Here is a 72,089-nt window from a genome sequence, read left to right as displayed (position 1 = left end):
CAGGATGGAGAAAGGAGGCATCACTTACTGAACCTCACAGAGTAAGTGAAACCTTCAAAAGTTATCTGGCACTGATGAGAGAAAGGAGAAACGTTCCTTGCTTTTTGCATTTTTAAATGTGATTAACTAAATGGTGAGAAAGAAAATGAAGGAAGGTAACGGGAGTAGAACAGATCAAACAATTCTTGGCAGTTTCCAAAAAAAGAAAAACACTAAAGCATCTATGGAAGTGTTTCTCAACCTTGGGAACGTTAAGATGTGTGGACTTTCCCCATTCCTTCCTCCCTGTTTCCTTTCTCTGTTGCTGGCTCTACATCAGAAGATACGGTTAGAAGGTCACCTCTAATTGTTGAGGTTTGTTTTGCCCTTCAGAGGTTACTACATGGTGCCTGAGAACTTAAGCCTATTTTGCCAAACATCAAAAATAGTGATCAGCATTTTTCCCCCCACTATTAATGGAAAACACATCTAAGAGTTCAGAAGGCACAATGAGAGTCTGAAGGAATAGTGAGGATCCAGTCCAGGTTTCTGAGCAGAGAAGACCCACTAACCGAGCCAGGGAGCCTGGTTCCAAGGACAGGTATGCATAGGTATATTGCACAGTCAGACTTGAAATGGGAAACTGGCTGAACAAGTATTGCAAAGTAGATCATATGGGACATTCTTCTTAGTAAATATGATCTTGTTCACGGAGAGACTTAGTGCAGCAGGTTTGTGATCAGGAATATAGTGCTGTATTAAGTGCCAGCTAGAATAGATCTATGTGAAAGAGCATGTCTTAGTGCTAAAGTGCCCTATTGGGGAAAACACTGAGGTTACAGATAAAAAATAAACTTGCTTTGGACAATATATTCCATTCCTAGTCTTTTTTCCCCAGCTTTAAATATATATTCATTTGATGAGAAGATACCAGGGCTTCCTGGCTTCTACGTTTCATCATCATTACTGTTTTCAACTGTTACTGAAAAATGGAATTATTATTCTTTCCATAGCCAGAGATAACACTGCAATTGTACATTATGGAATGTGGTTGCAAAGGTGCAATGGGCATCTCCTGATGATGCAAATGATATCAGTAATGATGATTTTATAAACTTTCATCAAAGAAAAGTGATAAAAGAAACATTCCATAGGTTGCTGTTTAAAGTAATAGAAATAAATTACATTTAAGTTCACAATTGGTGCTCCAAGCACAAACCTATCTTTAAGGATTCCCCACATTGTGTCCTCATTGCCAGCTCAAAGTCATGAGTGGTTTTGCAGAAGTACTAGGAGCTATGACAAAAGGGGTCCCCTATTACCCATTTCTGATTTGCAATTTTCTGTCCCTGTTCAAAGACAGGTTCCCATAAAAATATTTGCTAAGCAATAACATATCAATAACATACAATTAAAAGTATCACTTTTATTTTATTTTAAAAGCAATAAACCTCTGCCCTTAGATAGTCCTTATCACTATTGCATGTGACTGCTTCTCATATAACACTGAGCGCTGGCCATCACCACAATACAGACTTTAGTTTTCTAGTGTGAAAGGAAAATGGTGAGAATTACCTTTGAAAAATCCTAAAAAGAAGCTGTATATTTCTTGGGCTCCAATACAGGTCCTAATTACTGTATATAGCTCATTCATTCCCTGTATTTCTGTAAATGTTAAATATTATCTAAAGATTGCCAAATTAATATTTGAAGGATTACTGAGTTTCAAATCACAGTTGTGATATGCTGGAATTATAGAGAAAGCCCAAGGTAAGATTAGAGTACTCCAGTTCTGTATGGGAGAGAAAACTTCCCCTCCTATTACATATGTTTCTGAGCAGTCGAGAGGCTCGTCTAAACTCCCACTGAGTCTTAGTAGCATAATGGATTGGGGCAGGGGGAGCTTTAACTTCCTTTGTCCTCTCCCACCCAGAACTTCCTATGTTCTGTTGGGGTTTTGGAGATCATGATTTCCTGGTCTTTTAAATATCCAGCATCAGAAATTGGCATGCATGTAAGAAGAGAGGAGGGGGTTCCCAGGTTCCTGGAGTACTATCACAGAAGCAATAGGATTACACCCTTAACTAGTTTTATTTTGAGGCAACCATATCTTCTGCAGCTTGAACCAGACTCCTATATGTACTAGGACAATATGTTCTGAACAGGTTTTCAACAAGTGTGTTGCTTCCAACGGTCACATTCTTTTTCTCTTTCTGGTTCATGAAGTTCCATAAGTGCACAGCATAGGAATGATTGAACTCTGGCTTTGAGGTCCATACTTCATAGTACTTTGTCCATGCCTCATAAGGGATGGGATAGAACCGTTGAGGGTGCAAAAAGGAAATGTTGGAACATATATGGTCTTCCACCTTCTCAAAATCTGTGAGATTGCATAGCTTCTTTAGTATTCTCGTAACTAAGTCAGGTCCCTGATTTCCCCAGATGTCTCCATTGTAATTTTGAACAAAATCTTTCATGCAATCCCAGAGGAACCAATGATGATGTTGAAAACCAAAGACTCCATTGCTGGAGAATTGGGAAGACTGAGCTGCCAAAAAGTTAGCCACTGGGATAGGTTTGATGGAAATAACATCTGTGTCCATATAAATTCCACCATATTTCCACACTACTGCAAGTCTGATTGCATCAGAAATAATGTAGGGCCAGTACTTCTCCTTTGTTGTATTGACCTGAAAATTTCAAAATTGATACATAAGCAAGGAAAAACAACTAGTTACTAAGATAAACCTTCCTTTCAGTATATGCAATGCTTCTGGTATTTGCAGTGAGGAAGCCTTATCCCTATAAAACAGCTTGCATAACACATTCCAGATTCAAGTTCTGGATGTGGTAGGCTAAAAGGTATATATGAGCTTAATGCCTGAGATCCTGAACTAATCAAGATGTTGCATGTTATATATATGTTGGTTTGTGCTAACCAAAATATGTTTTTTTAAAAAAATTATAAATAAAATACTTATTTTCCAAAGGTTCCATTCATTTTAGTTATATTGATTATTTGTAAATAAATTATTTAAAATAGAGATTTTTTTCCAGAAATGCTTAAATGCTTACTTCACTTAAAACACCCCATCATCATCATCCTCTTCCTCATTAATTTACAATAAAAAAAATATAGATACAATTTACTTAATGACAATATGAAGAAAACAATAAAAATAAAATTACAAATTAGAATTAATCAAACTGTGTGAAATATAATGGAGATTATTCTAGCACCTGTAACAGAAATGGCAAGCCAACAGAATATTTATGTTATGGATGAGAAACCTGTAATCCTACAGATACTGATGAACTTTATCTCCTTCTAGCTATAATGATGCTAGATGCTGGAAGTTATAATTCAAAAACCGGATGGCCAGTTTGCCTGTTATGTTTGCCTGTCTGTTATGTAAGATATGATTAATAATACAAGTCTGAAAAGCTTAATTGTAAAAAAAGAAATGTGTTTGAAACATTTTCTAAGGAGTTTGGCAATCAGTCCACTTGCTATTTCAAACTGAATTAGAGGAGCCATGTGATATTTCAAGTCAAATTAGAGGAGCTGATGTTAACCTTTCCAAAATTATTTGGAAATTAAGACATTATTAGAGATTGCAACTAATAGCTAAGTTATAAAGGTCTCTGAACTTCAATTTCTTAACAATACTCCATTTAAGTTATATGCTGTAATACTTATAGTTCCTTCACATCTTTTGTTAACCTCTCTAAAATAAGATACTTGATTTTAGTTCTTATTCAATTTTCCCTTCCTTTGATACTCACTGTTTTGAGGATGATTTTATTACTTCTCAGAATTCTATTCATTCTTAACAGAGTTTATATTATTGTCGCTCATTTGAATATCATAGAATTACTTTCAATGCAGCATTTACTAGCTAACCAGATATTCTCTATTTCCATTATTATCAAGGCTACCATTTTCTGTAGATGTAGATGAGCAAAGTCTAATATTGGCTTTACATACTGATTTTGCAGAAAAATAGCTAACTAAAAATAGTTAATTAAAGATGTCACAATAAATACATTATATATGTCACAAAAGTGAATCTTTAAATGAAAGTGAAGTGAATTTATATTTCTGTATTTTCTTAATACCCTCTAAAAGATATAAACAACAAAATATATTGTGATCAGAATATAAATACTGCTGCAACTTGTTCAGAATGCAACAGTCTGACTAATTTATAGAAGGCAATATTTTACATTGGGTGTAAACAATACCAAAATAAAAATGGGTTCAGCAAAAGTGCAGACTTCTTAACGAAAAAAAATGTTCATATTGTTCCTCTAGGTACAACATAATATTTAAAAAGTATGTAAGCACATGTAAAATATCTCAAATCCAAGTTTTTATCTCTAGTTCAATGAGTCAGAAATTAGATGATGCTTAAGCCCTTTTCTGAAGAACCTGCAGAGCTGCTGCTGTATAGATTAATACAGTAGCCTGACCTGGTAAACAATTGTGTGTTTTGTTCTTAGAGAATAATTTCTCAAAGAATAGACAGCCAATGGAGTTATTCCCTGATACGTTGTATTAATTATACAGTATGCATTTGACTTCTTAACTTTATTTCTTTACTCTTAATCAGAGCAGTGAAGATCAGGTAAAATACTTCCTTCTAACTTTTATGTTTGGGAAAGATTTCTGAACCAGGACTGATTTTTTTTAGGAGCAGTCTCATGGTCATTCCTGGAAGTGCTATAGGTGAGACAGAGTCTTAGTGAATAGCCCTATTATACTGTGAGTACAAGGTACATTTAATTTTAAAGAAAAGAGGACAGAAGATTTCCTGTAGCATGTCATACAGTAAATTGTAAGAAATAGTCTTGTTGCCATGGTCTGCATTAGAGGGGAAACTCCCAAATGGATTGTTTATACTCCCTCCCATTTCTATTCTGGTGAGTACTTAAGATGGCTAACAAAATTTATAACATAGAATATAAAGAATGAAAGACACAGAGTAAAATTAAGATTCCAGTAAGTAGTAAAATCATGTAACAGTTAAAAACCTGGAAAGAGATGTCAACAGATTCCCTAAATACTGAGTGAATGGGGCTGGAGTCAAATGCAACTTTCAAGGGAGAGTGTTTCTACTGATAAATGCAAAAGCAATACAGATTCAACAGAACAGATCTATTGGAATTAATGTTGCCTTTTTCTCTTGCTATTCAGAAAAACACTCCCATTTCCCATCTCACCTGAAGAAACCATGGCAATAGAGGTGTGTCCTGGAATAATATGTCCATCTGAAGAGGGAAAAGGAAAACATTCTTCATAGTTGGTAAGAAGAAAAGTGAGGGATAAGAAGATTTGATATCTGGCAATGTGTTATTGTTCAGTCCTTTCATAAAGAAAATGATGGGCTTGTCTGGATAAACTCTGGCAGCAGATTCCACAGAACATAAAACAAGTGGAGAAGGTTGCAGACGATCAGTTGTCTCCAGAAAGATGATACTTTTGCCCTGGGATACGACATCTTTGGGCCTCAGGAAATGTCTGGAAATTGGTTTGCAGAAAAAGAAGCAATCTGCTTCTTGGGACAGTTCATAAACTATTCCAAATGCAAATAGAAAGGTGATGCACAAGCACATCTGGATTTCTTTCATCATGTTGATTGCTTCTTAGGCTTTTGATATGATTGAAAACAACATATATTAGTCATGTATTTTCTACTCCTACCACAACTACTGCGCACACACACACACAAACCCACATTCCTGCTGCTACTCAAATTCTTCAGGTGTAAGTAATACTTTTACTCTTCTCCTAGGCAGAAAGCTATAACCCTTTACAGGAGCTACCCAGTGATATAAGAATCCATGTTATGAACAGTTTTGAATAGAACCAAGCTGATCTCTTCTCCAACGACATTTCCCTGAGAAAAAGTCTGATTATTCCTTTTCTGGGCTCTCTAGAAATGGGGGACAACCACATACTCTCCACCACAAAATGCATTAAGAAATATGTGCTGGAAGCTGCTAACCAGCCCACCAACCTGCCGTCCTTTCAGAAGCAATGTTATCATAACAAGCATAACAATACCTTAATGGTAGAAGAACCAGCAACATCACGTACCTAATTATATCTATTTAGGGGGAAAAGTCTAATTTTTTTTTCACTTGGGCTTATTTCCAGGTAAATATGTACTGCACTGCAGCCTGAATCTTGGGAGTATTCCTTTATTCTCGACATCAACACTCTATATTTTCCACCCATGCCAAAATGCGTGAAAAATGAATAAAATCCAGAAATAATTCTGTACATTTGAGAGAGAGAGGGGAATAGAGATGTTCCAGAGTGCAGGAGCTTTATATACCACATGCAGAAATAAAATTAAAATCTCATTCTTTACCAGAAAAATACTTTACTAGGGAGATTTCTTCCCCTGAGCCACCTTGTGGCCATTTTGGCATTTTTCTTATAATTGCTGTAGATACAACTATTGCTGCCGAAGATATTGTCTTTCCGTTAACTATCAAAAGATATTTTTAAATCCGTTCTCTGAACAGATCTCCTTTGTCAATAGATCCCATATCAGACTACAACTCAGTTGGAGCTGTGCTGCTTATGAGTTTCTCTGTGGTGATATGGAAGGAGATTTGAACAGATGAGGATGACTGAGCTGTTCTAGTGGAGCCACACAGGAGATGGATGATAGTTCCATGAAGGTTCTTCATGAAGACCCAAGGATCTTCTTACTGAGGAAATCCTGTTTTGGGGGGAAAAAATGAGCATCCCAACTTTCCAAACAGTAACATAGATTTGACAGATTACCTGAATTTTGTGGCTATATTCTGGTGATTTCAGTAGATGCCTGCAATGTTTTAAGTCAGCTATTTCAGCAGGAGACTCCAGGAAGATGCAGCAGCTAGGTATCCTTTCAGCATCCTGAGTATTCATGTTGTTGCTTAACATTAGCTTCTGTCTGACTGATAGAAATTAAAAATCTGTATCCTCTGACTGCTGTATCCTCTGGCCTTGGAGCATCAACCTGTTTTGAATAGACAATTCTGTCTTTCCCACAGCTTTCATATTTTACATTAGGAAGATGGCCATGAGAGGAGCTGGAAGTTTTCTTCCAAATCTCTTTAGGAATATATATTAAAGAAAATACTTGCCCTTGCAAGTCTTTCCTGAGAAAAATGCTAGTTTCAGTGCTGGCTGCTTAATAAATGCTACCCAACTGTCTTTCTGTTTGCCTTTTGAAATGAGAACCTCCACTTGCAATCCTTTAGTGAAAGGCATTGGAGTCATCTCAAGACTGCACTTTTGCAAAAAGGCTGCAAACACTTAAGTGAAATGAATAATTAAATATTTTAGCAAGCATGTTCTTGTTTACCATCATAGCTTAGCTCTGGGAAAGGTGAGGAATGTATTATAAACATCCCTGAGGGCCAACTTCACAGATTAATCATCTGTCTGTTTTATCCACAACTGAAGGAACTGAAAAGAAAATCTCATTGTCCAATGTATAAATATCCTGTACATGGGTTTGCTTGTTTATTTAAACCAGGTTAGGGTTTGTAAATATAATGTCTGAATTTCCTAATTCTTCTGAATGGTCAAATGCAAAAGCAAAGAACATAATTTTGTACACGAAGACACGGGAAGACAAGCAAGTTACTGTTGGATGGGATCTCACTGGAGAAACAGAAACCAATACTGGCATGTACGGAACTGAAAATAGTGAAATCAGGAAAGTGAGATCTCCCTTAATGTTCTAATTAGTCATATAGTATACTTTATATGAATAGTTGCAATCTGCAAGTATCTTCCATATAAAGAGACATGTAAGTAATCAAGTATATGTCTAGAAGTTATTACCATGGGTCCTGGCATTATCGTACGCTTCTCTTTCTTTGAGTGATTGAAATCTCCAGGGGTAGTACTGGGTGACTTAGTTTCTTCCCAAACAGGAGGAGAATATATAGTAACAGGGGAGGTTCTTGTAGATCAGGGTTCCTCAACCTTGGCAACTTGAAGATGTGTGGACTTGCTGGCTGGGGAATTCTGGGAGTTGAAGTCCACACATCTTCAAGTCACCAGGGTTGAGGAACCCTTTGTAGATCATCACTAACCTACTCCAGTTTAGTCCAGAAATTCAGAAACAAATAGCTGTTTCCTGATAGAAATCTTCAGTGAGAAAGAATTTATAATACTACATAGCTGGCTTTTTTGTCAAACCGCTTTTACCATCAATAAGTTTTCTCTCACTTTCAGCTAAAACTGATCATCCTATAATCAAATCACTCAAATACTTTTTCTGGGGTGACAGAGAATTCAGTCTTTGCTTTCTTTATCTGGCAGCTCTTTAGGCATTTGAAGGACTTTATCATATTTCTCTTCCCTCTCTCTCATTATACTTACTTACTTACTTATTTATTTATTTATTAAATTTGGAAGGTTGCCTGACTCTCAAATGATTCTCGGCAGCTTATGCAATTAAAAGAAAGAAAACAAACAAAAAGGAAAACAACATATGCCTTTGAAGTAAATACACATTCCCTTACCAAAAATCCACCAGGGGTTCAACAAACAACCAAATCCCACCCATGTGCTTAAAGACCTATGGAACTTTTATAGGGTGGGAGCCATACAAATCTCTGGGGGATGCTGTTCCAGAAGGCAGGTGCTTTGACAAAGATGGCATGCTTCTTGGGGCACTACCAGGTAACATTTTTTAATAAAAGGGACCTGTAGTGTCCCCACTCTGCCTGATTTCATTAAACAGGCAGAAACCACTGGAGGCAGGTGGTCCCTGAGACTCTATGCCATGAAAGTCTTTATAGGTGACAACCAGCACCTTGAACTGCACCTGGAAGCAAATTGGCAACCAGTGCAGTTCTTGGAGCACTGATGACGTGGGTGTATCAAGGTGCACCCATCACTGCCTGCACTGCTGCATTTTGTACCAGCTGTAGCTTCCAAGTGGTCTTCAAGGGCAACCCCATATATAGTACATTTCAATAGTCCAATTGTAGGTGACTATGGTATGAGTTACTGTCTGGATATCTATCTGGTGTCTATCTTGTTGGATTAGAAGACCTCCAAGATCCCTTCCAACCTTATCATTCTATGGCATGTTCGCTTAACTTAGAATTGCAAAGTGAAAACAAGGTTTTGACATTTGCTTACTCTATAATGTGTCTCCCCTGTACCTACCCACAATGAATCCAGGCAGGTGTGCTTATATTAATTACATTGATTCCAGCTCATTAAAATGATAAAAGAGAAACAGAGAAAAGGGGGAAAACAGATAAGCTAAAGTAGGAAGATAGTAAAATCCTTATTAAACACAAGATGGCCAGGAGAATGAGGACGTCATTAACTTCCAAGAAGAGGTATTGATAGATAGGACAAAAGAAACAAAGACATGAAGCAATATCCAGGGTGCTAGAAAATAGCAGTTCCAGCTGTTTTATCTTTCTGGAATCGTCATGAAGAAATTTCATGTTGATGGCCAGTGAAGAGTGCCTGCTCAATAGCTGTGGCAAAAAGTTACATGCCATCTAGATTTATTTAAGTGTCAGGCTAGGTAAAAATTGATTTGGACAGTCAAACTGATGATGATGTGGTTGAATATCTAAATTGACTTTCTGAATTGACTTTCTGAATTAAATTGAAATGTCAAACTGAAACATCAAATTGGATGCTCTTGATTCTTTTCTTATCCTTTTGATGCTACTACATAAAATTGAACATGTTTTTTTCCCCCAAATCAGTCAGGAAATTTGAAACAAATCAATACAGTTTAGTTTGAATACTTGGACCGGATTAATTTTCTGAATTGATTCAAATTTTCTGAATCAAATTATTGGTTCAAATCAATTTTGCCTGATAGCTCAGGCCTACTAGCACACTTAGTTATTGTTTTTATTTTGTTCAATCTCAGAATGTTCAAGTGAAAAAAAAAAAGCTAAATCTATTATTAGATAATATCTATGTATTTATATTCATATATACTAAAACTGTAATCTGCTGCATATTTTCTTGGGAGTGAGCCCAGCTGAAGTCATTGGGATTTACATACTTAATACTTCTGAATAAATATAAATAGGACTCTTGGTTGCTTGCTTTATACTTTCATTCTCTGATGAACCAGATTTAAACATTATTACCTGTTTCATTTATAAAAACATGCACAACTCTCTGTGAACTGGAAAGTGCTATTCTAACTGTCATAAAACTCAGAATGCTCTTAGAAAGATGTTTCACTTATGCAATGGATGTCTCATGATTTATTGATTTAAACTATTGGAATGAACACAACTGATCTATCATCTATATTGCCCCCTGTGCTTAAAAATATACATTTCCAAATAAAGACTTACCTATTGTGAAGCGAACAACAGGTAGTGTTGGTCTGCCACTAACACAGGTCTTACACTGAAAACAGAAAATTCTTTGCAAAGCTTCTATTAGATTTGAGTGAATGTAAGTTTGAATGTCAATTTACTGAACCTTTTATATCTTGGATATACACTCCAACTCCTAACTTTTAGAAGTGATGTTTGTACAATGCTTGTCATGCGATAAAAAGAGGAAACAAAAGACTTAAAAAAATTACTAGTTGAGAAGAAATAAAGCAGCTAATACCTCTACCAGATAGCTTAGAATTTGCTAGTGGAAAAGTACAGGTAATATTTTAGAGTGTAAATGAGACACTACTAGAAGAAAAAGCGTGTACCCAAAATAGAAAAGATAACCAGGTCTACAAGATAAACATAAAATAATGCCATTTTCCCCCATAGTTTTGGAATGAATGCTTAGAAATCACCAAGAAGAGATCATCTTTTTGTCCCCAATCCTCTTTTTGATGATTTTCTTGAGCAGATATTCTTTAATGTCTTGAAGTACAATATTGGGCTCAGAAAGAGATGTGGCAGATCACTCAGAAAGAGATGTGGCAGATGTTTCTTCCAGATTTATTGGACTGCAACTTCAGTCATGGTTTTGTAAGGAACAAACTCAGACTAGTAAAATGGCTGTGCTGAATTTGGAAGATATATTTAGGCTTGCATGTTATAGAAATGGTAAACGTATGAATGACACATTATAGCATGACCTTAGGAAATTCTGTCTATCTTTTTGCAGGTTGGAAAATGTTATGGAGGAGGGGTGGGGGGAAGGGAACTTAGATTCCAATAAAGAGTAATTAAAATAATGCCATATCCTGTGATCCATTAAGAGGCATCCATTTCCACTTGCATAGCTTCTGAGAAACCTTGATTACTTATCTTTAGGTAATCAATGTAGCATTTGGCCTAGACATTGCACATTAGCACAATATTGTCATCAATCAATCTTAATGAAAAAGGAAAACTGAATTGGAGATATGTAAAGAAAGGAAAGGGTATAAAAGTTTTGAAGTGGCAAAGGGGAAGCAAAGTAGGCACAATTGGACACAATAAGTTTCATCTGAGCTAGGGCCCTAAGGTTTTAGAGACTTCCTGATGTACCAATGCAAGTTCAATCTGCTAATTCCACAGTCAAAGGAATTGCCTTGAAATGACTGCGAAAAATTGCTTGCTTCTACCTGAAGATCCGGTAACTCCCTTTGTTGCAGTGACTCATTGGTAATTATCTTTTTATTGTGATTGTAGCCTAGTGGACAAATAAATTACATTGAATTATAGCCTTATGACAATGCATGGTAGTTAGTCTTGTGAGTCCATGTATTGCATAAATAATACTACTGAGTTATACTTGACTCCTGTCATGACATGGCTTCTTGCTTAAATATGCAGTCTACTGGACCATGGTAAGTCATTGCCTTGACCCAGTGACAATTCTTTCAGGTCCCAAATATTTGAAGAAACACTAACCTTCCTATTTGCCCATCTATTCAAATCCTTAGAAATGCCCTTATACTTTACAAAGAAAGGTTCTTTGTGGTGGCAGCCCAAACTTGGAATTTCGTATCAGGAAGTATGCCTGTCACAAATACTGAATTATTTTTGGCAATAGATAAAAGGCTTTTTATTGCACGGACATTTAAATCTAATAACTACTTTTAAGTTTTTTTATATTTTTATTTTGGATGTAGTTTTAAAGTTGTTTCATTTTATGGCTTTGTGTTTAAGTTCAAATTATTTTATGTTATTAGGTTTTTATTTTTTAATACACTGCTATAGGATCTTTTTGTAGAGGGTAAAGTACAATATATACATTTATTATAGTTTATTCAATTATTGTGGTATTTTTTGTGGTACTACATTTTCTTCCATTTTATGCAAGCCCAACATGTTCAGCATCTCATTAGCTCAGAAAATGGGTTCTGTTATCCAGACGTGCTCTGGTCCAAATCTTGTATCGTACCCAAGTGGGAATCTGTGCTAAGAAGGACTCACTAGAGCCAGTGCAGAGCAAAATTTTGAGGTCCATGCTTGGTGTCCATATGGAGGGTAGGCAAAGCCCTACTCAGATTAGAATGAGCATGTCTAAAACTGAAGTGTAGGCTTAGCAGTTGATGATTAGCTATTGACTGAAGATCCATTTTTCCCTGACAGGTTTATTGCCTTTAGTTTTTGCAAAGAATTATTCTTCAAGTTGGTAAGGCACAGTAGAACAGAAACTAGCATCATATGGGGTACCAGCAGCATTTCTAATAATTTTGGGATATGAAGATACCAAACAAACATTCTCTCAGATTAAATGATACGGAGCATCAGATCAAAGTCAACAGATTATCGTAAAACAATAGAACCTGGGTAGATGGGAACCTGAAAAATATTTAAACGCTCCTAACTTTCCTAGGTTGAGGAAAACTTTTTCAAGGTTAGGCCCTTTGCATTTTTGCAGGACAGGCATTCCGAAACTTCACTAGCTAAGTGTACCTGCCCATGTGAACCTGGAGAGAGAGAAGCTGTTCTCATGTGCTACTATAGTGTAACTTCTATAGGGATGTTGAGAATAGTTACATCTTACCCCTGCTGCATCAATACCCAGGAAGAGTGGATAATTACTATGTGAACCTCCTGCTTTCAAATATGAGATTATCTGTTACCTGTACACTAACAAAATGTTGTGTTGTGGCAGTGAAAATGAGGCAACAGCTGGTGGAAGTCTAAGCACTGTTGTTTACTTTTTAAATTATTGCTTCAATGCAATTTCCTGACAATTGTTCAAAATTAATTGAATCCAGATAAGTATGTTGTATAAACATAGCCAGAGAACTGTAGCAGAGATGGGTTCTACAGCATCATTACCCTAAGCCTCGCTTTAATGTGAGGATCAAATGAGGAGAGGTAGAAAATGTATCCTGTCTCTCAGTTCTTTCAACTGTAAAATATGTGATTGCCTCAAATAGTTTCAAGTTCGTTACCATGTAACAAAGTCAAAGACAACTCTACATAAAGAAGACTGAGGTATCAACTGACACAGTCAACTAAGGCATTGTGTCTATTTGATAAGATTTATTTATTTAACTTATGGTATACCAAAGCTCTTTACATTGTATTTTATCTTTGCTTTGAAGCCAGTTAAATAATCAAGTATCTATATTTAGCATACAATACTTATTATCTTCAACCATTATTTTATAACAAACAGAACAATAAAAATTGGATCCTAGAATTCTTTTCTTTAACAGAACCCCAAATACTATGACTATTAAATGTGTCCAGCCTTTGTTAGGTTTTTCAGCCCATAGACCCATCCATTACAGATTTTAATAGTTTTAGTGTATAAAAATGTAGATTTTCATCAGCCTGTTAATGTCCTCTTAAATGCCACTTTAGCTATGTAAGCACACTATGTTGGCACTTGAAAAAGGCTCACTGTAATGCCAAGAATAAGTCACCCCAAGCATTAATGATTTAATCTGAATATATGAAAAGATCTTTTAAGGCAAGTTTTGCAGAGAAAGTTTTCAAGTAATCCATTCACTCACCAGTTCCATGTTTAGCAGCACATACATGCTTGTGTATAAGCAAACCTATTAAAATATTAACCAATGGTTGGTTAAGGTCCAGAAGGAGAAGTCCTTTTATTAAGGAAAGTTTTCTGAGTTTTCTGTTCTCAGGTGGAGGAGAGAAGAAGAAAAAGAGAAATATTTTGTTCTTGTAGGAAATAAGCAAGAGGGGTAGGGCCCATTTCCCATTTGTACCTTATCACTTGCATACTTTGGTAACATCTCTTCTATGTCCCCAAGACCTTGTCTTCCTGTCATCTCCAGCCCATGAGTGAGACAGGCTTCACTGTAATATTTCCCACTTGTTGTCCCAGGGCAGTCTCAAGGTGTCTAAAATATGTCAAGCTTGGTTTTTTGTTTTGTTTTTTAGTTTTTGGTTTTGGTGCCTTCAAGTCAGTGTTGACTCCTAGTGACTGTCTGGACAAGTCCCTGAAGTTTTCTTGGCAGAATTTCAGAAGTGGTTTGCCACTGCCTCCTTCCTTGGGCTAAGAGAGAATGACTGGCCCAAGGTCACTAGATGGATGTGTGCCTAAGATGGGACTAGAATTCATGGTCTTTCGGTTTCTAGTCTGGTGCCTTAACCGCTACACCAGACTGGCTCTCAAGCTTGTTATTCGTTATCTTAAATAGAAGTGAGGTGACTGCCATAACTGGAAACAGACAAGAGAGATAGGATAGGGAACAACAAGAAGGGTAGCCAATTCATGCTAGTATATCTTTCTGGTAAATCAGGCAGTGAGGAAAGGAAAAAAAGAGAGGAATAAAAAAACAGGTTGTTTTGTTGTTATTTCTACTCCTAATGCTACTAGTAGTTAACATGATAAAAGGTGCAAAGATGGTTCTGGAGCTTGTCTTCAACGTATTTAGTGTATAGGACAACAGCTAATAGAGAACAAGATTCTTTCACCCCTATAAGTGCTAAATTATTTGTCCGTGGTTCATATCTTAAAAAGAGGGAAAATAAAATAATAATAACAATAAAACAAGAGATTGTTTCTTTCCTCAGATATTAAAATAATTGGCTGATGAAAGTATTTAAATGAGGGAGTCTGCTTGTTTCTAGAATGCTTGCATTATTGTTTTTTAGGGAAATGGACTGGTGTTTTCAGTCATCAGTCAGATTTCCTCATTTTTGAAGTGCTAACTTGCTTATATGACATTTATTTCCTTTTGTTGTAAACCTACTTTTTACTGATACAGTATTTTGTTGTATGTGAAAAAGGCCTGGGGCTAAATTTCAGAGGGCCCCAACATTCTGTGGAGTTCTCCATCCTAGCATTTCTCTGAAAACGTCTCTCCCCTCTTTCCTCTGTATTTCTAGTGAATGCAAAATCAGGCTCACTGAAGAAGGGTTGTAGTGGGTGCAAGTCCTTCTGCCACTGGAACCACCTACTAGGCCCTGAAGTCATGGTGGGTGTCTGAGAGCTGAAAAAGGAGCAAAGGGCAACAGTAGCATCAGCAGTGTACTGGAGCACAGGAAATGGCTTTATATTAAGTTAGACCACTGATCCATCTAGCCCAGTGCTGTTAGCGCTCACTGGCAGTGGTGGCAATGGCCCTCCAAAGCTGTAGCCTGGAGACTTTCAAGTCCTTTGTTGAGATGCCAGGGATTGAACCTGGAACTTTCAAGGTGGAAAATGTTTGTCCTGTTACTTAACTTTCCTCTAAATAGTCACATTTTGATATTAGGCTTTCAAAGCTATATTTGATTTACTAGAACTGCAGCCTTCTTTGATAGAACCTGTTGAGTCATGTGTAGAGCCTGCCCAGAATGAAAGTACAGCACTAGTTATCTGACAGGGTCTCAATGTTTGCTTTCAGCTATGAACAGATCCTGTTTCAGAAAATAAATGAAGGATGTAGGACTTTCTAATGCACTTAGAGAATGCAAAGCAAACACATCCTGTGATAGCATATTGATAATTTTCACTCTTAATTATTCTTAATGTCATTAGGCTAACAAAGATAGCAAAGTTTAAATTAATAGTGTGTGTTAAATATGTTCTATAAAAAAGACACAGAATTCTACATGTAATGTACTTTTTCCTATAATAAAAGCTCTCCATAATGTCTCCATAGTGTTTCTCGATAAATTAATAACAGAAATGTATTAATTATCCCCAGCTGTGACTGAAACAGAAAAAGGTAGAATCCATTGACCCAGAGCTAACTTTTACTTACACACACACACACCTATACACAAAGGGGTTGTGTTTGTTCTTTCCGCAAGCTGATTGCTATGGATTGTTTATTCTTCCTCAACCACCCAACCACCCAACCTGAAGCAGATTCTCACAAGTAACAAAAAACAACAGGACAATGATGCTAACATGAGAACCAGACCCTGCAACAAACCCAGATGTCTACTTTGCCCCCAAATCTACACCAGTAGTGACACTGCAGGCCCCAATTAATACACACACAAGATTATAGACATCCTTCCATGCTGTTCCTCTAATGTGATATATGCCATCATCTGTGAGCAATGCTTCTTTGGATTCTATATAGGACAAATGGGACAAACTTTGCACAAAAGAATTAATGGATACAAGTTTGGTATCTGGACTCAAAACAAGGAAATAAATAATATCAGAGCATTTCAATGTCCTAGGACATGCTATAGCAGACCTCAAAGTGACTGTTTTGGAAAAGTGGGACTTCAATGGCACCACTCAGTGAGACATTGCTCAACTCACATACATCAAAAGGAATCAATTTCAGAAGATCTCAACCAACAAAATATGTTTTTACACAAGTCGTTAATTGATAAAGTACTTGTAATGTCTCACATGTAACTTGCATATCCATAACCAATCTAACTTCCTGTTCTCACCCCAAATTAAATCTCACATCAGTTTAGTTACTCTAGGCATCTGTTGAAATGTGCTCTAGCTCATGAAAATGTATGACTTTCATAAAACTTGTTTATTGGAAAAGGTGCTGCCATATCCCTTAGGATTATTGTCACCATAGACTATCATGGCTCTCCTCCTACAATTCCTTCCTCTAAGGGTAGCTGGAAGGAGAGAAAGAGGACATGCAAGTGTATATGCATTTGTATTTGGATGATATAGTACTGTTTGGGTATAGATATGTGTATGAAAGGGAAGCTGTGTAGATAAAACATCAATTAATTTTACAGATAGAGTGCTTATTTTATTGGTAATTACTCTTACGAAGTCCACTAATCCAACTCTTCTCTGAAGACCAAAACTGTTGCAATAGTTAAAGAATACCTACTTTTGTGTCCAGGTGGTCTGGCAGCTACAGCCCTTTCTGGACTAGGATACCTTTGCCATAATAAATAACCTCAAGTCTTGTACCTCTGTGTTCATCTATATGTAAGGGGCTCTTGAAAGTGGGTTGTAGGTTTTAGCTTATAGAGAAAGTCACCATTCAAATTTGGAATTGCATGCAACATCTGAGTTATATTAGCTCCATCCTCCACAGTTTGATTGGCTGCACATTTATTTCCAATTACTCTCCAAGGTAATATTGTTGACTTACAAAGCTATAAATGGTTTGGGGGCCAGTTTTGACTGGTACACCTCTGATGGTATGTCCCAACTCAGTCCTTGAGCTCTTCCAAGGCACTCAATTCACATTCCTACCTATGGACAAAGCTTATGGAGTGATGACCCATGTATTCTGGTGCTGTTATTAGAGAATTCACTGTCTTAGGAGACATTGTTTGTCCTCACTAGTTCAGTCCTATTGTTTGTTGAAGACTAATCTTTTCTCCAGGTCTTTGGATCCTTTTAATGTGATTTGAATAGGCCTTTTACTATTATATTTTATTGATAGTATTTTTATTATTTTTCCAATTGGATATAATGAATGCTTATAGGTAAAATAACCTTGTATTATTAGTATTTATGTTCTGTATTCTTATTTTTACCTGTAAACTATATTCTTCAAAAGAGTGAAACAGAACAAATAGATTTTTATGCAATTTGTGAATCATCAAGCTATGTATCATGGATTGTCAGTTACTTTACATACATACCACACCACAGGTTTTTATATGCAAATTAGGCCTGGTGTGGAGAAAGTGGATGGAGAGTTCTTCTCATTATTCCAGAACTTGGAATTTTCAATGGTGCTGAATACTGAGAGATACACTAGTCAGAGAAAAGGAAATAATTATTCAGACAGTACATAGCTAAACTATGGAAACTGCTGCCAATAGGATGGCTTTAAAAGGAAATTAGACAGAATCACAGAAGGTTTGGCTATTAAGGCCTACTAGTCATCATGGCTAACTGAGGTCACTGTTGGAAGGAGGACTAGATAAACCTTTGGTCTGACTAAACAGGACTCTAAGTTCATGCAGGCACAGAAAACAGTGTGGTCCCAGTGTCCTGAGAGTCAGCCATACAGAGCTGCTTTATTCAGCTTGATAGATCAGAAAATGAACAGGTCTACAATGAATTTCAGTTCAAATAATTCAGCCTTGAAAATATTTGATAGGATATCAGCTTTATCCACACTCTTATACATTATAATGACAGGATCTCTCTAGTCAACCACTCTTTTTGATTCTGGGATCAATTTGGTAAGAGGCCAGTACTGTACAGTTGCATATATGGCTGGATATAATAGTCCAGAAACTGCCATATGGGTCGTTGGTATGTCTCTGTCACTGTATGATTTGAAAGACAGGCACCAAGAATGAAGAGGATGACTAGAAGCACAGTGAGGAGAATCACCAGAAGGACACCAGCAAAATGCCACAAAATAATGAAGACCCAGGCTATCTTCCCCCTGTGGAAAAGAAATGTAAAACCTGCAGTTCATAAAAGTAAGATATGACATGGTGGAAACAATAACTTCTTACACCTTAATGTCAGTCTATAGATTGGAGAAAAATACATAGTACATAACTAACCTACAAGAGTTTGACATTCTGGTACAAGAACACTTTGGGCTTTTGAGAAAGGTGAATTGATTTCAACGGGGTTTCAGAGATGACCATAAAAGCATGTCTGGAAGCCCTAACTGCATGTTCTGGGCATATGGATTTGTTGCGGAAAACTAGTAAGGAATCAGTGTTGGTTGACAAAGAAATACATTTGGCACTGCATTCCCATTATAGATGAGAAAAGTAAACAAACAAACAGCAAACAAACAAAACCCTGCATTAGTTAATCGTCAGTTGTTAAAATTTCATTGTCAGTGAAGTATCTGGTTTCTTTCTGTCAGGCTTGATTAAGTAGCTAAAGCTCTAGACTGAATGTGGCCTAACCATATTTGTACCTCCCCAGCTATGAGAAGTTTCAGCAAGTCAATATCTTATATCCCAGCCATCCCCAAACTGATGCTTCCTAGTGTGCTGGGACTTTTACTCTTAATACTTCTAGCTAGTGTTGAGCTGTCCTGGTTGGCAATTCTGGAAGCTGCATTCTGAGGAAGACTTCCTTACTTTGAGTGACTTCCTTTATTTATTTCCTTGATTTGAGGGTGGAAGACAGGTTTTTGGAAATGATTCTCTGTACTGTCCATTCCATGGGCTTTCCTAATCAACTGCTATGTTCGATTCCCCAATACAATATGACACACTATTTAAAACAAAACAAAATAAGCCAAAAACAAAATGAAACAAAACAAACACCTGGCAATAAAGTTCTCTTCAGTCATTCCTTTCATTTAAGAGAGGGACACAGAACTCTGTGGTTTGTTCGCTGGCACAGGTTAATCTGTCCCCATTGAAGAGGTCAAAGTTCTGCCACAAAGAAACCATTAGACAGGAAAGAAAGTCATTGAAAAGCCTCAGCCACATAACAATTCCTCTGCCTTGCGTCTCGGAAAGAAGCAGTCAGGCATTATTATTTATTTGCAGTTCGAATATATTTATAGAGATCTTTCAGTAACATTAAAGCTGACTTTTATAAAGTCATAAAACCATTAGGGCACGTTTTTCCTCCGCTGTGTCCATTTTTGACACCCTGCCATGTTTTCTCATACCATTCCTCCTTTCAACATTACTGATTCTCATGTTATTACATTTCCAAGATGCTGACATATTTGAGACAGTTTTCCAAGAGTAATTATACTAATCTAATGAAAATGTTATTTCATTATAATTATTTCTGGTTCAAATAAAAGATCAGAGTATAGGTTTTAGGACTATCAGGTAAAGTCTGAAAGCTGGTGGGATCCAATATTTAGAAGAATCATCATTTCTGGTTCATTCCACCAAAGATCTACAGTGCAATTTTTCCACAAATAACTTACTGGAATCTAATGGATTCCAAGGAAGCCTGATTATAGGCAACTTTCTGCCTCTTTGACTAATGATGTAAGCTCAGTTAAGCTAATATGCTGCAACTGTGCTGGATATCTGTAGCATCCACGGTGTCAGGTTCGGTCAGCACGAGGCTTCAGGGAAGCACGGGGCTGCAGGGAAGCTCGCAACCAGACCACGCGGAATCCACCGGCGGTAGCTAGCGGGGAAAAGAGGAACCGAAAGCGCCGCTAATTAACGAGCCACCTGCGGCCAGCTAAACAGGAAAACCACAGCGGAAGCTTTTAACTATGAACTGATAACGGCGCGAGCATGCAAGGAACGGGGCCGCAGGGCAGCGAAACAAGATCGCAACGCAGCACAGAACCCGCGGGTCTGCACGTAGCAGGGAGGGACCAACCCAGCCGGAGGGGGACTGGCAATCAAGGACAATGGACTCTGACCGACCCTGCCATCATGAACGATCAGGGGGGACATTGGGGGGCCTAATAGCCCACAGCCGCAACGCGATCACGAGGCGGGAAAAAGCGCGGGAAGGGGGGAATATAACAAGTGATGCAATTGTACCAAGCCAGTCCTGGCTTTGCTTGTGACTACTACGTTACGCATGAGTAAACCTTCTTTGTGAACCACACGTGTCACGAGAGTTTCTCTGTCGAACGGGGCAAATCTTACATAAAGCCAGGACTCACCGTCAGCGCTACCTGGTACCACCGAGGAGCGTTTTCTTCTCAATACAGGCATGACCAGCGACGAGGAATCCGTGGGTCAGCTGGAGCGCGAGGGATCCAGGCTCGCGGAAGGGCGGTCGGAGCCGCCCGGGAGCGACGGGGCAGCGGCCAGGGCCGGGCGCACTCCATCCGAGCGGTGGTCGATGGGCGTGAACCAAGGACCAGACGATTCAGGCGTTACGATGACCCGGGGTTTGGGGTTCCGGAACCGTGAGTGGAGTGAGAAATTCGCCCGACTAGAGGAGAGAGTCGAGCGACGCCTAGACGCCGTGGAGGCGATGCTCCAGACCCTACTACAGAGAGTGGGGCCACCGGCGGTGAACGAGGAGGCGAGCGACAGGGGGGGCGGTCCGACACCCCCGCCGGCACCACCCACGGCGCCCCGGTCGGAGGACCAACGGGCGGCAGACGCCCTGAGACTTCGAGGTATCACTGGGAAGTTCTCAGGGGACCCCGAACAGCTGCCGCACTTTCTGACACACGTCAGGGGGTTCATGCAGAGGGGTTGTCACCTATTCGCTAGAGACGAGGACAGGGTATCCTACGTGGCCGAGCTGCTAGATGGCCAAGCAGCCAGCTGGGTGATCGGGCTGTACGATGCCAACGCGGCGGAACTACGGAGTTTCCCGGACTTCATGCAGGCGCTCCGGGACAGATTCGAGGACACATTGAGCGCCAAGCGGGCGGAGGACGACATCCTACAGTTCAGACAGCGGGGCAAATCGGTATCGGAATATGCCCTGGAGTTCCGGAGGTTGGCCGAGAAGCTCGCGGACTGGCCGGAGTCCCTGAAGGTGAAGTATTTTAAGAGGGGACTCAACCCAGAAATCCTGGAACGGGCACTGGGGCGGGACGACCCGTCCACAGTGAAGGATTGGATCTGGCTGGCCGGAACGGCGGAATCGGCGTGGCGGCAGATCGAACAGAGCACAAGACGACGGGACCAGACGAGGGACCAGCCGAGGGAGAGGACCCCCGAGGAGAGGCGGAGCGGTCGACGGCCGTCCACCGGGAGGCGAGAGGCGACCAGAGCCCCGAATCTGTGCTTCCGATGCGGAGGCAGAGGCCACCGAGCGGCGCAGTGCCCGACGGAGCGGGAAGGCGCCCCACCACGGCCCAAAGTCAAAACCTCGCGTGCGAACAGGAAAAGGACCGGTGACCGACCGCGGAAAGGGGCAGTGGCGGCGGTGACCGAGAAAGAACGCGGGGGGTGGTCGACCCCGGAGACAGCATCCTCCGGAGAGGACTCGGAGCCGGCGGGAAACGAGGCGCGCTCGCACTGAACGGCATCCCAGCGCGAGCAGGGGAGTCGAGGCGCGCGGACCCAATAGGAGATGAGGACTGCCCACCGTTCCGGGTGAGGATACACGTCCGGGGGGTGAGATCCGGAGGGGAGGCGCAGCTACGGGCGCTACTGGACTCGGGCTGCACCCACTGCTTGATGCACCCAGCGGTGGTCTCGGGGCTCGGGCTACAGCTGAGGCGCCTCCGGGAGCCCATTTCATTCAGCCAGCTAGATGGCACGCTGGCAGGGGGGGGGCCAGCTCAGTATTACACCGAGCCGGTCCAGATGACGATCGGGAGTCACCGGGAAGAACTGAGGTTCGTGGTGGTCCCGGTGGCCGACTACGCGGTGGTACTCGGCTTGGCGTGGCTGCGGCGGCGGAATCCACGAGTCGACTGGACGGCGGAGGCAGTGCGGTTCGGGGTCGACGGACCGGCGAGGGGCGGGAGCAGAGGGGACCGAGCCGTGGAGACGGAGGCAGCCGCAACCACCGGCGGGCAAGCGGAGGGTCCGGGACACCGGGAGACGGGGCGAGAGCAGATGGGGCCCAAGACCCGGGCGGCAACAGCAGCAGCAGCAGCGCCGGGACCCCGGAGACCCGCCACGATCCCGAGGCGAGGGGAGGCAGTGGCGACTGGCGAGGCGACCGCAAAGCGAGGGGCCGGACCCGGGGAAACCCCGACGGGCGGCGGAATCCCGAGGCAGTATCGAGACCTGGCGGCAGCGTTCGGGGAGAAGGAGTCCGACCAGCTCCCACCACACCGGCCCAGTGATTGCGCCATCGAGCTAGAGCCAGGAGCGACCCTGCCTAAGCCGAAAATGTACTCCCTGTCGAGGAGGGAGATGGGGGCCCTGCGCGAGTTCATAGACAAGAACCTAGCGCGGGGATTCATCCAACCCGCGAAGTCACCATTAGCGGCCCCGGTGTTATTCCGGGAGAAGAAGGACGGCTCGCTCCGTATGTGCGTAGACTACCGGGGGCTGAACGCAATCAGCACGGAGTACAAATACCCCCTCCCCCTGATGAAGGACTTGATGTCGCATCTGTCGAAGGGGAGGGTGTTCACAAAACTGGACTTGCGCGAAGCCTACTACAGAGTCAGGATCCGCGCAAAAGATGAGTGGAAGACGGCGTTCAACAGCCCGCTCGGAAGCTACCAGTTTTCCGTGATGCCATTCGGATTAAAAGGGGCCCCGGGGGTATTTATGCAGCTAATAAAGGAGGTGCTGCACGACCTACTCTACCGGGGCGTCCTGGTCTACCTGGATGACATCCTCATCTACACCGAGACCCTGGCGGAGCACGTGAGCCTGGTGCGCACGGTGCTCCAGAGACTGCTGAAGGCACAGCTGTACGCAAAGCTCTCGAAATGCGAGTTCCATCGAGAGCAACTAGACTACCTCGGCTACCGAATATCCAGCCGGGGAATTGAGATGGACCCGGCGAAAGTAAGGGATGTCCTGGGCTGGGAAGCGCCGCGAACCCGGAGGCAACTCCAAAGCTTCCTAGGGTTTGCAAACTTCTATCGTCAGTTCATCCCGAACTTCGCCCAAATCGCCCTTCCCCTAACCGACCTGCTAAAAACCAAGGGCACTGGGAAACCCCCCAAGCCCAGCATGGCACTCGCGTGGACTGCAGAATGCCAGGGGCGTTTGAGGAACTAAAACGGCGGTTCACCGCGGAGCCGATCCTGCGCCATCCCGACCCAGACCGGCGGTTTATAATCCAAGTGGATGCATCAGACGTGGCAACGGGAGCAGTCCTGCTCCAACCCAGCCCGGAGGGGCCATCCACCCGTGCGCCTACGCCTCCCGCAAATTCACCGAGACGGAGAGGAGGTGGATGGTGTGGGAGAAAGAGGCGTACGCGGTCAAGTGGGCGCTGGCCACGTGGAGGCATCTACTGGAGGGGGCAACTGAACCGTTCGAGGTGTGGACGGACCATAAGAACCTCGAGGCCCTGAAGACCCCGCGTAAGCTATCCCCCAAACAGGCACGGTGGTCCCAATACTTCGGGAGGTTCAGGTTCACACTGAAACACATCCCCGGGAAGCGCAACTTCCTAGCGGATGGACTGTCTCGCATGCCCCAACACGCCAGCCTACGGGAGGAGATCGTGGACTCCGTCATCCCCGCCAGCAGGCTGGCTGCAAAGGCGGTGACCCAAAGCCAGACCAAGGGGGAGCGACGGGACGCGGCGCCTGAAGTAAGGCAAGGGTTCGCGGAGGCGGCGGAGCGGGACGCTTGGCTCAAGCAGAACCGAGAGGCGCTAACCGGCCAAGAGGGGTTGTGGTGGCACGAAGGAAAGCTGTACGTGCCCGAGGGTTGCCGACGGGAGGTCATGGAGAGAGCCCACGACAGCCGGAGCGCGGGGCATTACGGCTTCGTAAAGACACTCCACTTAATCCGGCGGCAGTTTTGGTGGCCCACGCTCCGGAAGGACGTGGAGGCGTACTCGGGGGGTTGCCCGGTGTGCGCAACAGCGAAAGGAGCCAAAGGCAAACCTAGAGGCCTACTCCAGTCGGTAGCGGAACCCGACGGCCCTTGGCAAGAGGTCGCCATGGACTTCATAGTGGAGCTCCCGGAGAGTAAGGGGAAGACCGCCATTTGGGTGGTCACGGACTTATTCTCCAAACAAGCGCACTTTGTAGCGTGCCGGCGAGTCCCCACGGCCGAGGGGCTGGCGAGACTGTTCGTGCAACATGTCTACCGACTCCACGGCGCACCTCGACGTATCGTCAGCGATCGGGGCGGCAACTTCATCGCGCGGTTCTGGCGGGAGTTCCTGAAGCGGGTGGGGACGAAACAAGCCCTATCCTCCGCGGCGCACCCGCAGACGGATGGAGCCACGGAACGCCTGAACGGGGGGCTCGAACAGTACCTGCGCTGCTACGTGGGGCACCAACAGAACGATTGGGCGGAGCTACTACCATTCGCGGAGGTGGCATACAACAACGCCGTCCACAAGAGTACCGGGTTCTCTCCGTTCAAAGTAGCCACCGGGAGAGATTTCGTCCCCATGCCGGAGCTGCCTCAGCCGGAGTCCCAGATCAACTCCCTGGACGCCTGGTTCGCCCAAATCGACGAGACCCGGCGAGCGGCGCACGCGGCATTGCAAAGAGCCAAAGCCAACTACAAGAAGCACGCGGACCGCAAGAGGCTCCCCGAGGAAAAGTGGAAAGTGGGGGACCAGGTGTATCTGTCAACCAAAAACCTAAAGACGCACCAGGCATCGAAAAAACTCAGCCCGAGGTTTGTGGGGCCGTTCCCCATTTCGGAGGTCATCAATCCGGTGACCGTCAGGCTGACGCTCCCGAAAAGCCTCGGGAAGATCCACCCGGTGTTCCATTGCAGCCTGCTAAAGTTGCACCAGCCGGGGAACGCCTGGCACAAGGCGGAGGGAGTACCACCACCCATCATGGTCGGGGGGGAGCAGCATTTCGAAATCAACCGGATACTGGACGCCCGGAGGCACAAGGGGCAGACCCAGCTCCTAGTGCAATGGAAACATTTCCCCAAGTCCCACAGCGAATGGGTGAGTAAAACCCACATAAGGGCGCCGGACCTAGTGCGGGACTTTTACAGTAAATACCCCGGGAAGCCGAAATAGGACCGAGGGGGGGGAGTTGTCTTCAGGGGGGCGGCATGTCAGGTTCGGTCAGCACGAGGCTTCAGGGAAGCACGGGGCTGCAGGGAAGCTCGCAACCAGACCACGCGGAATCCACCGGCGGTAGCTAGCGGGGAAAAGAGGAACCGAAAGCGCCGCTAATTAACGAGCCACCTGCGGCCAGCTAAACAGGAAAACCACAGCGGAAGCTTTTAACTATGAACTGATAACGGCGCGAGCATGCAAGGAACGGGGCCGCAGGGCAGCGAAACAAGATCGCAACGCAGCACAGAACCCGCGGGTCTGCACGTAGCAGGGAGGGACCAACCCAGCCGGAGGGGGACTGGCAATCAAGGACAATGGACTCTGACCGGCCCTGCCATCATGAACGATCAGGGGGGACATTGGGGGGCCTAATAGCCCACAGCCGCAACGCGATCACGAGGCGGGAAAAAGCGCGGGAAGGGGGGAATATAACAAGTGATGCAATTGTACCAAGCCAGTCCTGGCTTTGCTTGTGACTACTACGTTACGCATGAGTAAACCTTCTTTGTGAACCACACGTGTCACGAGAGTTTCTCTGTCGAACGGGGCAAATCTTACACACGGTGCGTAGTATAATGGTTATGAAGGTTTCAAACTTGCAAGAGGATCTCATTAGATTTTATAAACCATCCTTTTGTTTAACGTTCTGGTGCCATTGATTGTGTTGCAAATTCACATTTGGATTCTGTTTTTCTTTAAGGGAAACTGGTCTGTCTGATTCGTCATGAAAACAGAGTTCTGAAAATTCAAGGGAAAATCTCAGACAAGCTCTCCAGGCAATCGTTTGATCATAATAAAAATGCCCACTGTACATATCAATCTAGTTCCTCTTTCTGCAGATCAATATTGTTGCAAGTTTATGTTGTAGTTATTTTTACTATCAAATAGTAAATATTTTCTTCACTAACCTACCACCACAAAGCTTCTTTTTCATAGGCTTTTCTTCCCTTCTTATTTTTTCTTCCTGTAGGTAAAAAAGAGTAAAAGTAGATTTCTAACATTTGTAGTTGCAAATAAGGAAAAAAAGATTCCAGTGTTTAATTGGTGAGAGTTTTAAAGTTCCTCTCTGTGTGAATATCCAAGTGAAGTGACAGTTTAGTTTCCTTGATCTAATTTTGTTCTCACTGACACACCGGAGAAGCCATGCTGTTAAATTTCAGCATGATCTTGCACCATTCTCCTAGCTGTTGTGGTATAACAGCATCTGTAACCATTTTGAGCAACGTGATTTTAAAATGTCTAAGAAGGACCCTGCTGAATCCTGTCAAACACCAGTCTAGTTCAGCATTCTTTCCCAGATCTCCCAGTCAGATACCAAAGGCAGGATACATCATGATAGCTCTTTCCTGATGGTATTTTCCAGCAACTGAAATTCAGAGGCATGCTGTCTGTCTCTTGATGCCAAACACCCATACGTGCACTGAAGCTCAAATCCAGTAACAGCAGAAGACCAAGGAATCAATTATTGCTAAATATGTGCCCTGCTGTTAATGTAGAGGAACACCATAATGTCAGGCTGCTAAGTCAATCCTTATTTTATGACTATAGATACAGTATCTCTTGGCTGTTTAAGAAGATAATAATTGCAAAATGTAGAATATGAGTTTACTGTGAAGGCAACCTGCCAGTTTCTTTGAGTTAATCACAAATTATATAACATTGGTCTGCATCGCTTCTCCTTCAGAAACTATTAAGCAGCATCTTATTCTACAGGTCCAAGCACAAGATATTACCAAGCAACCACCTCTGTCAAAACTCAGTTGCAATAATTGTGCTAACTATAGATAAAACAGAGAACCAAATCTTTCCTGATTGGTGAACTATAATTTGTGTTCACAAGACTGACCAGATAGCTTTCTCTATATTGGATAAAACAAGGTTACTGACCAGTTCGGCCCTGGCTATTTCATACATCAAGTTCTTTGGGTGAAGATTCAAAAACTTGCCTGGGAACTTGCTGTGACATCTGAAAGAAGAAAAAAACTGGATTATTATAATAGATTTTGTACCGGTTAGTCTGTTCCTAAAACCTCCCAAATGGGATTCTAAAATCCTCAAAGAATGTGGCAGTCTGTGAATGTTATTATTAAAGAAATGATATCTTTTAAGCTGACATTGAGAGGGCCATGCTTGTGTGATAAGATGTTCTTTATATCCACAACAGCATGGACTGTGTATAAAAAGTTGAGATTAATATTATGACTGGATGTTTTTCTTGTTCCCTAGCCTTTCCTCCCTGGCTCTTTTTTTAAAAAATAAATTTCCTCTGAAGAACTAAAAGGAACAGAAAAATATATACCAATTCCAGGGCTAATATAGATAAAATGCTGCCCCCCCCCCCGTTTGTGTGTGTGTTTGTGTGTGTGTGTGAAAGTCTAGATCCACTGATTCCATGTCCCTCTAACTATATCCTTCCACCCCCAAGCTCTGCTTCTGGAAAGAATTAGCATTAGAGATGACACAGATATTAGAATCAGATTTTCTGAAGTCAGAATGCCTCCTTTAAAGTCAGGAACTCTCTTTCTGTCCTAAGCATGCAAACTATTAAGACTCCTGTTAAAGCTTTGGGCTTGACTTGGCTAACTTCAGCTACCTTTGATTATGCAAACAATCAACACATTTCCTAGGAAAACTGCAGCCAAAAAACTTTATTGAGATCATTAACCAGCACAAAGGAAATCAATATGCAAATATCCAAAGTTGAATTGACAATATCTGAATAGTCAGAAGAAATACATACAAAGAATGATTAAAAATAGTATTACAAACAGAGAGCGCTAAAATGCTTGCTTAGGCTACCCATGTGTAACAAAAGAGAAAAGGTATTACGATTAGCAAACTGGGTAGTATAAAGCTTAAAATGGTAGCATAAAATTCATATAAATGTTGATAAATAAAATAAAATCATCCAAAAGGGATTTGAGGCTTTAAACTTCATTTACAGATCCCTGTTAAACCTGAGAAGAATATAGTATAACAACTGACTTGGCATGTCCACACCAAGACATAAACACCTCTGTCAAGGGAAAAACCACGTTAAACACGGGAGGCAGACACATCATAAAACAAGTCACTTCAAAGTTCTAAAAGCTTTATTAAATGTTAGTTCAACAAGCAAGTAAAGTTCAACCAATAGCATACATGGTACCTACTTAGATTCACATTGCAATGCCGTGACCATTTTAATCGAGCCGTCAGGTAAACAGCTTGACCAAAATGGTACCGACCCCCTCAGATGCAATCCTTTTTATCCTTTAAAACCACAAACCACAGACATGACTCCTAGGTTTAGCAACTGATTCGTAACGTCTTGGTGCTAATTTTACCATACCTTCCTGTTCTATTCCCGTCAACAAGTTGCTTAGTCTTGCATTTGACTTTTCCTGTCACTGCCCTACAGGTCACAAGAAGCTAACTTGGCTTTATCAAATGCAATCAAAACTAATATTAAAACACATAGAAGGCTACTAAAATTTTCCTCTCACACCTTCAAGGACTTGAAAAGTAACCCAGGGTTAATGCTGTGTCTGAGCTATTTCTGGCCTTCCATGCTCAGGCAGGTTCAGTTGATGGGAGATTCTTGGATACTACTGGACAATGAATAATTACACCTTCACTTTTTGAGGTGGTTAATTGTCTTCCCCATTTACAGTGAACTTCTGAGACCTTGCTGCAACTTCTTTCTTACTTCCAGAACTAATGCAATGCAATGCAATGCAAAGGGCACATTACTAATCCATGCAAAAATCATTCTGAATTAAAAGAAATTAAAAGGAATAATGTTTATTAATATTTTAGTTTGAAATTAGTAAATTTGGTTTCATTTTAGTTGATACTGTTGAAATTTGGACCCAAAGCTGGGTGGGAAAAAATGCTGACTTTCCAATCTTGCAACTTGCCATGATGTTTTGTAAAGGTACTGTCCTGTTTTGATCTCTGTCAAGTATATTGGGCTAGCATATCTGAATTAACTCTGATATTACTTCAACAAGAGTGGTTTAAAAAGAAGACTGAACCTAGTACCTGATTGTTTGCAGAATAACCAAAACAAAGATAAAATTAACAACAACAAAAAGATAAAATTAGCCTGCCTGCCTGCCTGCCTGCCTGCCTGCCTGCCTGCCTGCCTGCCTACAGGGTAAGTTGTCTTGGTGGATCTGGGATGAAGTAATGGCCTCAAAGTTAACTTGCTTTTTTTCTGTGTGTTAGAACCAGGCTCAGTGTCACATGGTGTAATGGACAGAAAGAATAATCTTGAGGAACAGGAGGAACAGCTGCAATCAAGGCAACAGTCAGATAAAAGAAATCTGAGTGGGGTGCAGAAATGTAATTTGAGGAAGCATCTCAGACAGGACCCTCCATAGTTCTCACAAAGATAACAGGAGGGAGCGGGAAAGATATTCAGACTTGCAAGATTCTGTTACTGCAACCTTATAATAAGAGTGGTATTAGCATTCATAGTTTTGATTTCCTAATCTGGTCTACCTTGGAGGGCTGACACATTGAGAAGCTGATTAAAATGCCTGGGACTATGGCACATGTGATGTCTGATGTGTCTAATGGATCTACATGTGCCTTAGAGCTGAAACCATTAGGCAACGGTAGACACGGTTGTTGGATGTTTCTGGAGTTGTCTTGTATGGCGTGGACTGGAGATACTGTGCGTATCACAGTATCATCCTACAGAACAGGTGGCAGAGGAAGCTGCAGTGGGATGGAAGGAGAGAACTGCTTTAGCTGGTGGAAAGGGCTGCAACTTTCAGATGTCAATGAAGATAACCTGACAAAGGTGCCAGAATCCAAGAAACCAAGAGTTATTCTTATTTTTTCCCATACCCCCACCCCCACCCCAGACTATGAGTGACTTTCAAAATAAAGGTACTGAGAGAAGCTGTGTGAGGGAATGAAACCAATAGGAGACTCTTAAAAAGCTCCATCTGGCATTTTCTGTCTAGAACTGTAGACGTACAGTTCGTTAAGCCAAGGCTTTATCTGCTGGAAATATGCACAGATTATCTACCTAAAAGCACCACAACAAGAAAAAGGTGTGATTTAGAGAAGAACAGCATGTGTGTGTGGAAAATTTCTGTCCCTTTTCCCAGTTTCCAGCACAGCAGTACTTACAGTCAAAGCCATATTCTTCATGTGCAGAATTATAATAAGGTTTGTTTGACTTACAAACTTTGAGATTTAACATAGGGTACAGAAAGAACTGGATTCATAGAAGTGCCTTACCGAGCCTTTTCTTTCGCAACAGCTAACAGCTCACTCTGCAGAGTTTTCTCTCTGTCCTGAAGAACCTAGGAGCAAATATACAGCAAGTTACTGTTTCTTCCTTTCCCCCTCAGCAATTTTGTACATTTCAAAGTCTGGTAGCCATTTTGTGTATGCTGACTGTATCCATTGACTGTGTATTCTCAGCAGGTATTGTCTCACTTCAAATAGAAAAGATATCCAGCAGCATTTCTTCATTGTCAGAACTGTCAATTGCTGATATTCTTTACAAATAGCTATTTTAAGGATGGGTAATATATAGCAAGGATTTCAGGTGGCTTGTAAGAAAGCACATGAAACCAAAGGATAAGGTCTAAAAATGAGGTCTTAACAAATAATAGGATAAGTAAGATTTTTGGAAATTTCTCTAATATTCATGGCAGATCTCATTCAAAATTGAGATGTCTGTTTTTTCTATTAATTTTTTATATGAAGTGCAAAGTGGAAACCTACAGCTCTTTCCTTTGAGAAAGACATGGAATTGTCACATCTATGTTGAGTTTTTGCATTTCTCCATAGACATGACATACACATTTTCATGTTTCAAGTTACAGAGGAAATAACTAAGGCCATGCTAAAACTGCCTACAAGAAAGAAAGAAGTTAACAATGACAATTATTCCTTTAGAGATTCCTCTGATTGTTGTTAAGGATTATTTTTTGATGCATTACTGTAATAATATACTTTCTAAGACATATTTAGCTGTGTTGTTCTTCCTGCTGTCCTGTATCTACTTTTCATATTTTATCCAGCAGTACTGTTTATTTGTATATTACAAATGTTTTTATGCCACTTCAATCATTTGTTTCTAAGTGACTTACAAGCAAGCACATACAAATCTGTCAAAATGCAGTACTCACAATGAATATCAAAATATCCAAAAGTAAAATATAGTTAGCAGATGCAATATTATAATAATAAAACCATAGTGTTGTATTTTATCAAAACATAATCACATACTCAGGTTCTTCTACTCACTCTCATCTCAGTCTCCAAATACATGTTGAAAAAGCCATGTTTTTAAAAGCTGCTTGAATATTAAAAGTGAGGGCGTGATTCTTATATATCTGGCAGAATGCATGCCTCTGAAGAGTGGCAAAATTTAAAAGAAGGCTACAGAAGAGTTACAGCCAATGTCAGTGAAAGCCATTTTTTTTTGAGAGATCAAAAAGCCATTTTCCAGAAGTGAGAAAGGCATGTCCACATCTTGTCAGATAGTTGGCATACCAAACTTCTGGGAATAATAATGATAATAATAATCCCCCCCCCCTCAAAAGGACCTGTAAACAGAAGTAGAGCAACTGTGGCAAAAGAAAACAAGGACAGTACCAATAGTTATAGGTGCCTTAGGTGCATCTGGAGCGCCACTTGAACACCATCAGCATTGACAAAATCACCCTCAGTCAATTGCAAAAGGCAGCTTTACTTGGAACAGCTGACATCCTGCGCCGATACCTTTAACACCATCAAAGAACAACATCTGCCTATCCCAGGTCCTTGGGAAGGACTCGATAGGTGGATAAAAATGCCAAATCCAGTCTAAGCATCTGGCTGAATGTGCGACCAACAATAATAATTATTTCAACTTGTATGCCACTCAGCTCTCAATGATTCTGGGCAGCTCCCAACAATCAAAGAAATTACAATAAAATCAATAAAGGTAAAAGATAAAGATAAAACAAACAGATTAGAAAAACAGATCCCTGAAGAGTGAGGATACTGCTGGCTGGAGTAATAAACTTTTTAAGGGACAGCATGTAAATCAATGTTGTGCATGGCAATTAGCCCAGCAACTGGCAAGTCTATAAAAAACCTCAAGCAAAAGATTTTCTATCTGGATAGAGGACCCCCATGCTAATGGGCTAGACATATGGCCAACACTGGGTCACAAGAGCCATGTGAGTGATTGGTGGAATGAGAGTGTGAGTGAAAGTGAGGGGAAAGAGTTTCAACAAAACTCTATAATCTCTGAAACTATGTGCCCATAACTCACTAAAAGATTCTAGCTGTTCTAATACTAGTGCCTTAGGAAAAGTAGGAAAAGGAGTCCTACTACATGGCATGTGAAATCCTGTCTTCTTCACTTGATCTGTGTACAAAATTAGCTCCTTCAAGATGCCCAGTGACGGTTACTTGTGAATAGTTGGTTAAAGCTAATGGGTGGAGCCTGAGTACATGCTTGAAGAAGGGGGAGAAAGGAGAGTGCTTGACTATAAGTGGGACTCATAAATCCATAAGGTTAGTCAGAAAATTGTGCAATGTAAGCCCCCTCTCATCACACCAGGCAAGGAGTGGGTTTCTCAGCAAGCTTGGTCTACAGAAATGACTTGGGCAGGCAGATTCAATTCAGAATCAAGAATTTGGAAGTAGCCATGTTGGACTTTAAAAGGCATCACCAATATTTGAACTGCACCCAGAAAATGCAGCTGCCACAAACTTGGTGTTACATGATAAATATTAGGTTGTCCTGGTTAACATGTGGCTCACTGCATTTTGCACTAGTTACAATTTCCAGATGGTTTTCAAAGGTGGTCCCATATACAGGACATTCCAGTAGTGCATGTATGAAGTAACAAGGACATGAGTGTCCATAGCTCATCCCTTCTGTTCTAGGAATGGTCACAACTGGTAGACCAGCTGAAGCTGAACAAGGCCTTCCTAGCCTTGTTCCAACAGGAGCTATGAGCACCCTCAGATTACACAGCAGATCTTTCTAGGGGAGCTCTTTCCCTGTTCAGAACTAAACCTGGTATTATCCCAGAGTCAGTTTCTAAACCCACAACCCAATTACTTGCCAGTTTCCTAAAGTTGAGATTAAAATTTAATCTCAACCCGTTTCCCCCCATCGAGACCCTTAAATCCTCCATGCCTTGAGACAAGATTTCAACCTTATCTCCTGGATGACTTGGGATAGAGATGTATACTTGGGTATCATCAACATATTGATGACACCAGACTCAAAACCTTTGACTGACCTTCCCCAGTGGCTTCATGTAGATGTTAAGTAAGACAGGAGAGATGGTCAAGGCTAGAAGCATCCCTTACTGCAGTGCTTGAGGCTTGACCTCATCTGTCCCAGATCTGTCCCTCATCTGGAACTGCTCTAACAGGAAGGAAATGAACCACCAAAATACAGTGACCCCAGCTCCTAACCCTCACAGGGGGTCCAGAAAGATACCATGGTTGATGGTATTGAAGATCTAGAATGACTAGTAGAGTCATGCTCCTCCATCTAAGTCTTGCCTTAGGTCATCACCTAGAACAACCAGAGCTAATTTAGGAGCCATCAGCAAGTTATCCTTCAATAGGCGACCATCTTGGGACTGCATAAATATGGACAACAACTAGGGAGCAGCAAAGGAAACTCCAACTTTGCTGCCATAAAATAGTCATCTGGATTTTTGCAGCCCACATATGATACCCACACTACAGCGCTTTACAAAATACCTGTATTTTTACTTCATACTCTTGTATGTGCTCTTCTAGCTCCCGGATTTGGTGTTTCATCTGGAAAACAAATTCACATAATTTCTGTCACACTCGTCACATATTTCTTGGCTGCGTTGTTTTTATTATTCAGCACATTTCCATAATAGGAGACACATTTGAATGCCCATTAAGTACCATATCTAGGCTGCAAACTTCCAGATGGCACTAGATGGCAGCAAAGAGATACAGAAAACAGATTTTTGCTGTCATTAGTGGTCATTTGCATTTTTGCAAGTTCTTTATGATTGCCTTAATTAAAGATACAGTGACTGAGTAGAAACATTGCATGAAGCGAAAATATAATATGTGTGTGGCTCAGTCTCTTGTGGGAACCCAGTTATTGTTGTTTATAAATCATGCATGCTTTACTGTTATGAGGACCCAGACATTTGTGATTCATTCAAGAAATCATAGCCAAATAAACCATGGATTAATGGAACATATGAATCCAGCCAACATGAAAGCACTGCAGGTAGCTGAAAACCTCAAAGATGCTTGTCCTCAAAATCAGTTGGATTCTTTGAGCTGCCTTTGAAACACCTGAAAATTAGCAGGGAAGAACAGAAGTGAAATATTTAGGAAGGTCACTCAAAGGCCTAGTTAATACCAGCCAACTATCCTGCTACCCCTCTTGCCAAATTGAAAAGAAAAAAAGAAAAGTTCTTGCTTTGGGAAAGGTTAATTAAGAGATCACTAATAAAGATGATATGTAGTGAATAGGGAGACGTCCCGTTCCAAAAGGCTCAGATGCAGAAAATTTAAAGGAAAAAATCAGTGTGATCTATCACACAAATCTAGATAGAGGGAAGAGACATTAAAGCTCCAAAATTCACCCTCTAAGCAACCAGTCAGGCGCAGGAAGGACAACTGCAACTTGCCTTTCTTGTACCTTCTCTCTTGGGATGGGAGTGGGGAGCAGAGCAGGTCTCACATCCTGGGAGGACTTTAACTTTATCATGCTCTCTCTTTTTCATTTGGCTAACCTACCAAGAAAAACCAGAGGAACTTTGCCACTTTACTCCTCATGAGTAAAATAATGCAGAGAGGGATATTGTACAGAATAAAGCGGGTGGTGGCAGTCTCTCCTAGAAGCAGGGGAGAGTAAGTAGGAGGGTTGTGTGAGCCAGGGGAGGCCTTCTGACCCATCCCTCTGTATTTCTATGCAAGCACATGCCAAGTTACATGCTGGATGTTCATTGGCTCATTTCTCCTTTAGGGAAGAGTGTTGCATTATAACACCCCATCACATGCTAGGCATTTCTGTTAGTACAGACTAGTAAAATCAGTCATATGCTAACAAGTAAGCTAGCATGGAAAATACCAGCAACAACCTGGGGTAAAGCCTCAAATTTCAGGAGGCAAGCCCCCGCAGCTTGTCACATGCTCAATCGGAGCACATGATCCCTTGCGCTTCATGTATTACCATATATAGTTATGAGCTTGTAGTAGGTAGTGTGACGTATATATGCTTAACCCTGCCCTCTGATGTACTCAATAAAAGAGGTTTCCAGACTCCAGTCTGGGCGCTCTCATCCCCCTCGAAGGAGAATCAGTTTGGTGTCTTCTTTCCCCTCACTCGTGAGAGGCCCGCGGTAACTGCGTGAATGTTACAGAAGAGTTACATGTATATTTAACCCTGGGGATCATGATGCTCTGGGATTATGGACTGAACTTGCTGTTTTCAGAGAGAATCGTACTTGGAATTGCTTAACTTTATGAAACTATTATTGTCTTCTTCTTATTGATTTCTCTCTGGCTTCTCCCTTTATAGTCTTCTCCTGTGCTCCCACAGCAACCATAATTCACAGCATCATATCCCATAGATCTGATATAGTGTAGTCCATGGAAGCTGATACTATAATACATTTAACAGGCACCATAAGACTCTCTGCATTTTTGTTGCAACTAACACACCTAACCCTTTGAAAGTTTGGAAAGTTTGGCGTATATAATAATAAAGTGCACCTTTGTGAAAATCTCATCTTCCTCTTCACAAGTCAGTTTGCATTCCTGGAGCTCTCTCTAATTAAAATAATAATAATAATAATAATAATAATAATAATAATAATAAAATTATCTCAGTGGGTATCTCATTTCATTATCTCAAAAGCAGTAACAAAGCAGAAGTCTAAGACGAAAAGAAAAGAATTTCAGCTTTTCTCTTCAGCTGCTCTGAGATAGGGTACAGCATTCACTGTGGAACGCATAGAAAATGTTAAGATGGAAAATGTGGTATTCATCAGACACGATACTGGATATTATCCTCAGCTTGTGATTGTCTAATGTTACAGCACCTAATCTTTTCATCCAGAAGTCTTTTCTTATTTGTGCTGCATTGTGAACAAGTAGAGCTATGATATCGGGTCAATTGGTCAATCAATCACTATCCATGTGGAATCAAAATGCAGGACACAAATGCAAAATAATCAAGGCTTCACTGCAGTGTTTATTAGACAGTACATACTGGAGGGGGACCCCACCAAAGGTTAGTGGGAGACACTCCCCTGTAGGCAAAATGGATGCCCTGATATTTATATAGTTCTACAAGAAGGGGAAGGGAAAAGAACGCATACACATACCTATTCGTATGATGATGCAGGCCTGCCTAAGTGAGGAATACTTCTCAAGTTACTTTCTGCCCCTGTTCTTGTCTGCTATCTACAAGCACAGAACAACTGCTATCTATAAGGAAAGCAATAGTGTCAGAGAGGAAGAACCAGAATGGTTCAAGGTGCCAACTGCCAGGAAGAAGGCATCCTCCCTTATGTTGCTATGGGGATGTTTATGATAAGGAATTTACAACCAGCCTGGTTCACACCAGCTTCAAGGATGCTTCCACATTCCTTTATGTTTCAATTTTATTAAGGTGATCCCATTCATCTGAGTCCTCTAAAAACTTGCTTCTTTCACCCAAAGATTCACCCAAAGATATATTTTCCTCACATCCAGATGACCGCTAGATGGCAGCAAAGAAATGCAGAAACATGTAACTGGATTTTTGCAGTAGGACTGCCCTGGCGAACAAGTGGTATCTTTGGTGCAATAATATCAATCAGATCAATTGTACTTAACTTAAATGCTTTGGAAGAGGTTGATTTAATATTTGTAGGTCATCTGTAGTTGAAAATTCATACTGAATAAGACACTTCACACATTTAAATTCTGTAACAACAGTTACATAGCAGGACTTCTGGTGATGTTTTCTCTCTGTATAATTAATTATAACCCTGATCCCCCCCCAATTTATTCTAAATCAACTATATGTTGCAGCATGTTCCCCTACCACCACATAACCAAGTTTAGTTCAGCACGTTCCCCTTTTTTTTTTTTAATCTGCGCTCAGTCGTTACCGACTCTGCAGTGACTGCTTGGACGAGTCCTTGCAGTTTTCAAGGCAATTGTTTCAGAAGTGGTTTGCCAGAGCCTCCTTCCTAGGGCAGAGCCCAGCTGGCGAGTGCAGGAGGCGGGGTTTCGGTTGCTTCGCGCCCTTTTCAGGCGCGCGCAGTTTTTCGCGCTTACCAGCAACTGCTCCCGACTCCTTTTTTGCAAGGCGCCGCCAGCATTTTTCCTCCCACCAGAGTGAGAGTCCCCATTTATCTACTCACATAAGTTTTCAAACTGTTGGGTTTACAGGAACTGGGGAGGAAACAGGAGCTCACCCTGCTAACGCGAAGGCTGGACTCGAACCGCCGAAGCGTCGACCATTTCTGGCCAGCAACTTTCAGCGTCATTAAGCCGCTGCGCCACCGCGTCCCCCCTGCACGTTCCCCTACCACCATCAATAACCAAGTTTAGTCCTTAGCCTGAAATTAGTTCTATAGATAATAATAAAAAAAATCTTCCCATTTTTCACACAGACAAGTCTTTAATATTGGGTTTACTTCTATTCTGCTTCTACGTTTACTTACCCATCGTTTATTGACATAACAGCAGAGCTGAAGGTAATTCTGCTGGTTGATATTCTTTGATGCTGTCAGAGCTGAACTCTAGTTTTGGGCACAAAAGCAACACAAAGACTCACATTCAGTTCACCATTATAGATTGACCAGCCAACTGTCCCTTGCTACTGCATCTTTATGTATAAAGGCCAATTCAGAGGCAGGTCTGGCAATCCTAAATCTGAAGCTTCCAATTTTGTTTTGTTCTACTGATAAACAGGGTTCTCTTTCTGTTTCTCCCTCCTTGTAGGAAGCTAGTTAACAGCAGCTTCAAAGGGGAGAATATTCTTTGGTGGGAGACTTGGAACCAGCAAAACACCTTCTCTTAAAAACTGCTTCTCTTACTTTCACAGAAGTCCCTGTACGTCTGTGTAGGAGCAAATAAAACCAAAGGTGATTTTAATTACAGACCTGCCATGCCACCTCTGGTTGGATGCTAAATGTTTAATCCGTTTTACAATGCCTCGGTAGAATAGTGTCTAAGCCTGTTAAATAATGTGAATGTTTATTCCAATAGAAATTAAAGAATAACTTCAAAACTATACTGGGGGAAAAGGCTGCAATCTATCAAAATTTAGTGCTTTAGGCACAACATTCATTTCTGTGACAAGTGAGCTGCAGCTGAGATATTCAGATGTGAAAGCTGTTTCATGTTTCCCTCTGTAATGATTTTCACTCTGCCAGGGTAGACATATGATAAAGAAGGATGTGAACTGTGGAGATAATTAGAGTATATTTCTTTAAACATTTATTTCAATATGGCTGAACAAACACTAATGAATCAATAACAGTTCCCAGTTCACTTTAGACATGAAACTTGGTTTTGATCAGCTTTATTCCACACCAGTCTTACTCACCAGGATGCCCTCCAGAGATTTTGGACTACTCATCATTTTATTTACTTACTTACTTATTTACCCATTCCTTCATTCATTTAACTTGCATACCATCAGATCCAATAGGACTCCTCAGGATTGACATGAAATGTTGTACAGTTGAGATATCCACAGTAAGAAGTTAATTAATCATGCATAAAACATCCATAGTAAAGATAAAACACATTTCAGAAAAGAAAGAAGGAAAGAAAGAAATGAAAGTCAAACTCTAATAAAAAAATGTCAACAATACCTTCAGCCTAGATGACAGCCAATCAATTAACAAAGGCTCTTTGGAAGAGCTCAGTTTTGAGCATCTTCTGAAGTGAAATCAAGATGGAATCCAGACTGATTTCAATCAGGAAGCTGTTCCAAAAGGCAGGAACTACCATTGAGATGCAGGACAGCTCCTCCTCCCCATTTCATGGAAGCACGGTGCAACCAGCAACTTTTCTCAGGGCAGTTTTGTTGGCTGGGTTGGTTATGATTGGAGAATGCAGACCTGTGAGTATCAAAGTGCCAAGCCCTATATGGGTTTAAACTAGTGCTTTGAATTGCACCCAGGAGCCTCCTGGGAGCCAGTGCTGCCCACAAAGTACTTTTAATGTGCTCTTTGTGCAAAGTGTCACTTAGCAAATGGGTTGCTACAGTTTATATCTACTGCAGTTTCTGGGGGATTCTCAGAGGCAGACCCATATAGAATGAGTTGCAGTAGTCCAGATAAGTGGTGAGGAACATATGAGTTATTGTGCCCTCGAACAGATCTCAGTAATACATCCTGGGCCTACCTGCTTGTCCACCACAAGGACATGTATAAATGTGATCTCACTGCAGAATGACCTGGCAATTACATTAGTAAATTTGGCCACGGGAGATAGTCTAAAACTTCTGGAAAGCACACTGTTAACAAAAACTACACCAGCATAGTTAAAGGCTGATTCATGTGATCAAACTGGCATGTTGAGAATATAAATTGAGCAGGCCTATGCAATACTGGGACCTGACACAGCTAACATGTAATATAACATGTACAATACTCTTGGTTTTTCTCTGTCCCCTGTTTTAGCCCCCCCCCCCACCCCACCCAAGCAGGTTGCTAGCAAAAGATTGCTTTTGCAAGATGCCTGAATTATCTGTTGGCAAAAAGCTTTTAAAATTAGGCTGAACATGCATGAAATTAGGTCAACATTTATTATGAGTAACAATGGGAGAATTACAGAAAAATAATAAAAAATGATACTAAAAGAGCCCCAACAAAATCCATTTCTGCTTTATCACATGGAATATTAATTTAGTTAACAGATGTCCAGTAATTAGATTTTTGACAATACCATTTAAACTACATTAAGTTAAACCAATAAAAATAAGGGAATAGAACAATATATTTTCCAGAGATCAAAATTGCCATCAGGCATAATTTCAGTAGGCGTATTATTAACTGAATTGATTACATGCCATTACATTGGTGTCGGCCCTTCATGAACACATAGGTAGACCTTCTCCAGACTGTGGAGTCCTTGGTGCTGTCTGAGCTTGATTGTTGGATTGCAGACGTTTCATTACCTGATTAGGTAACATCATCAGCGCTTTTCACTGATGCACTAATGATGTTACTTAGTTGGGTAATGAAACATCTGCAATCCAACAATCAAGCTCAGAGAGCAACAAGGACTCCACAGTTCAACCCTGAGCTACAGATATTCTCTTCTATTGGCTTCTCAGATTATCTGTCCCCAATCTGGTTCTTCGGGTCTTCCAATGGTGCACCCACTGCTAATATAAATGAGTCCTCTCACCTTGCTGCTGGTTGTCTTATTCTTCTCTTTCATTGAACCTATTGATTGATAAGTCATGCTAATCCAAACTGATTTTTTTTTTGCTAGAGTGACCAGTTTAGTTGGCCATGGGAATGCAGCAGACACATATCAAACTGGACCGAGGTGTCAAGTAGCATACCCCATAGTTGTTTTATACACTGCATTGTTCAACATATTAATAAATGACTTCAGTAAAGAGCTAGAAAATATCATTATTAAATTTGCAGATGACACAAAGTAGGGAACATAGCAAATACCTTAGAGGATAGCATCAAGATGCAAGAACATTTTCACAAGTTGGAATAATGGACAGAAAATAACAGGGAGAATTTCAACAGGGAAAAATGCAAAGCCCTTCCTTTGGGTAATAAAAAAATCAAAGGCATGAATATAATGTGGAGGAGATCACACTGGGCAACAGTACACGCAGGAAAGATTAGAGTGCCTAGCTGAATGTGAGCTGACACTACCTGCAGAAAGGAAATTTATCCTAGGCTGCATCAACAGAACTGTAGTGTCAAGATTTATTCTGCACTGGTCAGGCCACACCCAGAATATTGTGTCTAGTTCTATGTACCACATTTTAGGAAGGATATTAATAAACCGAGTTGATAAGTGAAAACTTATGAAGAATGGTTGGGGCATTGGGAATGTACAGCCTGGGGAAGAGAAGATTACAAGGAGACATGGTAAGTGTCTTCAAATATCTAAAGGGCTGCCATGTACAGATCACCTAGACTTGTTCATGTCATTCCAGAATACAAGATAGGAAACAATGAGTTTAAATTACAAGGAAGCAGGTTTTTATTAGACATCAGAAAGAATTTCCTACTGAGCTGTTCAACAGAAATATACTGTTCAACAATGAAACAGACTGCTTTGGGAGGTGGTAGACTCTCCTTTGCTGGAAATATTTAAATAGAGGCTAACCCTCTGTCAGGGAGGCTGCAATTATATATTTCTGCACTGCAGAAACTAGATCTTACATTCTAACATTTTAAGTTTGCAATTTGCTCATCCTGGGAAAAGAAGACCACTCTATCTGAAAGTTATCTGAAACTGTAACTTTACATAAAACAAAAGTTTGGAGATGAGTTTTTTATGATTACATTTGCCAGACTTTTTCAAACCAGCTGTTAGTAGAGATCATGTCAATGCAGGCAATAGCCATTTGTTCAGATGCAAGTAGGTGGGCTGTAAGTGGCTTACTTGTTAAGTTTTTCTTTGCTCCATCATAAATTTGTAACATTGTTAACTGTAGGGGTTTTTTGTTTTGCTGATTTAATAATATTAACTTAAAATCTGAAAGATCTTATTCCAAAAATCATCCACCTTCTCCCCAAATTAGCATGAATTCAGACAGAAAGCTGAAATGGATTTTTTTTTTTGGATTTATGATAATTTATTTGATACCTTATCCCATCCATGACCAATTTTTAAAGATTGGAGTTTTTGGTGGCTAGAGAAAAAGAAAGTCCCCCCCCTTCTTTTTTAAGGAAAGCAAGCAGTATGCCCTGAGGCTGGGGTATCCACAAAGGATCTCAAAAGTCATGAGGATGGCCACAACTATGCAGTCAAAGCTCTGTCCCTTTTTCATGTGCATTGTGACGTCCACTGTGGAATTCCTTGCCATGAGGTATTCAGCAGATCTGTAATTGTCATGAGGTTATCTCCAGCCTATCCCAGCTGTTATCTTCCCAAGCAACACATATGTGCCCTTTTAAATATCACCATCATATTGTAGTAGTGCCATCCAACAAGCAAAAGCATGCTTACTGTTTGCTTTTCATCCTATGTTGTAATGAAAACTCTCCAAGGAGATCCGAACAACTGTACTACATACCTTCTCAGAAAGCATGAAGATTCTTAGATGCAAATTTTCATTGTCCTTCTCCTAAGAAAGAAGAAAAAATGAAATCTATGCCTTAAAAAATTGTATTAGTTCTAAAGGCCGGTAAAGAGAGAGAGATTCACACACATAAAACTGAGCCATAATATTTTTTCAGTTTATGTAATGTGTGAACCTAGAGATTATTATTTAATATCATGTACAAACCACAGTGGCTTGTTCATGATCATTTGTTTAATGAACTACAGTTAAGCAAATCTGGCTTAGCCCAAAGAGATGTTTCACTATGATTCATTATGATTCTTTTGTTCATAAAGAAAATTCATTCTTGAAGGTCCCCAAGCCTCCTGCATTGTTCCAACTGAGGGATCCAGAGTTTTACTCCTAGATTTGAAGGTGCTCCTCTGGTACAGAATTAATATCATGCCTAAATTGAGGACTTGGGTAGCAGGGCTACCCAAATGACTGATTTTGCTGCCTGTAGCAAAGGACAGAATCTCCCCCCTGCTCCATAGACAGAAACTGATTGGGATGATGAGGACAGACCTCCCTCATCCAGAGGTCTCAGAGCAGACCAGGATGGGAGTGCTCCAGCTGAGGAAGTCTGAGAAGGAACAGCCCAGGGAACTGCCACTACACTACCAGCAAGTGTCACGTGAGATAACTCTCACTTTGCTCTATAGGACAAGCCCTGCTGGGTGGATAAAAAAAATGAAGCTTCTTCCTTGCAATTCCTTTTTTATCCTGCTTTGCAGCAGTGCAAGTTAGGGCAAATAGCTGTTTATCACTGATTCATAAGATGACAAAGGCTCAGAGGGTTATTCAGAGAGCAGTCAGCACGCATCTCCAGAGTTGTAAGTACTGAGCTCCTGTGCTGCTCCCCCAAGTAAAGATTTGTTGCAATTATTGAGGGAGTCAATAGAAAATATCCTGAACTAGTAAAAGGTAAAGACTCTTGCAAATCAAGCCTGACTCCTGGTGACTCCATGATATGTGCATGTCATTTTCTTGGCAGCAGCCCAGAAATTGTTAGCAAATCCTGCCTTCTGGGATTTTTTTCTATTTCAAAACAGCCTACGCTCCTGGAGGTCCCTGGTTGCCTCCCAGCCATGTACTAGCTAGGCCTTATCCTCCTTCCTTTCCAAACCCAGAGATGCTCGGCCTTGTCTTGTTGCCTCTTGAGACCCTAAAACAGTGAGGCTCATTTTAAGCAGACTTTTCCTAAACCAATTACTTCTTGATTTGTTTGATTAAACTTTCATCCCTCCATGACAACATACTGTAGGCATTCCAGGATTGCTTTAAATACATTCAGATAATACCACCTGTTAGTGCTGATTTAGCTAATAGATTTATGGTTCTTATATTTAGGAGGCCACATAATGTATGCAAAATTAATCAGGGGTGTTTTTTTTAAATGATTGCCTACCATTTTTTTCAGAAATTGCTCCTCTAAAGATGCTGTTTCATTCTCCTCCTCCTGCTTTTTTTTAGCCGCTTCAATGTCTGTTTCTAGGAAAGTTATGGCTTCCTCGGCTTGCTTTATCCTGGACATGATCCATGGAATAATAATAGCAACAACAACAGCAGCAACAATTATAATAACTTGTTTATAGTGAATAAACTAACTAGACAAAGTGCAACATTTCAGCTGTCACTCCTTCCCAGCTAAACTGGGAAGGAAGAGATGTGCTGAATACATTCCAGAGAAGGCTCTAGTAGATGTCTAACTTGACTACTAGAATATTTTCAACAGCTATATTTCCTAGGGTGGGAATTCCAAGCCAAGGCCATCCCATTGAGAAGGCCTCTCCCATGTTCAACTGGCACACCTGCCAAGTGCAAGACATGAGCAGTCCAGGCAGTCACCAGGAGTCCACACGGACTCGAAGGCACAATAAATAAATAAAACATGTTTTCATTAATGTAACAATCCACTCAAAGAACTTTGGATGTTGTGCAAATTAGAAATATTAATAACACTACTGTAACAACATTAAGAATAATGGTCATCAGGTAATGGCCATCAGAGGCAACCAATTCATGCAGTTTTGTGTTTAAAGTGTTTTTTAAATGTTTATTTGGTGAGCCTTTTGGAGAAAATACTTGAGCCATAGGAGTGCAAAGAAAGGTCCAAATCTGAATAGTTTTTCACATTTCAGTTGAACGGCATTTCTCAAAAAAAGAATGTGCCCCTCCTTCAGTGTCATCATGATTAAAACTTACCTTTTGAGTTCCGCTTTTGTGTTCCTCATCACTTCTTGTAGATCCCAAATGTTTGCCTTGATGTTATTCCCTTCATTAAGGAGACATTTAATTTGTTCTCTCAGCCACATATTCATATGCCTGGACTGAAAGATGGAAGATCCTTTGGCTGCTATCCAGGTGTCCCTTTGTTGGGGTACATATATACACAGACATAGCATGACTTAGTTATTGCAGTCATAGCATTTGGGCCCCCTTTATGTATTCACCCCAATGTGTGAGGGCAAAAGTATCTGCAGGGATCCAGAGCTAACCATACTTTTTTTTTCTTCCTTCAGCTTCTCAACATTTGGAGAAATGTGTGAATAGGATTGTTGGAGGCATCATATGGAAAAATGCCCTTGACTATACATGAAATGGTCTTTTAAAGAACAAATATATCAATGAGCTGCGGAGGTAGGCAGAATATTATGCCTAGCTAGAAGGAAAATGCCGTGCGGTTTAATGAATTTCTCCTCCAATATCTTACGAGCTGAGCATTTTTGTTGTTATTTTCCTAGATTGAAGATACTTACCGTGCATTCTTGGTTTCTTTATTGACAGCTACATAGGTTTCCGAAATCTGCTGGCAATAACAACAGTCTTTCAGCATCTCCTTTTTAAAAAAAATATTCAGGAGCAAATATTTTTCAACTGTTTAATAGCTTGATTTGTGCAGTTTTGAGCTATCCCCAAATATAACTGAGCATATGGGAAGGTCCTTGCTGAGAATTTTAAGAGTTATAGTTTCAACTTCCAGCACTCCTAATGGGTACCAGATTTAGGGAGGCTGATAATCCTAGTCTGGTGCTTATTTCAGAATGATTGGCTTTATACTTCTTTAAAGATATAATTGCGTCTGATGCATTCCTACCAAAACATGACCTATAGTCAATTACTTTACCCATCCATTTATCCAACCAATTTATCCATCTGCTCATTTTCAATATTTAAGAGCCCTGCTCTTCATTTGCACCTTGTGGCATCTGGAGGTGGGGTAAAAAAGACATGATAGATGTGGAGATGACACATGTACAGAAGAGGAGGAGCTTGCCCTGCAATGCTACCTCTGGCCTTTTTTGTCCCCCACCTCCCTGTGGATTCTGCTGTTTGCATTTGTCTATAAGCATTATTTTAACAATGCCATTACAGCTTTAAGTCTCACTTCTCATTTCCTGTTGTTTTATTAAAACAGTGACCCACAGAAGCTTTTGAGGAATGTTGAGTTTCCCTGACATTCAAGCATACAGCAATATTGCAGGTGTTGTAATAGTCTGCTTTGGGGGACAAAGGTAGAGATTTTCCTTTTCAGAATCAACAGTCCAGGGAAGAAGCCTTTAGATTTCTACCTATTATAGTAAAGGTTTTGAGGATGTGGTGCAGTTAGTGTTCCCTGAAGATCTTTACTTGTTGCTATTACTTGGATTTATGGCATCCAAGTTTAGCAGTATATTTTTTGCCCATGTCCTAAAGTTCTCCAAGTCTTCCCTCTCCATCATTCAGCAGTCAGAACTGGATTAACAGTTATGGCCAAATAGCACACAACAGGGATGTCTGCAGAGTATGGTGAAGAGTCAAGATGGTGGCCATTAATGTACAACACATATTTAAAAAGCATAGAGCTTCAATCAAAATACCGCAACAGCCATCTTGACTTTTTTTTTTACCCCACCCTCCAGATTCCCTGGCACACATTCCAGCTACTAGAACAGAATGTACAACACTATTTAAGACTAGTATTTATTTTCTAGTGTAAAGCTTAGTAGTTTAGGCTCAGCATCCAGCAAGTCAAGTGTCTAAGGGACTTGTAAAACTGAGATGTTTGGTGAAAGTACTAATAACTTAATGGTTCAGAAGTTATTTTACATGCTGAAGCCATAGGTTCAGCTTTTGGTATCTCAAAGGGATAAAATAGCAGACGGTATGAAAGACCTGTACCCTGATTCTGGAGAATCACAGCCAAAGTAAACAAAATAGGGCTAGGGAAACCTGATAAAGGTAGCATCTCCCTACTTTCACCATTACTTTGGAGCTGCACCATTCAATTGTTGTGCCTCCTCCTGGTCACTTCTTCCACCCCTAATTCAGTTGGTGTCTTCTTCAATCAGGGGGTATCTCTTTTGAACTACATCTGATATAGTCCCCAAGAATCCATTTTTAACTCCAATAAGACTGATTAATTGATCATTTTATATTCAAAACTATTCTTGATTTCAATTCTATCAAACCTCTGAGGACAAGAAGGGAACGGTCAGATGAATATTACTGAATTATAAAATGTCAATAGGGACTATATTTTTATTCACAAAATTACTATGCAACAAATATACACATAATGATCGGCATTACCTTTGCTTCAGTCATGTCATGCTCTGCCAAGAAATATATTAAGAAACATCTAATTTGATTTTCCTTGTAGTTTAGCTGAGTCCATGTATAATTTGTATGTGCTGTGCGGTGTGTGTCTGTGTCTGTGTCTGTGTGCTTATCTGTGTATGCTTGTGTATGTCTGTGCCTGTATCTGTGTGTGTCTGTGTCTGGGTGCCTTTTTCTGTGTAGTCCACTATTAGTGCAGCTTTGAGGTCATAAAGGGCTTGACCACCTCAAGTGAAAACAACTTGCCCGGAAAGCTTGTTGTTACGTTTCCGACCACTAGATGGCAATGCTGCTCTAACGAATAGTATTTAGCTTAATTTTAGCATTTTCTTAATTTTCTATGATGATCATTCTACTTTGGCTTTTATTCCAAGTCAAGAAAAAAATCCATAAAATTAACTTTTTGGCATGCTAATCATCATATTGGGAAGATCTTAGATATTTGCCCTTCAAAATTTCTGGAGAAATAGAGGGAAGTAGGAAGCAAATTGCAATAATTAGGAATATGAAATTTAGTGAAGAAGAAATAAACACTAGGATAACATTATGGCATATTTTTCACCAAAGTGGCATGTATCATTTTTTATTGTAGCTCAATGTATTAAATCATGGTTGGTCTAAGTGAGACAGCCAGTGTGGTAATAGAGAGCCTGTGTGGTACAGAGGTTAAAGTATTGAACTAAAATAGGGAGGATGCAGGTTCAGGTCCATCCTTAGCCACAGAAGCTCACTGATTACGTTTGTTTTCTTTTTCTCTTGGTCATTCTCTCTCTCTCTCTCTGTCCAGCTGACAGAATTGTTGTGAGGGGGGAAAAAAATGTAGGTGGGAGTGCTAGGTACATCATCTTGAGCTCCTGGAGCAAAGGTGGGATATAACTAAAATGAATAAATACAAGTTGAGCCTAGCCAAATTTTGGAGATTTTGGGGGGTGGGGCAAAATCTCTTTTATAGTTTTATAGAGAGCAAGGGCACATGTTGGTGCAAAATCATGGGTTATGAGGCTATTTACTAATAGATGCTCAAGGGTTGGACTTTTCTCCCTTCTAGTGTAGTGATACCTCAAGTGGTGGCAAAGATCTTTTTTTTATACATAGTAATTTTATTAAAAATTACAATTGCAACAATAAAAACTAATCCAGACTAAACATAAAATAAAAGAATGAAAAGAAAAAATAGTAAGTGCAGAAAAGGAAAAAAAAAGAAAGAAAGGCAGAAGGCTTTTCTCAGTGCTGAGTTGCTGCTGGATGTACTTGCACAAAGTGAAGTGGAAACTCTAAGCATAAAGACACGAAACACTGAGTTGTTCCCTCATATCACCATTTGGTCATTATGCCTCCTTCTTGTTGTAGGGATGAAGAAGCTTAATGCTTGTTCTCTATCTTAGTTTATAGTATGTAAAGCTTCTGTTGGATTATTTCACGTACCAAAGAAAGGCCATTTTAATAACTGTTTTGCTGGAATATTAAACCAAATTAATAGCTATTTCATAGCCTAAGCGCAGCGCACAGTTGCTGCCTTGCTTCAGCATTATCTTTGAATAATAAGCAATATTTGTAAAGAGGAAGAGCCTATGACTGAATCCAACTAATTTCAACACAAGTGAGCAAATGCATAACACTGTGGTTGATCAACAGAATGTGTATCTCTGCCAGCCCTTAAAGGAAGAAGCACAGTTGGGAAGACATGTGTATCTTCGATTCTGGGAATGTCACAAGTCATGGAAAGAAATGTACAAATATATCATTGTGCACAGGCTGCTACTGAAATGAGGAAATGCAGGCGGTTCATAGCATTGCAGAGAGGTTGCTAACACAGCTCACTGCATCTCATCCTATAGAGATAATGAATTTATTTATGCTGTCTGACTGTTTTATATTACATAAGCAATAATCAGGGATACAGTAGATAAAGAAAAATTGTAAAACGAGATAAATCTTTAGGATACACTTTAATAGCTGCAGCTCACATTGGTCCAAAGTCAGATAATTACGGGTCATGTGAAGATTTACTTGCTGAGCCTACTGGCAATCCTAATTCTACTGCCAATCAATCATCAGCTTCTTAGATAAAATCTGGCTTTGCTCCATGATTGCAAACCATCACAACATGATTGTTTCTAGATATTGTAGAGTGGTGAGCAGAAGTATTGTTTCCAAGTTTTCCAAGTGTGAAAGCTGAGTCAGTTTCTGGAAGCTGTAGCCAGATGGATAATGCTCACAGATGGAAGTTGATGTATGATTTTTCTTCTCTCCCACCGTGAAAGAGGTGTGTTTCTGAACCAGATGACTTTTGCTGTAGTATAGGATGGGGAAGCCTGTGGCCCTCCAGATGTTGATGGATGTCAACTCTACCCACCTCAAGCTAGCATAACCAATGGATAGAGATTATGGAGGTTGTCGTCCAGCACGTGTAGACTATGCTTTCCATCACTTCTGTTTCTTATTTGCGGTCCACTCTTTCCCAGAGAGATGTTCACAGCCCTGATCCATGCTTTAATAACTGCCAAGCTTTTTCCTGCTTGCATATAAATAAGTAATGTATACCACAGGTTTTAGTGTGTAAACAGACAGTTCTCTGATTTGAGTAAACACATTGATGATAGAAAGGAGAGCGGCAGTGTAATTTTGCTTCTTCCTTTGATGGAGGCAGAGCTTACAAAATACATTAAACTGTAGTGTGGTTTGTTAGTTTTGAGCTTGCTGTGTTGTGAAAATCTAACCACTGCTGTTTATAAACCATTGTTAAGTGTGGAAATTCTGGGAATTACTATATTGAGGAAGGCTAATGGAGATCCACGGGCCAAAAAATGCCCACCTTTGCTGGAAGTATTTCCATCAATGTTTTTGGTTTCCATTTGTCCTCCTATTATTAATAGTTAATAATTAATAATCCCGTGGTTCCCAAACTGTGTGCTGTGGCAGTCTGGAGCACTGTAGTGAACTCACTGGGCTGCTGCAGGCTATATTGCTACTTTATAAATGAAACTGTTAATAGGTTTGCTGTGGTGCACAATTTGGAGCTGCTAAGGGTGTCATGAACTGGAAAGTTTGGGAAACTTTGACTTAATCCATTGCTTTGCTGGGATTTTAGTCCAGGGGTTTCTTGTAGATCGTATATTACAGTACTTTTCTGCTGTGATAGCAAAATGCCAAACATTCTTCTCTGCAAATTCTTTTTTCTGAAAGAGAGGCAAAGGGGAAAAAAAGGGCTGTGCTTCTCTCAATCAATATTACTATTAAGATCCATGTCTAGCAGTACTGAGACCAAGTGAGTAACTGAATGAGCTGCCTCCTGGTGTCTTAAACACTTTGAAATAGTAAATGGACTTGTAAAAGGAGCCATTTGATATCTCCATTCTGCCTGGCATGACAAAAGGTTGCTTCTTTAGATGAACAATAGGAGCAAAATGGTATGCTATTTTGATAGGGACAGAAAGACAGGAGAAACACACACCTACCTTCATTTTCAGTTTGATTAGTGATTATTCATGAATTCACCCTCACAGGTGCCAACTGTGGCAGGTTGGACTGAATCTGCAGAGCTGTCTCAGATAACATAATGCAAATTAATTTTCCCATAAAATGATCTATGGCCCAATCCCTAATATAGCTAAATTGAAATACTTAGATTAAAACATTTCAAGAACTACAGAAGTCAGGAAGTAGGTCTACAGACTTTTTGTAGGGCAGCAAAATTACATTTGGTCCAACAATTTACTAACCACAGATATCAGCCATCAAACATAGTGGTCAAATTAAGTATGTCATCCCCACCAGGTATACCAGACCAGGAAATCACCTCCACAGGAAGACTAAAATTATGTTTATTGAAATTGGATATAATAACAGAATCTTGCAAGCCTGATTGTGCTACACTTCTTTCCCCTTCTTATACTCCAGTGAATTAGGGAGGTGTTTGCTGAGCCACTTCTGAACGTTATCTCATTGGTTTGGATTGTTTCGGCTCCTTTTGCCAAGGTAATGGTTCTTGCATATTTCTGTCAAGGTCATCTTCCTTATTCTTTACAAGGATTGATAAGGTGTACTGTCAAGTGAAATGATGATGATGATGATAATGATGATGATGATGCCCTTTTTTCTTCTTCAATTGTCTGGTGTACATGGAATGTTGCAAGTATACCAGACAGTTGAAGAAGAACAAAGGGCACTGGAAGAATATCTGAAGGACAGTGAAGAAGATGCACTAAAACTGGTACACCGTGAAGGCTTACTGAATACCAAAGAGCCCAAACTGGCCTACAAGAAAGACCAAATGAAGAATAGAAAAGAGACATGGCAAGGCAAAGTATTACGTGGCCAGTACACAAAAAAACTAGCAGGCAAAACAGATAACAACAAGACCTGGCAATGGCTAAGAGCAGGAAAGTTGAAGAAAGAGACAGAAGGGCTAATTCTGGCTGCACAAGACCAAGCCTTAAGAACAAATGCATACACATCCAGAATTGAGAAGACAGCAACAGACAGCAAATGCTGCCTCTGCAAAGAAGCTAAAGAAACAGTGGACCACCTAGTTAGCTGCTGCAAGAAGATTGCACAGACTGACTACAAACAATGGCATAACAAAACAGCAACAATAGTGCATTGGAATATCTGCAAGAAATACCATTTGCTTGCAAGGAAGAAATGGTGGGACCACAAAACAGACAAAGTAGTAGAAAATGAAGAAGCTAAAGTGCTCTGGGACTTCAGAATTCAGACAGACAAGTACCTGCCATACAACACCCCAGACTTAACAATTGTTGATAAGAAAGACAAAAAAGTCTGGATAGTAGACATTGCAATACCTGGAGACAGCAGAAGAGAAGAGAAAGAACTGGAGAAAATCACAAAAGATAAAGACCTGCAAATAGAAATAGAACGACTGTGGCAAAAGAAAGCAAAGATAGTACCAATAGATGCCTTGAGTGCAATCCCAAACATCTGGAGCACCACTTGAAGACCATCGGCATTGACAAAATCACCATCAGTCAATTGCAAAAGGCAGCTTTACTTGGAACAGCTGACATCCTGCAATGATACCTTTAACACCATCAAAGAACAACATCTGCCTATCCCAGGTCCTTGGGAAGGACTTGATAGGTGGATAAAAATGCCAAATCCAGCCTAAACATGTGGCTTACTGTGTGATCAACCATAATAAGATTTTTATCCCACCTTTTTAATATATTTTTGGTCAACTCAAGGTGGTGAGCCTACTTAATAGTCTTGCTCCTGTTTTCCCCACAACAATAACCCTGAGAGGTGGGTTGGGCTGAGAGAGAGTGGCTGGCCCAAAACCACCCTGCCAGCCTTCATGCCTAAGGGGGGCCTAGAACTCACAGTCTCCTGGTTTCTAGGCCAGCACCTTAGCCACTGCATCAAACTGGCTCTCATCATAATGAATGATGCTGTGAGAGTAGGGCTTTGGGACAGATGCTTAGGACCCCTCTTAATTTGATGAGTAGGAGGGCTCCAAGCCTATCATGTCTGGATTGGCACTTTTTGAAATAAGTAAAAGATTGCATATTGTTATCTCAAATAAGGATGAGGAACCTGGTGTCTCAGATGGTTTTAACTACATAATCACTCGCCATCACCCATGTTTGCTGGAGCTGATGGAAAGCAAAGTCCAAAACATCTGGAATACATCAGATTGCTTTCCCTTGATCTTAAGAAAAGAAATATATTAGAATTAAATTAGTTTGATTTAATTTAATTTCAATTAAATAGAATTACTATTAAATCAAACTTCTAATAATGCCTAACTGCACTATCAAATCCATATCATAGGTCAGTGTGATATCAGAAAACAGATTCATCTTCTGCAGGTGGGGTGAAGCTTACATGGGGATTTGAAGATTAGATTATAAATGTAATGGGATATGTTTTGACAAAGAATTATTCCTACTTAATGCATTAAAAACTAGCACTTATGATACTCTTATTATTCCTAAGACCAGAGATAGATTGGAAGTTATCTATTTTTCATATCTTTTTTCTTTTTCTTTTACTTTATCTCACTTTTCCTTTTCCTTTTCTTTATAATTTGTATTTTCAATTTTCTTTTTCATTTCTAACTTTTAACTTTGTAACTTTAAAATTCCAATAAAATACTATTAAGAAAAAGAAAACAGATTCATCTTCTGCCAAGTCGTCTTGAAGAGACTAACTGCAGCATCACAAAATCAGGTTTAGATTTAGCACAATGCAGCCAGAGAGATGCCACCCTTAAGCATGAAGCGATGTACGTCTCCTGAAACTCTCTTCGGTATACTGCTTCCTGCAGTGCCTCGGGTGAAAACTGTCACTCAGTTGATCACACTCTGCAATAATGTTTTATAAAGTGGGGCTCCAATTCCTCTAAACTGGGAGAATTATTTTACTGCCCAGAGGGCGACTTAGTACATTTGCATGCATTCAAGGTGCTATAGAGACAAAAACTTCTTTGTTTAGGCAAGCATGTAAGTCTGCACCACGGGAGTCTGCACAGCACACAGCAATCCAAAGTGCCATTGCTCTCCCCTTTTGCTAGCCCAGGACTTTGCATCTGCTTTCACAGCGACTGAATGCTCTGCCTGATTGTGATTTGTGTTCTGTATCAACTGCACTGTTAGTCCTTTGCTGGGTCGATACTGTTTTTCCAACAATCAATGTTTTTTGTCCATGAAAGTTGCCTGCAATTTTTCACAATGATAATTTGAACTGAGTTTCTATATATTAAAAAAAGAGAAAGATGCTTAATTTGCTTTATTTCATTTATTTATTATTCCACTTGCCAGGCCACCATATCTATTCCTGATTTACAAAATTCTTACAATAGCCATCCAAAAAGGATGCAATTCAAGATACTAAAAACTGACAGTCTCTCAGCAGAGCCAGTAGTGTTACTCTCCTTCCCATCTCTCCTTTTGCTGCAACTTGATGGCATGACTACTTCTAGTTGGAAAGTAGATGGTAGGAGGAATCTGATGGAGGTAATCTCTCCATAGAGTTGATAGTGGTATTGCCACTATAAATTGTATATTAATAGCAATTTCATAAACTATCTTTTGAGCTTGCATTTCATCCAGCTGTTCATCAATGAAAATAGGGACACACTTGCATACTTGTGAATTACACTCATTCTCACACTACTTACAGTTTCAGCCCACCTCCCCATTATCTTTATATCAACAGAAGTTCTTCTCTAATTGATACATAGTATATATTCATTTCTCTAATATTGTATGTCCAACGCTGGTTTTTGATAAAGAATGCATCAGGAAACTGATAACTGTTTACCTTAAAGAAACTTAATAGAATTTTAATCTCACAGTGATTCTGGTTGTATTTATTAAAGAACAGTTGCACTTGGATATTGAGGGACATTTCCAGGGGTAAAATGAAAGCATTGCACTGATAGATCTGAATATGCATGATCTTTAGAGATAGATCTGTCCCAAATTTAGAGATTTAAACTTTGGAACATCAGAAAAAAAGGGAGCCTAGTAACTGAACTCTAATTCACATGTGGTATTTCACAACAAACTAAAGGTATATTAAGAACATCAGAAGCAGCTTTATAGTGAGAGCACTTCTACATCACAAATGTTTTCCCCTCCTCTAATCCCTCACAGAGTTGTTCAAAATATCAAGCTCTGTGAGGCTGGCAATTTCTAATTTTATCAATAGATGCTGAAAAAGCCTTTGACAAAATATATAAACAGTACATGTTTGCTGTACTAAATAGATCTGGATTTCCTTTGGAATTTATAAAATGGATTAAGATGTTATATGAGTCGCCCACAGCTAAAGTAAAGGTTAATGGTATGTTTTCTACTTTTCCACTACTTACAGGAACTAGACAAGGCTGTCCACTTTCACCCTTGCTTTTTAACATTTGTGTGGAATTCTTGGCTTGTGCTGTTAGACAACACAGGGGGGTCTACAGAGTAGTATACAACTCAGTTGAACACAAATTGGTTTTATTTGCAGATGATATTCTTTTGTTTATTTCTAAACCTCATTCTACCATTCCAGGGTTGATGCAAATGATAGATGCCTTTAGTAAAATAGGATATTCTATTAATTGGTCCAAATCTGAATTGATGCCAATAGGTGAAAATTTGTTTACCCATTCATTTAAGGAATATCAGTTCTATATTTGCACCAAATCTATTAAATATTTAGATATGTGTATACCAAAAGATGTAACTCAGTTAGCTACATGTAATATAAATAAAATATAGAGAGAGGTTTCTTCAGATACTGAAGTCATTAAACTTTACCCTTTGGGGAAAGGTGAATGCTTTCAAAATGAATATTATTCCCAGATTCATTTATATTCTGAAAGGATTCCTGTTTTTATATCTGGAAAATGTTTTCAGAAAATAAATTCTTTGTTTAGAAAATTTTTATGGGGTGCTTCAATTCCAAGAATACATTTACTGAAAATGCAATTATCAATTAATAAGGGAGGATTTGGTCTTCCACATCTGGAGCTATATCATCATACTTACCTATTGTCAAGTATTAAATACTGGAAGCCAAAAAGTGGTGTTAATTTTCCAATTTGGGTAACTTTGGAATACACATATATAACACCTTTGGTCAGATAGACAGTATTAGGTTCTAAATATACTAAAACTGTAATATCTCTGGAAACACTTTCATCAGTTAGAAAGCTATGGAACGTAATGTCTAATAAAAAAAGATTTGACCCTTTTTCCCATCCCAAATTGACTTTATGTGGAAACCCAACTTCAAAAATTGGGAAAAAGATGGTGATATGGAAAAATTGGATATTGACTTTGGGGGAAATGGGGACATTGACTTTGGACCAACTGATAGATAATGAAGATTAATTTTTGACATACTCTGTGTTAAGAGATAAATATCATCCACCAGATGTAACCCAATAGCAATATTTATAGCTATGACATTTGATAACAACATTGTTTGGACCAGCAGTATTTTCAGCTTCTGAGACACCTGAGACATTAGAACAACTTGTTAAATCCTTTAAAACTAACAAACCTACCATTAGTTTGTATAGATATTTATTATCAATAAATCAATTTGATATGAGATGTTAGGGGATGAGTGGAATAAAGAATTAGAGGTTTCTATATTGCCTAGGCAATGGAAGAGGGTTATAACTTCTATAGCAAGAGTGTCAATAGACCTTAAACTATGACTTATACAACAACAACAACAAAATTAGAATTTATTGGACTCCGTTATGTTTGTATAGAAAAGGACTGTCAAAAACAGTATTTTGTGGGAGATGTAATAAGGATAATGCTTCTTTAAAATACATGTTTTTACAATGTCCTGTACTTACTAAATTTTGGGAGAAAGTAGTGGACTATGTAAATGTGACTGTGACAAAAGTTAAAATTTTTAGAGGATAATATTGTCTCAAACTTTATATCTAGTACATGGAATTTGACAACTGGGCAACATAAATCGATTCTCTGTGCCCTTACTGTGGCCAAAAGACTGATATTGCAGCATTGGAAAGATAAATGTATGGCCCCATTCACTCAATGGATTGAAGACCTGATTACACCTGGCACTTATGAGCGGATTGCCTATAGATGTAGACCTTGTATGGGCAAGTATAATGAAATATGGGACTCATTTATGCAAAATACAGTAGGTTAAAAAAAACATGATAGTCATATAAATCTGTTAGAAATATATATGTATTTGAATAATATTTGGATTAGATAAGCATATATACAGTAGAATTGTAATTGTTTATTGTTATAGTGACATTTTAACACTTCTTTTTCTCTTTTTTGTATTTTTTTCACTTATTTGTTAAAGCACTTTTTATGTGTATTTTTTTCCTCTTTTTTTGTAATTAAAAATTAAAATAAAAAAAGCCTTGTGAGGCTGGCAAACTCAGGAAACAAGAACCTCTTGGATTTCTGGAAAAACCTTTATTGCTACTAGAGTAATGTAACAGAATTTTGAAAGCCTGCTAATTATACCTAGTATAATTAAGACAAAGTTACTCTGCTGTTATACCTAATGTAATTAAGGCAAAGTTACTCTAAGTCTCTTTCTCAGGCTTGTCCCCTTCCCTGGACTCAAGATTTTTATCTGTAACTACTCTGTTTCCTCCCTTAACTGACTCCTCTGTCAGACTTCCTATCACAAAAACTGACTTGGGGTTGTTCACTATGCCAACCTTGAAATGCTAGGAACATTAGGAGCCAATCAGAGCTCAGACTTTTCCCCTCTAACTGATCAATAGGAGAGTGGAAAGAAATAATCCAATCAATCTCCCATCCTTTGAACAGGAGGAGGCTGTTGAACACTTGGTGTATGGATCTATGAAGACTGAGTATTTAGAAAGACATAATAAAGTCCCACCTTGATTCACTGGAATCTTAGTAAGAATGACAATGCACCAGGACTGGTGGAATCACAATACCGAAAAAGTAGTTGAGAACAAAGAAATTAAGATCCTATGGGACTTCCAGATAGAAACTGATAAACATTTAGCCCATTATAGCTAGACATGACTGTCAGTACAAAGAAACAAGTATGGATAATTGACATTGCGGTACCTAGAGATAGAAGGGTCAATGACAAACAAACAAAAACCGACGGGGGTGGGGTGGGGGTAGACTTCAAATACAAATTGTGCAAATGTGGAAAAAAGATAGCAGTAGTGGTGCCAATAGTGACTGATGGGCTTGGTGTCATACCAAATGATCTGGAAAAATACTTGGACACACAGGAATGGCTAGAATTTTAATTTATCAATTAGAAAAAGTTGCATTACTTGGAACAGTGCATAAACAGTATTATGACTATATCCTTTATTCTTGGGAAGGATCCAATAATCAGAATTCCGTCAGAATTATCTGGTAGACTGTGTGATATGATAATGATGATGATGATTTCAATAAATAGTGTATTTATGTGCATTTATCTGGTAATTTCGAAAAAATCTGAGCAGTTGCTGTGAGGGGGAGTTACGTGTGGGAAAGTTGTTTGTAAAAATGTAAGTAAAAGCCCTGAAATCCCCCCGAGGCTTCCATGTTGCCAGGCCACAATCCTTTGATTCAGTGTTTCTTCACTCTGGCAACTTTAAGTGGACTTCTGGGTGGGGAATTCTGGGACCTGAAGTCCACACATCTTAAAGTTGCCAAGGTGGAGAAACACTGCTCTAATTACATGAAAAAGCTTCTGTGACCGTGAAGGTGAAACATAACATGTTTTCAGTTCCGAAACCAGGAGACTTTCCCAACGGTGGTCATTGTGGTAGCTAATTGCTATGGTGAGTGGACTGGAGAAGGGAGAAGTAAAATTCTAAATTAAGTATAAAAAAAGAGACAACCTAAAGCTCTATGGAGTGGAGCACAGGGGTGAGGAGAGAGAGTAATAACTCGAAGAGCAGTTGGCAGCCGTGGCCAGGAAGGCTTTTGCACACCTTCGGGTTGTGCACCAGTTACGCCCTTTCCTGGATCGGGATGCCCTGCGAACAGTCACTCATGCCCTTGTCATCTCCCAGATAGACTACTGCAATGCGCTCTACATGGGGCTACCCTTGAAGGGTATCCGGAAGCTTCAGCTGGTCCAGAATGCAGCCGCGTGAGCGATTTTTGGGGTCCGAAGAAGGACCCATATAACACCTTTGCTCCATGAGCTGCATTGGGTACCGGTTTGCTTCCGGGTCCAATTCAAGGTGTTGGTTATCACCTTTAAAGCCCTACATGGCGTGGGGCCAGGCTACCTGAGTGACCGCCTCGCCCCCACGATCTCTACCCGTCCCACCCGATCTCACAGAGAGGGCATGCTCCAGACCCCCTCGGCAAAAGAACTCTGATTAGCGGGGTCCAGAAGGCGGGCCTTCTCTGCTGTGGCCCCCGCCCTTTGGAACATCTTGCCCCCAGAGGTGAGATAGGCCCCCTCACTCCAGGCCTTTCGGAGGGACTTGAAGACCTGGCTCTGCCATTTGGCCTGGGGCGGGGAGGGAGGATATCAGAAATGGGGTTGGCTGGCCCCTTAGTGGCCTGGTGTGGCCTCCATCAGCCTCTTGGATTTTTTATCTTTTTTCTATCTGTGCAAGTGTGGTTCTTTTTATAACTTTTAATTATGTATTTATGGTTTTAATTTGATGTAAACCACCCAGAGTCCCCCATTGTGGGGAGATGGGTGGGGACAAGTCTACTAAATAAAATAAATAAATAAATAAATAAATAAACAAACAAACAAACAAACAAACTGGGAGAGGAGCAAGACAAGAATTTTCACCAATGGAAAATTCAGAACAAAATAAAATACCAATATTATAGAATGATGGAGAATTCCTCACCCCCACTCAGTCCTATGAAGACGAAAATGTTTAGAGAAGGCTGAATAGCTGTTACATGTGTGGGGAAGGAACATTAGAAGATTAATCGAGCAGTAGAAGAGAGGAGGAGTGAAAAAGGAATGAAGTTTTGTGGAAAGAGTAAGAATACCATATCCGGGCTTCAAAATCCAAGTGATACAACTAGCTGGTAGCAAAGAAATTTCTGTATCTCATACTGTACTGTCTTCTAAGGGTAATTTTGATTTTTACTGCCCAGATCTGGTAAAGTTAGGATCAAGGGCTTGATGTACTGATTGAAACATTGAAGAAGAGCACTCCATACTACAATATTCTGTTGCAGGTCCCATTTGCAAGGTATATAATGTATATAATGTAAATTTCAAATACTACAATGTCCCCTATGCTTTAACAAAGTTTAGAAAAAAATGGTTTGGGATTCTTACAAAAGACTCAAGCATCCAAAATATTTGTATTAAGTATTATAAGCAACATGGAGCTAGCAACTCAACTCAGTATCTTACTGTAAATCACAGTACCATATCTGGAAAGAAACTGTAGATGGAAAAAATCTAAATCTTTCACATGTTGCTTAACACAAGTGTTTTCTTTTAGGTTGAAATAGTTCCTCTAGAATTTGATGGATCTAAATCAGCTTAAGCTAAGAATGTTTGTGCTGAATTGGACCGAAGCCTTGGCTCTGCTGCTTCCTCATAAACAGTGAGGAAGGAGATATATATATATATATACATATATATATATTCCGTGTGTGTGTGTGTGTGTGTGTATTCCATATGCATGTGTGTGTATGTGTATATATATATGCATACATACATACATATATACTGTATATATGGAATACACACACACACACACACACACACACACAGTACATCAAAAGTCCCAGAGTTAATCTTTGATGCTCCAGATGAGGTGTGGAAAGGTTCTTGTCTGAAATCATAGAAAGTTACTGCCACTTACTATCAACAATACTCACTTGTCAATACACAGCAACTTGTATGTATAAAAATAGTATTGTGTCATGTCCATCTGCTACTACTTTTCAATATGTGAAATCAAGACAGAAACCAGGAATTGAATTATAATGTAATAAGGATATGCTTGAATCACAATAAAAACCCAAACGCCTGGGAATGACCCTGGATTGTACACTTTCATTTGAAATGTATATAGATATGGTTATGGGGTTTAATCTGTTGTGTCTTGTTGTTCCAGTGCTAAATATACATGATTGGTGTGTGAATGAACTGCTTGTGCAAGAAAAATATTTTAATATATCTTTTTTCTCATTGAACAGCATCTATTGCCATTATTGAACAGCAGTATTCTCCAGCCCCATCCCCACCACATCCCTGGATGTCTGGAGAACAGTAGCCAGTCAGAATGAAAAAAAAGATAGTTGGAGGATAATAGACATCTTCAATAGGACTACATTAGGAGATATTTAAGATGACAGAAAACTTTTTTCATCATTAAGATATTGAGTGCAAGGCCAGCAAGAATTATGATAGAGGATGCCATACTCAAAGAAGAAACTATACAGAAGATGATATAGACTAGTATTTCTCAACCTTGGCAACTTTAAGATGTGTGGATTTCAGCTCCAGAATTCTGGGAGTTGAAATCCATACATCTTAAAGTTGTCAAGGTTGAGAAACACTGATATAGACACTAGTTCAAAAGCAGGGGAGCAATGGGTCATTTGGAAGGCCTTAAATCACCATTATATCCAGGTCAGTAGGCTGAGAATCAGCATGGTCAAATGGGGTTAGTCACTGGACTAGAGGCTTACAACTGAGGCAAGAAGTAGACTATGTAACATATCCTATCTTGTCCTTTGATATGGGCAGATTGTTGCTCACTGTAAGTTCCCAGTGAAATCAATTCACAAGCACTGAAAAGTGCACAACAATGGAAATTAAAATAACCTGGTGAAAGGACAAAAGGGAAAGCTATCTGTCTGAATGTTATAAGGCAAAATAACTTTAGGATGAGCTACCTACACAGAGCAAATGCAAATGTGCTTCCCTCCTCTATCGTTTCCTCATTCTGTTCCTGGTAAGACTGTTCATTTTCTTATTAGTGCCATTGCAGAAGAGAGGGGTGAAAATGATTTTTTCTTTTTTGAATTAAAGGGTGCTTTCTTTATCCCAGAGAGATGGTAAAAGTACATCAAATTATGTTCTGAACCATCAGAGTAGAGCAGATAAGTATCTTATCTTGGTATGAAATTGCATGTCTATGCAATAGTCTTACACTATCTTTCAGTCAAGACATAAATTCATAGCATTGCTAGCTCTAAATAGAAAGCTTATTGAGCCTTAAATTGGAAGTGAACTATGTATGAGACAATTTCAATACTAATGAGTTCTGTTTGCCACACAGCTATAGAATGTTCATTATGTGGGGGCTTCCTTTGGCCTCACTGTAATCCCTGAAATTTCATTAACCTCAAAATGGGGAAGATGGAGATGAATACAACTTTGAACCATGCTACTGAACATTTTCAACAAATAAGGAAGTCAAACAGCTTCAAAGGAAGCACGGCAATTCTACAGTATTTTTTCCATCCTTCCTATAGGATCCAGGAATGGGCAGAAGGAAAGTCTGATACATGGAATTGTCCCTGTCAGCTGAAAAGTCCATATCCACCCCAGATTACATCTACAGTCCCCTCTTGGAGGAGGTAGAAGAAACTGAAATAAATCTAGGAACCTTTTTGCACTAGAAATTCAGACTAAACATTTTTCAGAGAGAGAGAGCAGGTGATTCGTATACAAAATCCACTGTTTCAGTTTAGCTACTCATCTCTCTCTCTCTCTGTCACAGCATCTCCCAATTTCCTCCCTCTGTTAAATTGGTAATACAAATCAACACAGACTCTTCCCTGGCACCAAAAGAAAAAGAGAGATCACCGTTTGAAGATTCTCACCAGTAGCACTCCAAGAAAAACAGAGAACATGAAGCTCCCATGGAACAAATGGAAGGTTTCTGGTAGGAAGCAAAGACAAGTGAGCAACAAAAGATTAAAAAAGCCACCTATTTTGGTTATGGAGAAGGACTGTCATGCTGAAACTATTCCTGATCTGTTTTTTCAGGGGCAATTCTCATTCAGTTTGAAAAGAGAATTTTGAAATCCTTTCAAATGGAAAGAGAATGATGATGTTTTGATCAGTAGGATGTTGATTCTTGCATTTACTTCATTGTGATATGACCAAATGATATGTATTCATTGCACAATACCTTTTCCAATAGTCTGCCCCCTCTCCGGCTTCCCACAATTCAATTAAATCTCAAGTGAAGAGATCATGAGGGATCTCCTGCCATTAGTCATTGGGCAGAAGTCAGAATGATAGATATGAACGGAAAACAACATCATCAGCAGTACCCTTCAACAATCAAGTCAACTTAAATAACTTACTAAGATACTTTTTAAAAAATCAGGCACCACTAAGGTAGAAAAACAGAACCCTCTTTTGCAGGTGAAGACAATGCTTTAGAAACTGCAAGTCAGGTTTTGATTAACGCTAGTATTAAACCAAACCAAAATGTATGCATTCCTCCCCTGCCATGTCTTTTCCACTGATCTCAGTGGGACTGAAGTTAGACCTTAGGTTTGCCACCTATTCTTTATTTCAAGGAACTATTCTTATTCAGCATTATATAGCATTCTTTTCAAGTTAATTAGAAAAAACTACTTTTTCCTTTTTTATTTCTTTTTTAGCTTTGAGGACTTGGCCAGATGGTAGTCTGCTTGCACCAAGAAGATGATAGATTCACAATTCTGGACTCTAAAAAATAATCTTTGGTTATATCAGTGCTAGAAAGCAGACCACATTTTGGATGGTATTACAGGAAGTTGGGGCCCAAACTTGGCCTTTGCGCCTATGAGCAATCTGAGCCTTTTTGAGCAGGGAACAGACTAAGATTCAGTCTTTCTTTCTGTCTCATGCACAGAGATGCAAAAATAACAAGAAAATGAGGAAAATATATCCCATATTCACAATATGTGTTATGAAAAATACAGTAGGAATTCTGTAAAACTGATAAAGATGGAGCTTTTTTTGTGAGCACATCTTTTGAGCTATATGCTGATTTCTACACAATGATTATGAAGGACAAGCCTCTTTTCACTGCTAAAAGGAATAACTGGAAAATACTATTTTTGGAAAAGAGATACAATATAATTGCAAAAAGTAACTTTAATTTTAATCTGTCATCTGTTTGAATTATTTGAGATATTATTGTTATGCAGCTTGGCCGTACTTCAAAGTTGTTATAATTGTTTATTATAACTTCCAGGATTGGGAGACTCTGCTCATAGTCACTCCTGCTCTAGTCACCTCTCAAATGGATTACTGTAATGCGCTCTACTGTAATGTGCTTTTGAAGCATATCCAGAAGCTTCAGCTGGTACAGAATGCAGCAGCACAGGTAGCTATGTGTGCTCCTCGATCAGCGCACATTGCACCTCTGCTCCAGTATGCCAGTATGCTTTCTGGTTCAACTCAAGGTACTGTTTTATGGCATGGGACTGGGTTATTTGAGGGACCACCTCTCCCTGGTTACATCTACCCATTCCATCAGGACAGGCAGGAGGGGCATGTTATGGGTCCTATCTATGGAAGAGTGTCATCTGGCAGGACCCAGGATGACAGCCTTTTCTGCTGTGGCACCCACCCTGTGAAACATCATCTTCCCAGACCTTAGATTGGCCCCAACCCTCCCAGCCTTTAGGAAGGCCCTGAAGACATGGCCCTGCTACCATGCCTGGGGGTCTGGCAATGGTGGGGAACTTTTACAATGGTTGTGTTGAGCTGATGGATTCTGCTGCTGATCATGATTTTTTGTTTTAAATTGATTATGGATGTTTTTTATATGTTTGTATATTGGTTTTTAACTTAATTTTACTGGGTTGTTTTTTTACCTGTTGTGAGCCACCCAGAGTTGCTTAGATGAGATAGGTGGCCATACAAATTGAGTAAAGAATATTAATAATAATTGGGTAGCATTCCAATTTAAGTTACTCATGAGAAGCACCTCTACAATCAATGAGGCAGTCATCATGACTAACTTAAAAGGGCCATTAATTTCACAGGAACATCATTAGTCTCAGTCTGAATGCTACCCATTAATTCTTGAAACAACTTCTTAAGAAAAACATTTATTCATGCATTCATTCATTCAATCAATAACATCATGGTTTACTCTAATAAAAATCATTCAGATCGTGACGTTGGTAATAGACCATTTTATGAAAATCTTACAAAGTGCTCTTTAATTTGGAATTCTTCAGGTGGCAAGCCTGGATCAACAGTGTCTGAGTAACAGCCCTTCTTTCTCTGTCAGTCTAGGCATGCTGTCAGTGTCACTTCCCAGAAGGCTAGTGCCACAGGGCTGTAAAAATTAACTTTCTTCAATACAATCACTGATGTTTCATTAAGCTCATGTTAGGTTCTGCTATTAACCTGACGATATACAGTTTTCATGCATGAACTGTTTGTGTGCCTAACTCTTGTCAATTCTGTACAAGTTATCACAACTACCAAACAATAAACCTTGAACAATATTCCAGTTCATAAGAAAAGCATAAAATGATCCAAATAAACTTATTGCAGTATCATCTTGATCTCATACAGATTTGCTATGCTAATAGGGTTGTAGGTTGGGAAGAAAAGCATCAGTATGCAATCCAGAGAAATTGAAATTAGACAACATGGGCAAGAGGTGCCAAGAAGGTAGATTGGAACCAGCTGCTAAATGTAGCCATAACTGGGATGCTCATATATGCAGGCGCTACTGGGATTTGGGGAGTTCAAGCCTTTACTGTGTATATCAGTGTTAAGGAACAAAACAGGGGTTGAAAACCTAAAGCAGGAAAAATAAATAACAGTGACTTTTGCAGAGTTTATCTCAGTGGCTACTGCTCCCTAGCCAGAAGATATAAATACACAAAACAAAGAACAAAGTATAACAAAGGCACAGATTAAAAAGCAATAACAACTGGAAAATGATTTAAAGTCAACTTCCTAATTCACAATTTTATGAGTTCTACCTTGGATGGGTTTTTAAAATATGCACGCACACACACAAGCAGAAGAGTCCAACCCCACAGTTGGTTTCTCTGACTTCTACATCCAAACCGTTTGAGCATGTCTCACCAAGTTTTATGCTTTGCCAGTTGGTGGATCTAAGAGTGGGGTCTTTCTTAAGGAAGAAGTAGTGTGTAGCACCCAGACTGGCAGGACTCCACACTCCTGGCCCCGGCACGCACAGCACTGTCAGGCCATACTCTGTGGGAGTCATGTTTAGGGGGTGTAGGAGAGGGCTTGGAACAGCTTCTGCTGCCCTGTATGTTTGGAAAAGGGGAAGAAGGCTGTGCCAATCCCACTTTCTCCATTAATTCAGGAACAGGGCTAAAACTTCTTATGGAGGGCACCTGCAAGTTGGGCCACGCTGCCTTGCATTCTTCTGCAGCTTGGAGATATCCCTTTTAATCTTCTGCGAGGGAAAACATTGCAGGCTGAGCCATGCTGTTCCAGATCTCCAGTAACCTTTAATGCCAGGAATCTTTTGAGGGAAAGGGTTGAAGAGAATGCTGGCAGCTGGACCAATATGCCATCTCTCTGGCAGCTAAGGGCCAGAAGGCTTTCCAGGAGAAAGAACGCTGGCAGCCAGGCCAAACTGTCACCCCTGGGGCTCCTACAAGTGTGATATACTTGGGGAGGTAGCAAATGGTCTAGCCACAAAGTGGCTGTTTTGGGCCCTGGTTGGGGCTGAAGGTTTCCCTGTGAACAAGAATGTAGTCAAGGCTGCAGCTCCCTGCTAAGCGCTCTCTCTCTCTCTGTCCTTTCAGCTGCATCTTGATTCTGCTGTTCCTAAATGGCTATCTTTTTCCTGGATTTTCATTCCCAGATTTCTGAGGACTGGGGTACTGCTTACCTGTTTTGGAACCAGCCTGAGAAAAATGTTCCAGCCCCTCTCATGAGGAAAAAGGCAGAACAAAGACAAAATAGAGCTTTTAAATGCTCACTTGAGAGGGGAATCTTCCTACCCCTGACTTGCTTTTGGCCTTTGATTTTCTGGACTTTGTCTCCACTCACTATCTAGAGTAAGAGATTAAAGTTTTCTTCTGTGTCTGAACCTTTGAGGTGAATCTTTTCTCCATTTACTACAGCAGCTTTTCCAAAGAGTCTTTTCAATTGAGGAGAATCAGAACACATGATTGCAGGACAGTTCAGCCATGAGGTTCATGTGGTGGGCTCTTATTGGGAGTGCCTTAATTTTCTCCTCATTAGAGGACACGGGACAAATAGAGTGAGAAGACATCTTGCCCTTGTAATTTAATAAATAACCCAACTTTTCAGTTTATCTGTATCTTACTTTCAGATTCAGGTGTATAAATCTTTCCTGCATTACGATTACTTTGCCACTCAAGTGACTTAAGGGAGAGCTCTTTAAATGAACATTTATGTAGGAAATACCTGTGAACATCTGAAATGTAAGAGTAGTCCCATTGACTTATACTGAACCAGTCCCATGATTAAAATTAAATTTAAAGTGCTTTGCAGGTTTGTGATTAGGAGGCCATGTGCATCACAGCAGATTCACGTTGAGTTTGTAATTAAAGCCTCCTGCCACCTGTTAGTCTTTCAAGAGCAATTTAATAAGGTAGCCGTACAATGCAATGCCCTTGTGGTTTCCAAAGCAATATGAGAATCATGCATGCGCATATCCAATGTACTCTCAGAGCTAATAAATATGTTCTTTCATGTGCCTATGGAATTGCCCCACAAATAAATTATTTCATACCTTGTACTTACTAAGGGTGTGGAATATACCAGAGGATTCTTAAGCCACTTTAAAAGTAATTAATAATCTATCATTTATAAGAACATCCAGTATTATTTAAATACTAAAAATAAGATGCATGGTAAAACAAACAATATCCTGCAGTGACATTATAGGGTCAGGTAGACTAAAAACAAAAAAAGTGGGTAAAGAGAGAGAGTATTTAGTTTTTCCTCTTCTTTCAAATATATACCTTGGCCTGGTCAGCCATCCCTCTACTGATATTTTTACCCCAGGTTTGTGGAAAGGAAGGAGACCCAAGGCATTACCAAACATAGCTGAAAATATGCCTGGAAAGTGAATTGAGCCTCCTGCTGATGAAACTGATAGGTGCTTTTTCCTTCTGCTGTCATGTTTTGCAGATCCCACTTTCCTCCTGCTGCAGGATACAAAAACTATTTGCATAAATCTTACCATTGTAGCAAAGGAAGCTGGCCCTGTCAAGACAGAAAAACACTCAGTGACCAACAGGCAGTTTGGTATGCTTCCCAAATAGATTTGCAGACCTGGCTAGTAATGGTTGTAGTATCTGTTTAGCTCTGGCTACAATGATCTTAGAACTGGTTCAGTTTGTTTACTTGATGAGAAAAATCCATCAACTATAATTATCAAAGCCATCTCTCTATGGCTAGATTTGTACATCATGCTAACATCATCACAATATTGAGTACACTACTATTGGCTGAGTTTGTACAGTATACAAAGCCATAAATCTTGGTGCATAAACCAAGCCATAATGTAATTTGATTGATTTTGGATGAGTGTGTTGTGTGAACCCAAAGCATTCACATCATTTGGATTAGATATTTAGGAGCAAGGCAGCTAGGAAATGAAACATTTATGAACATACCTCCCTTGAACGGGAAGTAGTCTTGCACCAAGCACGTTTGGGATATACTTATTAATCGGGCTAACAGCTGGGAATAAATGAAGCCATAGAAATGGATAAAGGTGGAGAAGGGACAATCTAGACCAGTGTTTCTCAACCTTGGGAACTTTAAGATGTGTGGGCTTCAACTCCCAGAATTCCCCAGCCAGCATAAGAAGTCCACACTTCTTAAAGTTGCCAAGGTTGAGAAACTCTGATCTAGACAGGCCACAGGAATAGGTGTAGGCTGTATCTGACAGCAGTGTAATTATTCGTGTTAAGCATTCCAAATCAACTAGTATTTCCCCCAGTGGGCATCTCTGGGTATAAAGAGCAAGTCATCTTTTTCTGGAAAGCCAAGACTCACAGTTCCTTATTGCCAGGTTTTGAAATCATTGGCAGTAGCAACAACGACCACAAAACAGCCACAACAACAGATTTTTATCACTGAATTTATTTTCAGCTTCTCACTGAACATTCTTGGGAAAGAATGCTACAGCCAGCATTAAAAAAAAAAGGGGGGGGGGGTTGTTATTGCTTGGACTTTAAAAGTTAATAATTATCTTGCCTGTCAGCTTGAATGATGGATATCACTGTTGAATTTATGCTCTGTCAATTTTCAGCATGTTAGCCATCTGTCTATTAACCTTATGGGCTGTCGGTATCTCGAAGTCAAACATATGGACCCAACAGGGATCACACATGGATTTTATATTTTTATGAATGACAGCAATGGAGAAATAAGACTGAGCAATATTAATCTATAAAAAGGAAAAAAGAAAAAGAAAGGAAAGGAAACCCTGGGACTTAATAGTACTGCAGTGAATAAGGCTAGAGAACTACAGTCATGCTAACGATTTCCTTTTGTTTGAAATATACGCAATGAAATTAATTCTGAGGAACTTTGCTACTGTTGTATGAACAAAATCTAGTAGTTATTTAATTCACAGTTTGTAAAAAGAGTATTATTTAATATTAGCATTTTAGATAAAAAAGGTTTATGTTCAGAGTGTTCACAATTTTGTATAATCCATCTAAAAAAAAGAAATTGAAAATTGAAAACTTTCAAATGACAAAGTAAAACTCTGGCATCTTGTAAGCTCTGTGTAAACTCAAGTATAATATTTTCTTTAGCTAGAAACAATAATTTAACATGAATTATTATAGTTGATGATGATAGAATAAATGTAGAAACTGGTGTATGGACATGGTAGAAATGATGAAGGTTTGCAAAGATAGAAAATTGTAGAAAGATATAGTGAATGTGTTGGTGTAAACACATTCTAGATTTAGTTAGATTTCCTTTTCTCCTACCTCCTGCCTTCAATTTCTTTTGCCTACTACTTTGCTTACCCCAAAAGGACGTAATATCTGTCTACATATGTATGTAAGTATGGAGGGGTTTATCAATATTGAGTCAAATGCTGGAAATGAATAGTTGGGTGGTGGGGCTATAGATTTCCCATCATATTTTGTACATGTACTTCAGAAGCAAATTTGGAGATTGTAGTCATGAACAAAATAATAATTGGACAATAGGGAGATGTTACTTAATGCCATGAGGGTTCAGTCAGAGAAAGACTTGAGAAACAGTACTATAGATCTACCCCATATGGAGAATAGCTCTCTGCAAAAAGATCTTCAGTTATGGTTCCTGCTGTAGCATAAGAAGGAAGGTGACACCTGAAAAGGAATACTTTGAAAATGGTAAAAGGTCCAGAAACAATCACATAGAGGCCTAGCATGTGCTTTGCTAGGGGCACTAGAAAGCACTGGAGTCGATATGTGAAGAAGATTTAAAGGCTCCTCAAAAAGAGAAGAATGATCCAGTGCAGGGTAAGTACTGCTATTCTGAATTTATACAAATGTCTGTAACAGCCCATGTCAGCATGAGGTGATCATACCAGCAGTGTGCACAGATGTCTGTAAACCTGTTCTGACAAAGAATGGGATCACACACATATTATGACATAAAGTAATAATAAAAATTGCATACATCTGTCCACCCATCCTCTGCAGCCATTGGTTGTAGTGGCAAATGGGACGTATAGTACAGTGGCCCCATGGACTGTTAGGAGCTATGAGGCTAAGGGATAGTCTGCACTGCAGATCAACATGCTTGTCTTCCCTATTTCTTAAGCCAACTTTGGAAATTCCAGTGCAGATGGCTATGGAATTGGCCAAGGGGTCAGGCTGGTGCTCAGTCTGGACTATGGCCACCATAGGTTGAACTGTTCACTCCCCACTTCTTGCCCTTTGCATCCATTAGGAAAGGCTGGCCTGACTTTTGTATGGGCAGGGGAATCAGTGCCTGTCTTTTTGCATCCTGGGATTTGTCCATCCTCATTAATCCCTGTTCTTTTCCTTTGCTTTTCCAGATGTTTGCATTACCACTATCCCTCCCTCCCTCCCTCCCTCCCCCTCCCTCCCTTCTGATACTATTGTTTTTCTTATGATCCTCCATATGTTCAGAGAAACTTTATAGCCAGGAAGAACTGATAGTTCAGCTTCATAATAACAAAGTAGCAACATCCCTACACTGAAGTTTGAAAGCAAAGCAAAGCTCTGCAGATCTAGAGGCAGGGTTGGGAAAGCAAGGGGAACATGCTTCCCTCAGCCTGGGCAGAAACCCAAAGGCTGCCACCTGGGAGATGTAAAGGCTGAATAGAGAATGAGCTCCCAGGGTCGAGGGAGGTTCGTTGACTTAACAGACTTGGATCAACTGTGAAATTATTAAAATACAGCACTTGCCAACCAGCAAATAACCTTAGCAGCCTGATGGCTCAGGATGAAATGGCTGCACAGGACAGTGACCAATTACTGGAGGGGAGGAGGCATGCCAGGCACTGCAGCCAATCAGGGCTGGGTCTGCCACTAGATTGGAATGAAGCACTGGAGGCCATCTACTTTGAAGGGCTTAAGATGGCTTAGGTCAGAATATGGCAGTTCTGAATTGACATAGGAAGCCATAGGCACTGGGTGCATTTGCAATAGGCTGGGAATGGGAGGAGTACAATGTCATTACCACACAGGAAGTGGTGGGTGGCCTGTAGATCTGCCCCAGAAAAGTTCAGAGTATTACTAAATCTCCATCCGCATACTAAAAAAAAAAAGAAATGGGGGGGGGGGGAGAGTATACATTGCCCAATTCTATGCTAATTTAGGTGGACATCTAAAATGGTTGTATTCAGCACCTAAAATTAATGTATTTCTTAGCAAAGGTGTTTAGGATTGGAATTGATGTCATTTTCCAGTAGTCTGGAAAATAATGAGTGACTGAGGGCATTCAACCAACTTACCAACTCTGTGTCTAGCAAAATACCTTTAGTGTCAGCTCTCATAGAGAAAA

General features: G+C 40.3%; 2 protein-coding genes across 4 annotated transcripts; both read right to left on the bottom strand.

Annotated features, from left to right (window-relative positions):
- Positions 1-1,436: 1,436 nt before the first annotated feature.
- On the bottom strand, positions 1,437-10,427 carry A4GNT (alpha-1,4-N-acetylglucosaminyltransferase). Of its 3 annotated transcripts, none has more exons than XM_088132286.1 (4): positions 10,336-10,427; positions 6,779-6,995; positions 5,203-5,630; positions 1,437-2,669 (listed from the first exon to the last, which is right to left on the bottom strand). In XM_088132286.1, exons 3-4 carry the CDS (start codon positions 5,611-5,613, stop codon positions 2,070-2,072), a joined length of 1,011 nt encoding a protein of 336 aa, XP_087988412.1. In that variant the 5' UTR covers positions 5,614-5,630; positions 6,779-6,995; positions 10,336-10,427; the 3' UTR covers positions 1,437-2,069. The 3 variants fall into 3 exon arrangements, with proteins under 3 accessions (XP_087988412.1, XP_087988413.1, XP_007434030.1); XM_088132287.1 differs by having other exon boundaries at positions 6,779-6,933; positions 10,336-10,426; XM_007433968.3 differs by lacking the exon at positions 6,779-6,995.
- Positions 10,428-18,437: 8,010 nt separating this feature from the next.
- On the bottom strand, positions 18,438-47,678 carry LOC112541606 (uncharacterized). Its single transcript, XM_088132462.1, has 12 exons — positions 47,664-47,678; positions 45,851-45,900; positions 45,297-45,461; positions 44,500-44,617; positions 43,065-43,115; positions 38,500-38,577; positions 36,557-36,613; positions 34,550-34,609; positions 31,064-31,128; positions 27,771-27,794; positions 26,741-26,788; positions 18,438-18,680 (listed from the first exon to the last, which is right to left on the bottom strand). The coding sequence occupies exons 1-12, from the start codon at positions 47,676-47,678 to the stop codon at positions 18,464-18,466; spliced, it is 948 nt and encodes a 315-aa protein (XP_087988588.1). The 3' UTR covers positions 18,438-18,463.
- Between the last annotated feature and the right edge of the window lie 24,411 nt (positions 47,679-72,089).

The sequence above is a fragment of the Python bivittatus genome, unplaced genomic scaffold, assembly GCF_059951505.1.
Source record: "Python bivittatus isolate LINGU-HERP-01145 unplaced genomic scaffold, Pbiv_v1 ctg000980_np1212, whole genome shotgun sequence".
Classification (NCBI taxonomy): Eukaryota; Metazoa; Chordata; class Lepidosauria; order Squamata; family Pythonidae; genus Python; species Python bivittatus.
This window is presented reverse-complemented; position numbering and strand designations above follow the sequence as displayed.

Excerpts from the sequence above, each read along its gene's own strand:
- LOC112541606 (XM_088132462.1), bottom strand. Across the intron at positions 34,610-36,556 it reads AAGATGAGATTTTCACAAAG|ATGAAACACCAAATCCGGGA; the intron begins GTGCACTTTATT and ends TTTGTTTTCCAG. Across the intron at positions 18,681-26,740 it reads GAAAAAGAAGCTTTGTGGTG|GGGGAAGATAGCCTGGGTCT; the intron begins GTAGGTTAGTGA and ends TCTTTTCCACAG.
- A4GNT (XM_088132286.1), bottom strand. The coding sequence starts at position 5,613 with ATGATGAAAGAAATCCAGATGTGCTTGTGCATCACCTTTCTATTTGCA. Across the intron at positions 2,670-5,202 it reads TATTGCCATGGTTTCTTCAG|GTCAATACAACAAAGGAGAA; the intron begins GTGAGATGGGAA and ends TGAAATTTTCAG.